Below are 72,089 nucleotides of genomic sequence, written 5' to 3' on the forward strand. Positions count from 1 at the left end.
TGTCACTCACAACTGAATCCAGCCCTAACAGTCACACGTATGTACACAGACATATGCTCAATGTGGAGCACACAGCCCAAAAGACACAGAGGGATAAGCAGATATCAAGATCTCACAGGATCAGTATTCATTTACTCACATTAACTCACTCAACAAACACACCATGTTCAGGCGCTGCTTTTCCCCAGTGCTCATATCTCGCTCTGTACTTCCCCTGCTGCTCCACTCACCATGATGTATTGTAATTAGCCTGCTCTGGTCAACTCTTGGACTGTGTTTGTCTTGCTCACCAGCATTCACTTAGCAGCAAACACAGGACTTCAATCAATTTAACCAGGTCTGTGTTTTACAAACAGCCTGCAAGTGACACTTTGGGCTGCTGGGGGCTGGAGAATGAGTGTAGAGTAGTGAGACTGTTCAGGGGTTCACCAAGTGATGCCTGCAAGTGATGAGTCCCTGGACTGAAGCCAGAGAGCAGGAGGTGGGATTGGCAGGCATTAGACGTGACATGGAGGGCAAGGGAGAAGTAGGAGTCAAGGATGGCACCCAGGTTTCTAATCTGGACAATGAACTCATAAGTGGTGACACCATTTGCTGAGAGAGGAAACACAAAAGGGAGGTAGAAGCCTCAGGGAGAAGATGATAAGCTCAGTTTCGGCTCTCTGCATTTCAAATGCCTGGAGGACATCGAGGTGGAATCTCGCAGGAGGCAACTGGACACACAGAGTTGGACAGACCCGAAAACTAGTAAAGACAAGACCACACATTCAGAAAAATTCCCTTGTGTGTGTATTTGGAGGGAGCAGAGGCAGGCCAGGGCCCTGGGCTGGAAGTTGCCAACCCGCATCCCCATTGCCACTACTCTCTGATGTGTCATCTTTTTTTTTTTTTTTTTTTTTTTTTTGTCTTTTTGTGACCGGTAAGGGGATGGCAACCCTTGGCTTGGTGTCTTCCGCACCGCACTCAGCCAGTGAGCGCACCAGCCATTCCTATATAGGATCCGAACCCGCGGCGGGAGCGCCGCTGCGCACCCAAGCGCTACACTTGCCCGAGTGCGCCACGGGGTCAGCCCTGATGTGTCATCTTGATAAGCAAGGGACTCCGCCTTTCCGGCTCATAGTTTCCTACTTTGTTGTAAGAATGAGAGGACGGCTTTGAAGCTCTATTTCTTTCCAGCTCTCACATGCCATGGTTCTTAGCTAATATCTGAGATGTTCAAAGGCCTACCATGTGCATGTTACCGGGGTGGGCACTGAGCCTATTCTTGCTTCTCTCAAAAAAAACCAAACCAACAACAACAAAAAGAAGGTCAATTGCAGGAGGAGCCTGGAAGGTGAACCACATTGTAAGCTCTCCGCACTCCAGCCTGTTCTTCCTTTTACCCATTCCCTGCACCCAGTTCTCTGTCCACCCAAAACACCGGACTGCCCCTGTTAGGTCTCCAGGCAACCTCCAGCCATTCCTGGCTTAATCCTTTTCCCCACCCCAACAGCCATCTTCTTAAAGACCAACTAGGAGTAAAAGGTATCCCCATTCCTCACATTCGTGTGACACTTTATATTTCTACTTTCTGCAGTATAAATGATTGTACAGGAACAATGTGGTAGGCACTGAGCCAGGCTCTGAAGCCCTGGAATGAAGAAGACCTGTCCTCAAAAAATCAGAGACAAGAGTTAGCAGTGTAATTCGAGGTGACAGAACCACACAGAGGCTGTAGGAACACAGAGGAAGGGAGATTCCTCAAACCATGTGAAGTTTTCATAAAACACCCGCACTGGAAGGGATCTTACAGGCCAGCTGCTCCCACTCCCTCACTTTATGTGCGTAGAAGCTGAGGCCCAGGGTAGTGAACTGACTTGCTTAAGGTCACATAGCTGGTGAGAGTAGCCTAGACTGGAATCATGTATCTCAGTCTTCTTCCAGTGCCCGTCCTCCGTGCTCTTCCCCCTCACCACACTCCCTCCTAAGTTTATTTAATAATAATGGTAATTTTAGAGATATAAGTGCTAAGATGCTGCCTGGCACCATTCTAAGCTCTCTACGTGGATTGATTCATTTATCACTCACAGCAATTTTTAAGAGTTAAGTGTGTTTTATGTTCCCCTAGCATAATAATATTGAGTTTTGGGTTAATTGATTTGCTTGAGGTCACACAGTTACCATGTAAAAAGGTCAATACTGAACATAGGTAGTCTGAATACAGAGCCATATGCATGGGGAGAAAAATCACCTAATAACTGTTTAACATACGTGTCCTAGACCCTCCGCCCAGAAAGTCCAATTCTCTAAGTGTGGGGTGAACAAGCTAGAGTTTGCCTTTTAACCATGCACCCTAGGTGATTATGATGTGATGGCCCTTGGACTGCACTCTGAATTCTAATTTATCTTTTTTTAAAATTCAGAGCTTTTTGGCAGAGTCCCTCCTTTCCCTAGGACACTCTGTCCACAGGGAATTCCCTTTCAGGGGTCGACTGGGAATGAGGGTGCTCAGGGAACAGACGGATGCCCCCTGGTGGTCAGAGATTAGAGACCAGGAGCTGCAGCCAACAGGGTCCCTGGTCAACAACACGTGTGAATTTTTCTAGAATCCCATTCAGCCAATATTACTGAGGTGCCACTATGTGCCAGCACTGAGCCAGTGTAACACACAGCACACCTGACAAAAACAAGACTTTTGGGGACAGAATTCTTCAAGGTGACTGCTCACCTGTGTTTCATCCACTGATGCAAAGGCATTGATTTCAAGCTACAGTTGGGCAAATTTCACCTGGTCCAAGTCTTCATATTTGACAATATATAGCTCTGAATTTTAGGCATTTAGGAAGGCTGCAAAAGAGTTTTTTGAAAAAGACTGAGCCCATGCTCTGGAATGAGAAGGCAGGAGCGTGTATATTGCAGCCCAGTGTGATGAGCCCGGGCTTTGGAGCCAGGCTGCTCCAGCTCTGTTGCTTCAGGGTCTGTGACCTGGGGACAGTTATTTTATCTTTCTGAGCAGCAGCTGCCTCAACTGAACCATGTGAATAATAATGTCTACCTCACAGGGTTGTAATGAGGATGAAACGGCCCCTTAAAACAGTTCTTGGCACATGGTAAAATCTCAATAGAAACTGCAGTGATTTGGATATCCTTTGTAGTTAAATATCACGAAGTATAAAAGATTTATAGCAGAGGTTCTGATGTCAGTATTGATTTATTTGCCTTGAAAAGAAACAGTAATAATTTTCTATCCATTATAGTTAAGGGACAAGATCTGAGCCATGGACATTAAAACTGTTCCACATTGTTGGGAGTCTAAATTATCAACTTTGAAAAATTGTTTGACAGTGTCTGCTAAAACTGAGCATATTTATAACCCAGCAATTCCATCCCTAGATATATTCCCAAAAGAAATGCATATATACACTCACCAAAAACATGTACAAGAATGCCTGTAGCAATACCATTCATAGTAGCCCAAAAGTGGGAAAATGCTTAAGTGCCTATCAGCACTAGAATGGATTACAAAACTGTGGTAGTTTCATAGAATTGAATATTATACAGCAATTTGGTCCCAGCTCCACCCACGGCTCATGGCCTTATTTTCTTGAATCACTGACAATAAGAAATTAACATTTTGCATACTGTAATAAACCCATCATTTATATTTTTAAAAAAGTTATACAGCAATGAGAGTAAACAAATTGCAACTACATGCAGTGACATAGGTGAGTCTCACAAACAACAACAGAAGAAAGAAGCCAGACACTGAAGAGTACATACAGTATGATTCTGTGTATATAAAGCACAAAATGGTTAAAGTGAATCTATGCTGTTAGAAATTGGAATAGTCATTACCTTCAGGTGGAGAATAGGGATTGGAGCAGTGCCTGAGGAGGTTTCAGGGAGGGGGTTGCCAGTAATGTTCTAGATCTTGACCTGAGTGGCAGTTGTACACTGTGTGCACTTTATAAAAATTCATCAGACTGTTCATTTGTGATTTGTGCAATTTTCTATGCATATGTTAGATTTCAATAAGGTTTACCTAAAACACTCTTGGTGGGTTCCTCCTGACTAGTCACAGAATATGCTCAGGCCTCACTTACCACAAGCTGAAACCCAGAGTCCCATAGGGTATCAGAATCAGGAGTTTAATGCCCCTCTGGGCATGGGAGATGTGGCCTCAGGCCCGTGAGCTGGAACCAGGTTTTCTGTTCAAAGCCAAGAATAAAAGAAGGCTATCTTGTAGATAAAACAGGTTCTAGAAAAACTGCGCCATTGGAATACAGCAAGAGAGCCAGGTGTCTGCCGAGAGTTTGTGAGTAGAAAACTTAAACCTCCAACACTGTGCCAGTCATAGAGGTAGCACCTGAGTACACACCAGGCTTGCTCTTTGAGAAGGACCAAGAAATTAATAAAAACTGTCCAGAGATGGTAAAATGTATAAAGTACACACATGCAGAAACACAAAATAGCCCCCACAGGAATTCATCCAAAACCTAGAGAATAAGCAAGACCCTGCCCCCTGAAAAAATAAATAAATAAAGAGGCAAATGCCATGATGGCAGATGCAATGAATGAGAAAACTTATAACCCAGGAATTAAAGGACAATCTGAAAAAAGTGTCGATTCATGAAACGTGAAAGCTAATTTAAAATGAATATGTTTAAAATGTTCAAATATAAAAAGGAAGAAATAGAACCTATAAGGTAAGAGTGAGATATTATGGGGGAAAGGTAGATATGAAAAAGTACCAAATAGAAATTCTAGAAATGAAAAACATGTAGACATTTAGGTTTTTTAAACAAAACAATGGAGAAATTGAACAGTTAACTTGATCCTACTGTAGAATGAATTAATAAATTGGAATTAATATGAGGAAATCATTGAGGAAGTGGTACAAGGAGATAAGGAGATAGAAAATAAGAAACAGGGAACAAAGGACATGGTGTATAGAGTGCGAAGTTCCATAAAGGAGTTCAAGGGGGTAAAACTAGCAAGAGGGGAAGAGAGGCAAGACACAAAGAGGTAATGGTGGAGAAGTTTTCTGAACAGAAGAAAGCCATTCCAACCGAAGGAGTCCTGAATAGAATAAATAAAACCAAGTCTATATCTAACACATCTTTGTATTAGAATATCAAGTTAAATAGGAAATCTTAAAGGCTGCTAAAGTGACTACTTGCACAGGAACAATAATTGGACTGATAGTGGATTTCTCATTATTTCAGAAGTTTCCAGAAGACAATGACACAATATCATCAAAGTGTTCAAGGCAATAACTATCAACCAAGAATTTTATTTCTAGTTATACTTACATTCAAAAATAAAGGTGAAATAAAGCTATTTTCATACATACAAAGATTAAGAAAATTTATTACTTATAGAAATTTGCTGAAAGAACTACTAAAGGATTACTTCAGTAACACGGAAGACAAATCCAGAAGGAAGGAATGAAATACAAGAAGAAATGGCAAATAAATAAACTGATAAATCTAAATAAGTATTGATCACCAAAAAAATAAAATAAAGAACTAAATATTAACACAGAATATGGGAATAGAAAGTACCTATCTCTATCTTGTTCAGAAAGGTAGAGAAACCGAATACAGTACATTTAAGATTAAAGTGTAATTATTAAAACACTAGAAGTAGAATGTATATTTTTCAAATCATTGGAGGGAAAAAAAGAAAACAAAAGAAAATAAAAAACAAATCACAAGGCAGGAACAGAGGGCAAGAAGCACAGAAAATCACGATAAATCGAAGATGCAATTGTAAATTGTAGTATATTCATACTGTGGAATACTATACAGCAAATAAATGGATCAACGTGATCTCATATATCAACATTGACAGATTTCAAAAACATAATGTTGAAAGAAGAAAGTGATTTGCAGAATTTACATGTGTCACGTGAATTATATACAATTTATGTGTACTTTTTTTTATAAAACACACAAAACTATACAATATATGTTTATACTTATGTAGTAAAAATATACAAACATAGATGGGAAGAATATATGCCAACTTCAAGACAGTGGCTGCTTCTGAGGGGAGAAAGGGGAATGAGACTTGGGTGAAGTACAGAGCAATCTCCAATTTTATCTGTAAAGTTTATTTCATTATAAAAAAAAGATCTGATGCAAATAGGACAAAATGTTAACTATCGTTAATTTTGGCCAGTAAGGCATGAAATTTGGATGACTGGAGGCTGCTGGGAAAGTTCTTCCTTGCTCTTTAGAAAGCCACAGGAAGCTCCTTTCCCCAAGTCCCACCGATGAGAACAATGAAGCACGCAGCCCCAGTTGCTACTGGAAAATGTCCAATGGTGATGAAATCAACAAGCCTTAGAATGAAGTCAGCAGAGAAGTCAGTAGAACAGAAATGGAAAAAATCCAGGTCATTGAAACTTCACTGGCTCAACCAAGCCTGAAGCTTACCTTGCGGCGTTATTTTCTGTTAAGCGAACTAAAAATTTTTCTTATTGTCAAAGCCAGTTTGTATTATGTTTTCTATTACTTGCAGCCAAACTTATAATGACTGATTCAGGGGAGATGAAGTGTGGACACAGAGAACTATTTGGGAGGTAGAATTATCAAGATTCAGCCAAAGGTTGGATATGAGGTGAGAAAGAGAGATACGTCAGGATTGATTTCCAGATTTCTGGCTTAAGTGGCACCATCTCTGAGACAGGGAACATCAAAGGAAGATCAGGTTGGGGTTAAGAATAACAGTGGAAAATAAAATAAATAAACTCACACACACACACACAAAAAACTGGGGGGTGGGGGGAAGAAGACATAACAACTACAGTTCCTTGAAGTTGATACAACAAGCAAACAGAAACGACATTGTTGGGTGGGAGGGGGGAGAGGGAGGAGGGAGGGAGGTTTCGGTAATGGGCCACCATAATCAACCACATTGCATATCGACAAAATAAAATTTGAAAAAAAAAAAAAAAGAGAATAACAGTGAAGATTAATCCAAACAGCTTGGCTGTGCTGGGCTTGAAGAATCTGTTGGAAATCACCTAACTGGAGATGTCCAGGAGGTAGTTGACTCTTCCAATCTGAAGTTGAAGAGTATACTGGATCGAGTAGTATCTCCCCCAAATTTATATTCACCTGGAACCTCAGAATGTGACTTTAGTTGGAAATAGGATCTTTGCAGATAAAATAGGGTAAATTTAGATGAGGTCATACTGGATTAGGGTAGGCACTGAATACAATGACTGGCATCCTTATAAGAAGGCCATGGGATGACACAGACAGACACATAAAGAAAGCCATGTGAAGAAAGAGGAAGGGGTTTGAATGATGCATCTACAAGCCAAGGAACATTAAAGCATTGCTGGCAATGACCAGAAGCAAGGAGAGAGGCCTGGGACAGTTTCTGCCTTGGAGCCTCCAGAAGGAACTAACCCTCTATTTAAGACTTCTGGCCTACAGAGCTGTGAGAGAATAAATTATTGCTGTCTTAAGCCAGGTTTGTAGCACTTTGTCACAGAAGCCCTAAGAAACTAATACAAAGAGAGATGTTTAAATTTGAAGTATAGATTTGGGAATCATCAGCACAAAGTGGTTGCTGAACTCCTAGGAGTAGATGAAATTACCTAAGGAGTGTATAGAAAGAGAAGAGAAAAGAAGGCCAAGAACAGACGCGGAGGAAGACTGACATTGACAGAGCAGGAAAAAGAAAAGGAAGGGACATGAACGTTGAGGAGAAGCAACAGAGAGCGGTGATTTGCAATCAAGGGAAAAGAGTGTTTCTAGAGAGGAAGTGTTCAATGGAACAAATACTACAGAGATATCACATACAAGAAAAACCGAAGAAGAGTCCATTGGGAGCGGCAATATGGAGGTCACTGGTCTTCCTTACCAAAGCAGTTTCAGAAGAGTGGCAAGGATAGAAATAAGCATGCTGTTATTGAAGAGTGAGGGGGAGGTGAGGACACTGACATAGTCACTGTTCTTCTAAGGTCTGAAAGGCAGAGTGAGAGTGAGTGATGTCCAGCGGGGGAAGCAGAATCCTACGTGGGTTTTGTGTTTTATTTTGAGATGAGAGAGACTTAAGCATGTTGGTAGTCTAAGGAGAAGGAATCAGTAGAGGAAAGCTTAAAATTATAGAAACAGAACGTAGGAACCAAAAACCAAAATTACAGACCCCATCATTGATGAAACTACTAGACATATGTCTTGCTATATAACTTGAAATTACATAGATCTTAAAGACGAAAAGGGTAGGGGACCCTTTAAGGAGGTAGCACATAACTCACCATTCCCTAAGAGTGGGCGGGGCACAGTAACTTTCTTCCAAAGAGGACAGTATAGAAAGGGGGGGGGGGGAAGTAACTTTACGAGTGGAGAAACTTAACAAACACTACCTTGAGCCAGGTGACCGAGGTCGACATCAACAGTGATAAGTCATTTCATAGTATGTACACTTGATACGATGTGATGTGATGAGACTGGCACTTCATCTCTATAGCCTTCCTCCCAAAACACACTACCCCAGTCTAAACATGAGAAAAACATCAGACAAATCCTAACTCAGGTATACTCTATAGAAATACCTGACCAGTACTCCTCAAAACTGCCATAGTCATCAAAAACAAGGAAAGTCTGAGGAACTGTCACCAAAACAGGAACCTAAGAAGACATAACAGGAACAAAACAAGGATGCCTACCCTCACCACTCCTATTTAACTTAGTATTAAAAGTACTAGCCAGAGCAATCGCACAAGAGAAAGAAATAGAGGGCATTAAGATTGGAAAAGACAAAGTCAAACTGTCCCTGTTGGCAGATGATAAGATCCTACATATAGAAAAACCTAAATATTCTACAAATAACTCCTAGTGCTGAAAAAATTTCAGTAATGTTGCAGGATACAAAATCAACATACAAAAATCAGTAGCATTTTTATACTCTAATAACAAACTAGCAGAAAAAGAAATCAAGAGAGCAGCCCATTTATGATAGTAACCAAAAAAATTAAATACCTAGGAATCAGTTTAATCAAGGAGGTGAAAGATCTCTACAGTGAGAACTACAAATCACTACTGAGAGAAATTAAAGAGGGCACAAAAAGGTGGAAATACATTCTGTGCTCTTGGATTGGAAGAATTAACATTGTGAAAATGTCCATACTACCCAACATGATCTACAGATTCAATGCAATCGCCATCAAAATACCATTGACATTCTTCACAGAAATCGGAAAAACAATCCTCATATTCATATGGAACAACAAAAGACCCCGAATAGCCAAAGCAATCCTTAGCAAAAGAAAATAAAGCTGGAGGCATAACACTACCCAACTTCAAATTATACTACAAAGCTATAGTAACCAAAACAGCATGGTACTGGCATAAAAACAGACATTCGGACCAATGGGACAGAATAGAGAACCCAGAAATCAACCCACATTCTTACAGCCAACTGATGTTAGACAAGGGCAACAGGAACATACATGGAGGAAAGGACAGCCTCTTTAATAGTGGTGCTGGGAAAATTGGACATCGATATGCAGAAGAATGAAACAAGACCCATACCTCTTGCCACATGCCAAAATCAACTCAAAATAGATTAAAGATTTAGATATAAGACCCCAAACCATAAAACTACTAAAAGTAAACATAAGAAACACTTCAGGAAATAGGACTGGGCAAAGACTTTATGAATAAGACCCTGAAAATACAAGCAACAAAAGAAAAAATAAATAAATGGGATTATACCAAACTAAAAAGATTCTGCACAGCAAAGGAAATAATCAACAGAGTGAAAAGACAACCTACAGAATGGGAGAAAATATTTACAAGCTATACATCTTACAGGGGATTAAAAGCCAGAATATACAAGGTACTCAAACAACTTCACAGTAAAAACAGCAAACAATAACAATAACAACAGCAAAGAATCCAATTAAAACATGGGCAAAGGAGCTGAATAGACATTTTTCGAAGGAGGACATACAAATGGCCAACAGGTACATTAAAAAATGCTCAAAATCACTAACCATCAGGGAAATCAAAACCACATTAAGATATCATCTCATCCCAATTAGGCTGGCTATTATCAAAAAGACTGAGAATAACAAATGTTGGCTAGGATGTGGAGAAAGAGAGCTCTTCTTCACTGTTGGTGGGACTGTAAAATTGTACAGCCATTACGGAAAACAGCATGGAGGTTTCTCAAACAACTGCAAATAGAACTGCCATATGACCCAGCAATCCCACTTCTGGGTTATACCCAAAGGAATGGAAATCGTCATGTCAAAGGGATACCTGCACTCCCATGTTCATCACAGCTCTATTTACAACAGCTAAGACATGGAACCAACATAAATGTCCATCAATGAACAACTGGAAAAGAAAATTGTTGTATATATATATATATACAATGAAATACTACTCAGCCATAAAGAAGAATGAAATTTGCCATTCACAGCAACATGGATGAGCTTGGAGAGAATGATGTTAAGTGAAATAAGCCAGGCACAGAAAGAGAAATCTTGCTTGTCCTCACTAGAGAAAGAAAAGAAAAGAAAAGAAAAGAAAGAAAGAAAGAAAGAAAGAAAGAAAGAAAGAAAGAAAGAAAGAAAGAAAGAAAGAAAGAAAGAAAGAAAGAAAGAAAGAAAGAAAAGAGAAAAAGACCACAACAATACATTGAACTTTCAGAAGGAGAGAATAGATCTATGGTTACTAGAGGTGGGAAAGGGAGAAAGGGAAGGGGGTTAGGGATAAATTGGGTAAGAGACAAAAAGAATAATTGACATAATAATGAACAAGCTAATAATATTTATTTGATCATCACATATTGTACACAAATACTGATAGTTAACACTGTACCCCCAAAATATGTATAATCAACTATGCTTCAATTGAAAGAAAAAAAGAATCCAATGACTACGTATTTAAAAAGCCATCCCCAGGGCCTTAAAAAAATAAACAAAAAACCACAGAATGTAATATATCTTTGCTGATATCTTGAGACAGAAAAAAGACATTAGGGTGAAACTGAGGAAATCTATATAAGTATAGACCTTAGTTAATAATAATGTACTAATAACGGTTCATTGACTGTGACAAATGTACTATACTAATGTGAGATGTTAATCATAGGGGAAATTGGTTGTAGAGTACACAAGAACTCTCTGTACCATTTTCTCAATAATTCTGTAAATCTGAAACTGTCCTGAATTTTTTTTTAAGTGAATGTGGAATGATAAATATCCTGTCAAAAAGGAGGAAAGTCAAACCCAAGAGAGAGCAGTGAAGAATACCCATTGGCACTTGGAAAAGGACCTGGAATGGAAGCACCAAATGTCCACATGAGGCCGGGGTTACACAATGAGGATCAAAACAGGACTTTCTGAAAATCGGTGTAAGAAGAAGCTACTTTCAGTTTCCCCCACCTTCCCACCCATTGTATAGACAAAACCCTTCAGAAGATAAAACTTCATATAGACTGTGAGTCGGAGGCACTGTAGATGAGAGGGCACCAGGCACAGAGGAGGGTGGGGTACTAAGTTGAAACCAAGAATAAATAAAAACACAACTAACAGAGATATCAGAGAATCAGGACATCTCGCTTTTACTTCAAGAAAAAAGTCATCCACATATTATAACATTTAAAAAAAATTGAAACAAACAAAAATAAAGGAACCCAAAGGGAACAATGTAGGGAGATGAAGAAAAAGTCAAAGACGCAAAAATACCCTCAGAGAGATAAAAGAAAATATTACATGTATGAAACAAGAACAGGATGCTTTAAAAATGGAACAGTAAGAGAAAACAAAAATGGACTCTTTGACTTTGAAAATGTTATAGTTAAAATAACAAATTTGGTAAAGAATTTGTGGTAGAGAGAATAAAGGCCCTCCAAAGATGTCTACATCTGAATCCCCAGAACTTGTAAATACGTTCTTACATGCCAAAGGGACTTGACAGATGTGATTAAGAAACTTGAGATGGGGAGATTATTCAGATTATCTGGGTATAGAATCACAAGGGTCATTATGAGGAAGGCAGGCAGAAGGGTCAGAGAGAGAGATTGAGATTTGAAGATGTTATGCTGCTGGCTTTAAGGATAGAGGAAGGGGCCATGAGCCAAGAAATTCAGGCTGCTTCTAATAGCTGGAAAAGGCAAAGAAATACATTTTCCCCTAGAAACTCCAGAAGGAAAGTAGTCCTGCCTCCAGAACTGTAATGTAATAAATTTATGTTGTTTAAGCTACTAGGTTTGTGGTAATATGCACAGCAGCACAGCAATAGTAAAATCAATGAAATCTCTTAGAAGTCAGAAAAAAAAAAAAAAAAAAGACTAAGACATAAAATAGAAGAGAAATATAAGAAAACTAGACTATCAATTCAGGAGGTCCAACTTCCAACCAATAGAAGTTGTAGAAAAAGAGACATATTAAACAGAGGTGAGAAAATGATCAAAAAATAATACAGGAATATTTTCAAGAATTGAAGGACATACATTTCCTGAAGGTTGAAATAGTCTACCAAATGCTCAGAAAAATAAAGGAAAAAAGATTTACATCAAGGAAATTCAGATCACTGGGCATTAAAAAAAAAAAAATTCATTCGGATCTTCAAACTGGTCAGTCACCAAAAAAAAAAAAAAAAAGAAAGAAAGAAAAGAAAAGTTCAAAAGCTTCTAGGAAAAAAAAAAAATCTCATGAAGAATCAGGAATCAAAATGGCATCATACTTCTCAATAGCAATATTTGACATAGAAGAGAAAGGGGAAATACTTTCACAATTTGTAGAGTACTCTACACCCAGCCAAACCTTCAATCAAAGGTGACTGCCAAAAATACATTTTTAGACATTTTGACCTCAAAAAAAATTATCTCTATGCACCATTTCAGGACACTATTAGAGAATTTGCTTTACTAAAACAAGAGGGTAAATGATGAAAGAGAAAGACAGGATTCAACCCTGGAAGGAAACAAAGGGAATTCCCAGGACTTCAGTCAAGGGAAGTCTCTGGGCAATAGCTATGCAAGAACATAGAGAGAAACTTCTTCAGATTCGAACAGAACTGAGGCTTCCAGAAAGGATGTGTCTAGGAGGGAAAATGGAGCGGATAGATGAGCTGATAGGTTTGAGCATGTAGAATATTGTATTAGAGGTATTTAATGAAGATCCTGGAAAACTGAGCTTATGAAAAAATTTGTCAATGGTTCAAGAAGGAAATGTTATCAAACATTACTTGGTCCATCAGTGAACAATATTTGCAAAGGCATAGAAATGGAATTGCTGAATATGGATTTAAGCAAAATGTGTGACATGTCTATGAATACAGGAGAGTGGGAAGGGGAAGAGGGCCATAAAAAAGATAAAACTCTATCTGCCAAGACAGGAAATCAATATAGAATGTCTAAAATCAATGCATACCAGAAGAAACTCTAGAAGAGTTGAAAATGGTAACCTCTATGGAGCGGGACTGCTGGGTTTTTAAAAAAACATTCATTAGACACCTTTTTATACACTAAATATTTGTTATACAAGAATATATGACTTCTTAAGTCACATATGATTTTGTAATAAAACATAGGAGTTATTTTTTAAAACAGTAGCAAGAGGGTGCTATTGATTAAAAGAAGCTCCTGAGATGGTAGAAGGGTATTTAATCCAGGACAGGACATGCTGACCAGCTGGGACTGGAGGTGAAGAGGTGAGGTGGGTGTGGAAATAGATAATATTGCAGGTGTTGTAGGCTCCAGGGGCAGGAAGTTGAGGAAATCCATGCTTGATAAAATAGGATGTGAGGTCCCCTGCTGGGAGCAAAGCAAATATGGGAGTGGGAGTACCACCGAAGTGGTAGAGGATATTAGAAACCAAATGAGTCGTGCAGCCGACCACTATGCAGAAATTTCAGAGGAGGTGTTTGAGAACTGATTTGATGGCTCTTAATCCTTCCTTCTCATACCAAAGTTATACAAGGGTTGGAGGGCTTGGAGACAGAGGGGTAAAGAGAATTTTTGGAGAGTTAAGCTGTGAACTTAACACTTCAGGAGAAGGAGTGAAAGAGCTTCTCCTCAAAGCAAAGGAGAAGGCTATGAGGGGTCCACTTGGAAAGCTTGAGATACGTCCCCTGCAGTTAGAAATCTAAGGATCAGAAGTTGGCTGGGCAACTGCTGAGGGATGAGGCAAGCAGAAGAGGCTCAGTAAGAATGAATGCAGCAAAGGATGTATGAGCATTTCCCAGGGAGGCGGATCATGCCTGAGACGATGTGCAATGGGGCTGTAGCAGATTTAGTTCAGTAGAGCCCCTGGAAGATTGATGGGTCCTTAGCAGAGGGAAGCTGGAGATGTGACCTCCAGGTGCCTAGGAACTGTAGAAGGAACAGGTCGCCAGAGTGGAAATGCATAGACCCAGGTCAAGATTACTGCAAATGAGGGTTCTCCCAAGAACAATTAAGTGCCCACAAGACTGACAGCTTTGAAGAGTTGCCAGACACAGAGAGTGTGAAGCCATCTTCCCACAGCACCAGTCGAGTAAGAAATATTCTGCTTGGCTTTCTCTCCCATCTCTCAAACCCTGGAAGTGTCAGAAACCAGTGAGTAAATGGAAGAAAGAAAAAAGTGTATACTTTCCCTGGATGTAGACTTTCAGCCTACAGCAGGTTCTATCTCGGGTCACAGGGAGACTTACCTTTGAATGGAGATTGAAGTTTTGGTTACTACTGTGGATTGAACACTCTCATTTAAAATTGAAATGGTTTTGTGATTTAAAGAAACCATTTAAACAAACCGACCCTGTGGCTCACTCGGGTGAGCGAGGCGCTGGGAGCGCCGAGGCCGTGGGTTCGGATCCTATGTAGGACTGGCCAGTGCGCTCACTGGCTGAGCGCGGTGCGGACGACACCAAACCAAGGGTTACGATCCCCTTACCGGTCACAAAAAAAAAAAAAATAAAGAAAGAGAGAGAGGAAGAAACCATTCAACTTTCGATTACTGATAAGTGGCCAGAAAAGACATGGGACTACCCAAGTTTACATACAGGGCAAGGGAGAGAAATTAGCCCCACTGAAAAAATAAATAGAAGGGCAGAGATGAAAATAAAGTTGCTTTTATGACTATTGTCTATGAGGCACACTTGTTCACACAAGTCAAGTGTGAGAGGGATTCCCACAACTGTAAACTGGGGTAAGTTAAGCATATCTCACAGGGTTATTTGGGAGGATTAAACAAGACGACACTTGGGAAAACACTTAACATATTGGTTCACTTCTTTTCTCTTCTTTGTTGTAAGATGTTGTGGGGTGGCTGATGGGTCTGGGTAAGTCAGGGAAAACCTCCTGAAGGTGGAGACTTTTTACACTGTCTTCTCCAAAGGACAAAAGAGAAGCAGACTGGCAGAGGGGCATCACAGGGTGCTCCAGACAAAAGCAGAAGGAGACTAGGGTAAGCAGATAAAATGCGGGATCTCCAATTAACTCTGAATTTCAGATAAACAACAAATATTTTTTTATCTGAAATATGTTTGGGGCCTATTTATACTAAAAAAATTCACTGCTTATCTGCAATTCAAATTTAACCGGATGTCCTGCATTTTTATTTACTCAGTCTGGAAACCCTAAACGAGACACACAGTTGAACTGCTTGGCTATCATAGAAAGAGTGGGCTGAGCGTCACCCAATAGGACAAGTTCCATCCTCAAACCTATTTTTCTAACAGTTTCATGGGTTCCAGTTGAGAAGAAATGACTTAATCTGCGGTATTGAGAGATTTAGTTGGACTGAATTGAATTGAAATGCTCTCAGTGACGTACAGAGGAAGCAGGCTATGGAGGCTGGGCCCCTAAGACAACAGCATTCCCAAGGTTGGCATCCATTTATGCCTAGAAGCAGAGCAATAGACAACCTCCTAAAGGGCTCAGAAAGATATGGAGGCTTGGGATGCCTCCCAAGTTTTCTCCCAGTGCTTACCCTCCTGCCCTTTCAGGCCCTGCCAGGCCTTGGCTCTCCCACCTGTTTAAAGAGGTAGAAAGGGACAGGGCAAAAAAAAAAAAAGATCCCCCAGAAGCAGCCCCTCGTGGGGGAGGTAAGTGCTGGCTGAACGCTGACTGGGCCCTTTGCTTTGTACCCATCCTGCTTATTCCCAAACAACAAAAGTGCTGCTCAGCCGCCTGGCCAGCCCCATTGTGCTCTTACCACAAAGTGCTGAGTCCCAGGGCTTCCCTAGCCCCATGACCTCACTCCCTCTCCCACTCGGGCCAGAGGCAAGGCCAGGGGGTCCAAGCCACCCAAAAATTCTAATGAGCATCTACCATGCTTGGCATATAGCCCTAATGTCAAGAAGCCCAAGGTTCAAACTTCTCAGTTTACATTTGAAGGGCTGTCACTTGCCACTTAATGTCAGTCGTCACCCCCAAATCTAACAGCCCATCCCACTGAACAGCCAGTTGCCCCACCTGCTTATGCAATGAGTATCTAGCTGAGAACATGGTTCACAATCCATGTCCCCAATAGACCAATGCCCTTCAGAAAATTAGACTGACAGAATGTGCCGCTAAAATTGAATAAAGAAAAGTATTGGGAAAAGAAAGAGAAAGAGTGAGACAGAAATTGGAAAACAAGAAGAACTGAATGAATGTGGTCTCTTTCACATTTAAAGAAGCCATTTTATATCTGATAAGTTTTTCTAAAATCTTTGCTGTTTGCTCCCACTTGTCCCTATTGAGAATCTGATATAAGACGGAATCTGATTTGGCACCACCAATAATGCAGTTACCATTTATTGATCTCCATTTATTGAGTAGCTAACACTGCCTTAAACATCTTTATTTCCCTTCATCGGACAATGTAGGTAAGTATTATCCTACTTCATGCCAGAGAGGAAAGAATATGGGCTTTGGAATTAGATAGACATGCATTGAAGTCCTGCAAGTTTCCCTGACCCTGAACTTGGCCTCTCAGGCCCTCAGTTAACTCTCCTGTAAGATGGGTAATTTGATGATCTACTTCATGGGATTGTTGTGAGGATTAAGAAGGCACTGTCTGGTTTGCAGCCTGTGCTCAGTAAGCTGTCGTGTTACTAAGAATGAGCAGGAGAGACCCAAACCCAGCTTGGGAGAAGGGATTACAAGCTGGGTTCTCCCTTCATTCCCACTCCTCAAGTGGCTCTGCCCTTACTCTCCTAGAAAGAGATGGGGCTGGGGGCTGGAGCTCCAGCCATGACCAACGTGGGGCAGGTGAAGCAGCAGTTCTAGACAATGTCAGAGGGGGAATTCTCTAGAACTTAGTTAAAAGCCATATTGAGTTGGTGTTTGGAAATCTTGGTGGTTAGTGCTGGAGATCTGAGAATCCTTCCTAAGCTTCAGGGACTTAAGGCGATCAAGGAAAACGGAGGGAGTTCAGGCTAAGGCTGCTAATAACTCCAGGAATGCTTGATGGATATTTGCAAATTATTTGCAAAATAATCCCTATTTTTTCCCCCACAATAGTTTTCGGCATGTGTGTTTGGGCTTTTCAATCAAACATAAAAGCCCACTTTTCTACAAAACTAAAAAATTAGCTAAAGCAGTCTTCATTGTACTAACTAACAATTCAGTAAGGTGTAAATCTCCCCAATTACGGTGTTGAGAGTGTATGAGCACCAACACAGCACAAGCAGGCCAGTTGTGGTTGGGGTGAGTGGGCCAAGCTCAGCTGGGTGTTCCTAATGGTGCAGACTACACCATCATTACCTCCGTGTCCTCAGAGTCACAAAACTCAGTCATTCATTTATTCATTCATTCATCCAAAATACATTTACTGAGCTAGGAGTTATGCTCAGAGCTGAAGATATAACAATGAACAAGACAGATGAGGCCCCTGCCTTCATAGAGCATGGAGTCTAATGGAAGAAGTAGATAATTAAGCAGTAAATTTCTTTATTTTTTAAAATAACTTTTTTTTTAATAGAAAATATGTTCTCATTGTTCAAAATTCAAAGATTACAGAAAAATATACCATGAGAAGTCCCGTCCTATATGTGAGCCCCAAGTGCCTCAGTTTCTCTCCTTGGAGCCTAATATTTCTAATTTTTGAAGTAATGTCTATAGCATGATCAATGTGATAATTGGAGAAGTACAGGGTGCCATGAAGACACTTTCTGGGGGTACCAGTGCAGGAGTTAGAGAATGAATGAATAAATAAATGACAAATAAGTGCCCTAAGGCCCCAATTCTGGGAGGGAAAGAAAGGAGGAAGAGAAGGAAAAGGACATGTCTAGCCATGGACAACTAGTGCCATAAGCTCTTGCACAGCCACCATGTGGCCAGAGCCTGCTATGATCCCCAGGGCAACTCTGTCCTTTGTCAACTACTCATCTAGATATCACCAATTAATCAAGGCAGCAGAAACATCCTTGGGGTGATGTGCCATGCTTAGCATCAGACTTATATGTCTAGAATGTTCTGCCCAAATCTGCGAATACTCGCACATATATCAGACCTTGCGCCCTGATTTTTGGTTCTGAGAAAAACAGGGCTCCGATGAAACCTAAATTTCAGGGTGGAGAGATTGCAAAGGGATTGGGAGAACTTTCTCTCTTCAAGCTGCTACGAGATTTTTCTATAGTATCTGTCACCGCAAAGAGTAGGATGATAAGTAATCATAAATCTGCAAAGTGTTAGGTAGATATTATCTCCTTCTTTGAGGTTGAGAGAAGCTGAGTGATTTGCCCAAGTCACCCAGCCAGGGGAGCTGGGATTGGAAACCTCATCTGCCTAGCTCAAAGCCCTGCTGCACTCTCTGGCTTCTCACAGTAGCTGTTATGCTTTTTTTTTTTTTTTTGGCAGCTGGCCAATAAGGGAATCCGAACCCTCGACCTTGATGTTATCAGCACCATGCTAACTGGCCAGCCCTAGCTGTGATGCTTGAACAACACATCCTTTCCTTCAGGGCCCCTGGAGAGGCCCACAATTCCCCAACCCTACCCTACTGTCATCAAGTGTCCTAAACTTCCCAGGAGAAGTCATTTTACCCATTAGGGTACTATAGGCACAGTTCCTTGGGCCTGAGAGATATTGAAGGGCCTAAAACAATATATTAAAACCCCCAAAAGATTTACTGGTTCCAAAATTTTAAAAGAAAATTGCAAAATTAAAATGAACATTTAATAAAATAGCTACAGAAAAACTCATGTCTACTAGTCAATTGTAATTAAATTCGGCTCCTACATAGTTACACAAAAATAGAATATAAAGATTCGTGAGAACACAGTGGACCATTCTTTCCTCAACAAAGTTCAGAATTGTAATTTCATAATTTTTAACAACAGCAAGAAATGTATATTCTGTATGGAAGTGTGGTACATTTTGATGGGCCTCCCATGGTCTTAGGGAGGTCCTGGGGCGGTATGAGGGACCTGGAGAAGGACGGGGGACAAATATTCACTGCAGATACCTCCTGTCCTCACCTCTCAGGTGCTCTGAGGTTAAGACCACAGCAGCTAAGGCCTGCAGCAGCCAGCTTCACCCACAGCAGTGGGGCCTCTCTGGATTTCTGTATCCCTAGTTTAAACAAAGGCCCGAGGGATGCCTGCCCAGCAGGCTGAGCCACCAAAGCTCTGGGGATCAAAAGGAACAAAAGCAAAAGGAAAGCAGAATGCTGACAGGACAAGAGGCCATCAGCCGCGGGGCTATAAAGAGGGGGTCTGCAGAGGAATTGGCACCAGATGGAGACCCAGACTGTGCAACGAGAGCTGGGTGAGTAAGGCCCTGAGGATGTCCTTGCCCTTCTCTCCTTCCGCTGCAGAGACACACCCAGGAGGGGGCCTAGTTTTCCTGCCTAAAGGTCAGAGCCTTCTAGGATGGCTGGAGAAGAATGGAGAACTGTGGTGAAAGGCAGCCCTCTTGCCATCCCAAGAAGAGTCACTTATATGACAATAACCACTACCCTAGCAACCAAGCCTAGGGGTTGGGGGCATAGGCCCTCAAGGAATGAGCAGGCTCTTGGGGCACAGGAAGAAGGTAGAGGGGGTAGGAGCTGGGAAATATTGTTTATTCTGAGGTTCAGAAGGGAAAGATATCACAGGGCTTACATGCATCAGTTCCCGGGCCCGATACCAGCCAGAGGGAAGGGCCATGAATGTCTGGCTTGAATCAAGAAACCTGCTGCACACCTGCCTGTCTTCCTTCTTCCTTCCCTTACTCCCTGCCCCCTTTCCTTTCCTCCTATCCTTCCTTCTTTTACTCATCCTACCATTTTTATTACCTACCAAACCTCTATGAATCTCAGTACCATCTGTAAAATGGGGATAATGACAGTAACTTACTTCTTAGGCTTGTTGTGAAGATTAAATGCATTAATGCATGAAAAGCATTTAGAACAGGGCCTGACATAGAGTGAGCTGCTGTTAAGTATTAACTGCTATTATTATCCTCTTTTCCTCTCCACTTTCCTTCAATACGTCTTTTCCAATGTCCTCCCACTCCCACCCCATCCCAGCACATTCTAGGCACATCAATCACCCAGGAGATGCTTGCTATTGAGATGCTCACCCAGGACAGATTCAAAAGGAACACATATCCTTACTGAGATGAGTGCTATAAATCAAGGGAGAAAGCAAGTGGCTGAGGGCTGAAGAGGGCAGGAAAGTCTCTGAGGAGGCAAGGTCAAGGCCGAGTAGGTCTAGGAGAAAGAGAAATAGGGAGAGAGTGGTAGCACAGCCATGTACTATAGCAGATCAGTTCGTGCTGTGAGAAGCCAGGTAGGACCATGAAGGGTCAGAACCCAGGCTTCCCTTTGATTGGGGGCATGTGGGAGGTATGGATGCTGGCACTGCTGGCTGTGTGGCCAGTTGAATGAAGGGTCTGGACTAGATGGTTGCCAAGGAGTTTATATTGGGGTATGTGAGACTGAGGCAGTGCTGTCACCTGGAAGCAAGCGAGAGGACAGGAGCTACATGTATCAAGAGGTCACAATGCCTGTGTGGTGCTTTACCTGCATTGATGTTTCTAATCCTTACGGTAACTGCATGTAGAAGCTTTAGGATGGAAAAACAGTCTCTGCTAGTGAGTGGCAGAGCCAGGATCCCAACTAATGTCTGTCTACAGAACTTTTCAACCTCTTTTACCTTTCCCTGAACTCCCTCCCCTCACCTCCCACTCCACTCCCACTTCAGAGACCACATCACTGATGTGTGTTCTGTCTTCCAGAAACCCTTCCAACTACCAAGATGGCTCAGACCAACCCTATGCCAGGGTCCTTGGGGCCATGGAAGGTAAGCCCACCCCCATCACATGGAAAATTGAGAAACTGAACAGGGCCAAGGTGAGATGCTACCACAGAGAATGCCCCAGAGCTGTGTTTGTCCACGACAGTGACCAATCAATTAAACATGAGTCTATAGGGGAATGGTCCACCCAAGGTCCATACACTGTCAAAAGAAGGATCTCTCAGGATTCCCCGTTTGGACAGAGGAAGGATGGCCCTGGAAGCCCATGATGGATAGGAGATGAAATCTAGTTTCTAGCTCAACTCTCCTCGACACTGCTAAAAATCATCTTAAAATACAGCAGCCCAGAGGGAAGTATGCCCATGGAGGAAATGAGAGCGCATAAATGAAGTGATTTACCACCAGATCCCAGATAAGTCATAGGACCCAGTTCTCCTAACTCCCAACCTCAGGTTGGTTTTAACCATTGGCTAAAGTGACTGTTTCTCAGGCCTTTCACTGTTTCCCCCAACACTCCCTACCCTCCTCATTGAGTCAATTCTAAGGCCAGTTCACAGCTTTGGGAGTTGTCTTCTGGCCAGGTCCAAGAGCCGAGTTCTAGTTCAAGATATAAAAGGGGTTTACCACAACTCTCCCTTTACACTTTTGGTTTCTACAGTGAGTGTGGCTGAAGATGCTAAGAAATAAGAATCCTGGACTCTGGGCCACATTTATGCAGGAAGCGTGGTGGAATGAGAGTCCATCAGTCCTTGGTTTGTCTATTGGGCTAGGTATCATCCCTGGCAGACCATTCCTATCATAAACCAATCCCCTGACACCTTACCCCCCGCCTGGGCATTTGAGCATCACCAACCAATGGTGTTAGTTCAAACCCCTTCCTACCCTGCCTACACTGGAAGAGATCTCATCAGGCATTCTGGACTATAGCTGGTGATGGAAAACACAGGGTCAGACACAAATTAAACTGTTGAACTTGGCCTCTGTTCTTCCTGATGTACCAGGTTCTAGCTCTCTTGCCCCATTCAATCCCATTTCAGATAACCATCTACGACCAGGAAAACTTCCAGGGCAAGAGGATGGAGTTTACCAGCTCCTGCCCAAATGTCTCTGAGCGCAGTTTTGATAATGTCCGGTCCCTCAAGGTGGAATGTGGCGCGTGAGTATGGATCTTAGCAGAACCACAGTCCCCTTATTTTAGGTCCCTTCAGACACAGGGCCATAAGGCTGGGGATGAGGGAAGATATTCCCCCAGATTCTGATCACTTCTCAGGGAGAGGCCTCCATTCTGAAGTAATTGCAAAAAAAGTCATTACATGCATAACCTTTTAGTAACCTAAAGCTAGAAGGAACATGAGGTTCTTAGATTTGGTGGGGGGAGGGGAAGAAATTCATATGATGGGTTGGGACAGTGACTGTAATCAGATCTGTGCTTCTGGATTCCATAGGCTGCTACCTAGGGTTCCCTCAGAACAGTCACAGGACCTGAGTTTTTCTTGCCTGCAGCAGATAGGTCAAGAGAAAACTATCAAGCTGCAGCCTCTTTCTGGCTAACTCTCCTCCTGCATATCCCAGAGCAGAGTTTGTTAGCTAATTTCTCTATGTAAAAAGGAACTCAATCCCAGGACTCCAGAGACATATTTGACCCTAGTTAGCCCTCCAGAAGTTTCTGTTGATGGTTAATCTTGGCGAGGGAGATCCTGTTGTTTTGGTCTTCTGATTCTTGGCAAGGTAATTGAGGCCTTTATCATTAGCCTGAAAACACATAAGGAAAGGATTCTCCTTCGGCCTAGATAGAACTGGCTTTGCATGCAGATAGGCTTCCACAAGTTGCCTGCCACCAAAATTGAGCTCTTCAGGTCTGTAAAATGGATAACCCTTTAAGGTGTCATCAGTAACTGAGACCTAGTTGTGAAAAATTGAGCTGAAGTGTTTCAATAAATAAGGTACAGGTAAGGGACAGCAGGAGAAAGAACCCTGAAAGCAACAAGGAAATGAGACTAGTAGTGCATCATGTGTCTATTCATCCCTTTACTTCCTTAGGAAGAAGCCAACAGGTTTGGCTAGAGCCAAAGCAACAGTCAGTCACTATATCCTGAACCTGGAGCTCCAGGTAGAGAATAAGTGACTGGGAGAGAAAGGAAATAAACAACTTTAGACTGGTTTTGCTAATACATATTGATCGTGCCAGTGAAGTAGACCCTTGCAGTGGATAATCCCAAAACAAATACTTCATTTACAAACCTGGCCCCTTATTTTAGGTCCCTTCAGACATGGGACCATAAAGGTAGAGATGGGAGAAGGAAGCTTAGTGTATCTACCAGCTCATTTCCCACCTCTTGTGATAAATGTATTACTTTGTATGTCTCTATTGGAATCGGCTTGATATTTTTACCCCCCTATTATCTAAGATGAAAGATGGCTTTGTCCTGAGGCTATATAGGCTTTGAACACCATGAGCAAACACTACTACTGTCTTTGGCAGCTGGATTGGTTATGAGCATACCAGTTTCTGTGGGCAACAGTTTATCCTGGAGAGAGGAGAATACCCTCGCTGGGATGCCTGGAGTGGGAGTAATGCTTACCACATTGAGCGTCTCATGTCCTTCCGTCCCATCTGTTCAGCTGTGAGTCTAAAATTTCCGCTTCTGCGCATGTGAGGGATGGGGCAAGAGAGGGTGTGGCTGGACTGACATTTATGTTATTTCTTGTCAGTTATGCTGAATGTGGCAGGAGGATAAAAGTAAAAAAAAGAAAAACACTGCTCCTTTATGTTTGCCATTTGATTTTTCTCTACCAGGTGATATTTTCCTTAAATTAAAAGTAAGGGTCTTCTTACAGGTGGCATGAAGTGTGTACTCAAGAGCCCGGCCAAGTGGTGAAACCCTAGTGAACTAGTGAAAGCACTTACCATGTAGTAAAAAGTCAATCCTTGGCTAGTTAAACTTTAGTCTATGTGACATTTTACTTCAGAAACAGGGAAATTGTGAAGTAACCCTTCAATAAGTGGGAATGGCTTAAGAAGTAGGCAAGTTTTTCCTCCAGTATCTCTTATCTCCACTAATTCATAATAACCTTCTTGTTCTAACACTAAGCATTATTCAATAATGCATCAGGCTGGAATGCTTCTAAAGTTCAAGCAGAAGCAGGATAACCTTCAGGGGTGTGTTAAAAATTACCTGTATATTGGGAATGAAGCTGGGCTAGAACCTTTCCAAATATTTACATCATGTAATTTCCTGTTTAATTGGTAACGATCTCACCTTAATTCCAAGTCCTACCAAAATTCAACTAGTGGAGAAGGTAACTTTAACAGCTCTAGACCCCCAAAATATTAACTTATCTGGAGTGATTTCATTTCCCATTTTTAAACTTTGCTCCCACCGCCCACCAAGGTATAATTGACACAAAGTGCACAGATCCTAAGTGTATATTCTCATGAGTTCTGAAAAAAAAAATACACCCATCTTATCAAAACCCTAACCATATATATAGAACAATTCCATCACCCCATAAAGTTCCCTTGTGTCCCTTTCCAATCAATTGCTCCCCCACCACTTCCTATCACCAAGGTTAATTTTGCTTGTTTTTGAACCTCATAGAGGTTAATCTCTTGCCTTTTTAATGCTTGTGTAGTATTCATGTCCCCTACTGAACATACAGATTACCTCTAACAACACAGACACATATATTTGGGCTTTTTATTAACTTGTGAGATCTTTATCTACATTAGTAAATATTAATCCCTTAGTTGGCTGAATACTGTATTTTTTATTACCATCATATCTTCATTAGTCTTTTGCTTTTCCAAAGTATATCAATTATTTGTACATTTTAAATGTTATGGTATTTAAATTGGATTAAACAGGATTATGGGAAACTTTTTTCTTATCTCTGTATTACCTGAATCTTTTTATCATCAATGATCATGTACTTACTCTCTTTTGTAAACCAGAAAATGTTTCAATTTGAAAAATATGGTAAAGAATGAAGATCTGACATAGCCATAACACTAGTACTAAACATCTTAAAACAATTTCTGGATTACAGAACCATAAGGAGTCTAAGATAACCATCTTTGAAAAAGAAAACTTTATTGGACGCCAGTGGGAGATCTGTGATGACTATCCTTCCTTGCAAGCCATGGGCTGGCTCAACAACGAAGTTGGTTCCATGAAGATACAATGCGGGGCGTAAGTATAAAACCAGGGTTGTAGTACATTTCAAATTAACTCCTGCAGGTGTGAACCTTGTGAATATTAATATGCTAATGGTCATGTTTTATCATATTTCACACATTGACATGATATTGATATGTCACATTCTAGTTATTAGTAATTTCTAATCTTGTAGATTTTTCTCCCCCGACATTCCTCTATGGAAGCATTTGTTGACTACTCATACCCTTTTTCATGATCAAGGTTAATTTTTAACTATTTGCAGCCATATTATCCTTACAAACAGTGCCTGACATTTAGGATGCCTAGCTCTATAAGCCTAAAAGCATCCCATACCATTATGTTGAGGAAACAGGCTGATTTTGGATTGTTGACCAAGTTCCTAACCAGTTTTAATACTGCAATGTGCTTTGAATTTCCTAGCTGGGTTTGTTACCAGTATCCTGGATATCGTGGGTATCAGTATATCTTGGAATGTGACCATCACGGAGGAGATTATAAACATTGGAGAGAATGGGGTTCTCATGCCCAGACTTCCCAGATCCAATCGATTCGCCGTATCCAACAGTAGTGGATTAAAAGCTCCAAGTAAGAGAATTCCTCAAGCATGAGACCTTGCTAAGCACTCTAGAATGAGTTTTATGTTCTGCTCACAGACATTGCTTCCAAATGTTAGCTGCTGAAACCCACAATAAATGTCATTTAAAAAAAAACAAAGCTTTGTAGACTGTATTAAATATCATGCATTACACAAATCACACTCATGTAGCTGAGATTTTTTAAAACACAGGATTCAGTAAAACCCCCAATTCCCTTTTATGTCCTAGCAAGTCACTCACTAGGCAAAGGACAATTATTCCCTATCTCAAAGAACAATGAAACATATAACCCAAGTTGTTAGTCACTACAGTAACAGACACACTTTTGGTAAATGTTTTTCTTTTCTCCCCATGCCTACTCTTTTTAATAATGTTGATGTTAGCACTGATTTTTTCACTGTGACAAATCAGTGCTAAAGAAACAAAGTTTCTCAAATGTGTACTGCCATATATCTATTTCTATATAAAGTCATGAATAAATCCACAATCTTGGCAGCTTTAAAATTCTAGTTCCTTAACTGCTTGGCTCAATTTTGCTTATTTCAGTTGGAAGAGCCTAAGGCTCAATGTCCTGCAAAGACAGAATAGCTGCTCTCACAGCTGAATTTTCTTTTTCTTTTTTTTTGGTGGCTGGCCCATACAGGTATCCAAACTCTGGACCCTGGCATTATCAGCATCACACTCTAACAAAGTGAGCTAACCAGCCAGCCCTGAATTTTCAACAAACATGCTAATTCTAAGCACCGGAATAACCTGTACAATTTTTAAAAAGACACGTGACCATAGTATGTTTAAGACTTAAATATTCTGTACAATTGACTCTGAAAAAAAAAGCTATGTTAGTCTTAATTTTTAATACTTAAAAAATTAAAGCACACAAAAGATGATAACACAAACACCTCAGAAGCTTTAAAATTTTTTATTCAACAATGTACACTTATTGTCTCTTAATTTGATCTACAAATCTCTCAAGTTTTTTTTTTCCTGATAAAATAAGTAAATCTGGGTATGGTTGTAGAGTATGTGTAATTTATAAACACTGAACATGAAGTAAGACATCAATAAAGGAAGATCATCATGTAACTGACACTTCCTCAGACTCCATGACATCAGACAGCTATAGCAAATACCTAAGCACTTAGCAAAAGGGCAAATTCCTGGTCACTGTTCTTATATCTAGAAAAGACCTATATTTTGACTGGGCAAAACAAACACTGAAACTTTTTTTTTTTTTTTTGAGAGGGGAAGGGAAAACGTCCTCTAACATAACTTTCTCCACTAATTATCCTTTCCCTATAACTCAGCTCCTAAGTGCCTATGCACACAAGACAAAGAAATTACTTGGCTCCTCCTATATGTTCTAAGACTGAACACAAGAGAACTACTGACAGATGCCAAAGAGTAGCCATAGCCATCTAAGATGATGCTTGCTACACTCCTGCATTTCTGCCTTTTAAGGCCATGCATTATGGGCCACTTTCTTGACTGGCAGACTTAATTTTTAACTGCCACTATCAATGAAGATATAGAAGGAAGGGTTTTGCTGTTTTCAAAGTGAACATACATCAAGAGCAAATTTGATGACAGAGAAGTGACTCTCTTCTTTACACAAGAAAAGCTATAAAATGGAAATATTTATTTTATATCTAGGAGCATGGGGAAAATACCATTAGTATTATCTTCTACTTAAACTTATTAGCCTCTCTTACAAAGGTCCTAACGAGATTACAGAAAAAATTTTTAATGATTTGACAAAACCTGGCCATATAACATTCACACAATCTTATTAAGTTATACATACATGTGAAGTAAAGCTATTTAGGACATGCAGACTGCAGCAACTGAACCAAATGTGCCTACTTTCGAAACCTGTTCTAATCAGCTTGGGCACATATCTTTAAAACAACCTGTGCTTTGATCTTTAAATTGAATGATTCTGTCAAACCAATCATTCAGTAAACCAAAGTTATGCTAAAGCAATAAAGGTAAATGCCTTTAAACCAGCTTTAAGACAAAATTCAGAGTTCTGTGTGGCAAAGGTCCTGCCTTCCTTTCAGTTTGAGTTACTTCCCATTTCTATCTGATCAAATAAACCAAAATTTCACTGAGGAAGAGCATCCAATGGTTTGTAAAGCTGGTAAAACTCCCGTTTCAAGAAAAGCCCTTTAATAGATACAAGTCAAGCTCTCATTTAAACTGAACTTTATTTAAAATAGGTGCCAAATTTCCTCTCTTCTAGTTCCACTGATGAGCTAGCCCAGAACTACAAATTTGAGCCATGTTTCCAAAGATGGTAAAGCTAAGGACAGCAAAGTAATAAGAAGTAGGTCACTTTTGGTAATGACACACAAATTAAACTTTCAAAACATGTGCATAGCTTTATTCATCTACTTAGATCTAACCTTTTGAAGGAGCTTCGGCAAAATTCGAGTGTGCAAAATGCATTTCTAAAACGTAATGCAAGCAAAGCTTTTCACATTTACACTGGCAGGAAATACAGAGAAACTAAAAAGTCACATTAGGGAGAGTTCAGATTTTTTTTTTTTTAATGACAAGAATTGCACAGTTTATTATTCTGAGACAATTGTTGCAGACATAAATATTTAAAATGTTCTAAGCAAGGTGCAAACAAAAAATTTTAAAGTTGGAAAGAGCTGATAACGTGGATCATAGCTCAAACAGAATTCCAAATTAAAGTGGACTCCATTATCTCCCTAGATTTTGCAAACAATACTTTATAACACTTTTTTTATAACACTAAAGGAGACAGCAAGCTCAAAGTTTTTTTCAAAGCACATAAGAAATGGTGTCATCACATTACTTGAAGGTGCTGAAGGGGAAGGAGAGTGAAGAATCCTTTTTACTATTTCCCACTACAGAACAGCCACTAACAGACTAAAAACAAAAGAATAAACAAAGTAAATCACTTCCCCAGTTTATAAAATAGTTCCAGTTTGATAAGATTTATAACTTCAAACAGAGAGCACCAGTTGGGCAATAGAATGAGCATTTCATACTGCGTAAAAATCAGTGAGGTGGTAAGAACCATCAACTATCTCAAGCATTACTACATGGCCTTTCCAATTATTTTTTTTAATATACATGCAAGGCACATTGATATAAAAATAGATCTCTGGCCAACAAATATATTAAGCAAATTAAAATTTTGGCTTTGCAAATATTGGCAACATTAAAATATAACCAGATACCTTTGGACCACAAAGTTTCTCATCTTTCTCATACTCCTCCACCTCATTTGGTGTTTTCCTCCCATTATTTTGGGTTCAATCTCCTTCAAGTTTGGGTATGTGCTTCAGAAATGACTTTTCCTCTTGTCAAGCAGCATTGCTGCTATATTTAAGTTTACCTTTGCTAAGAAAAAAAAATTACTAGAGAGGCAGAATAGTTGGAGTTTTAATTTGATTAAACTAGATATGATCGGTTCAGGGCAGCATTATTTCTCCTTCGTATACAAACAAAAAATAAGTCCCCAGCTTATATAGTAGACAATTGTTTTCTTTCTAAAAGATCAGCAACAAACCAATGATACTACTTCCTTTAAGCCATTCTTCCCGATTCCTTTTGGGGGCAGAGAGTAATAGAAACAAAGCTAAGATTTAAAAAGTTTTCAGTAGTAGAAGACATTTTAAGGCCAAAAAGTGTAATATTAACAGAATTTTTATTTTCCTAAGTTATTGTCCTTCATAGGCCAATACCAACTATGGATTAGTTACTTGTACAGATTCCTCACCGAGAATTTTAAAATTCATTCACTTTTGTTAGTGGCTGTGCTACAGGAAAGGTATCAAAGCAACCTATGGTATATGTATAGTATATAGTAATGTAAAAAGTGCATCACATTCTTGATTTTGTTTCTCATAGCAGCAGCAGGATTAATCTAAGACAGAAAACAGTTGTATTTTCATTCTAAAAATGCAACAATACCTAATGAAATGTATTCAAGAAAGATCATGAAAGGATCCTCCTCTATAAAGGATAAATGAAAACAGATTAACAAACAGGCAAACTGAAGGCATTCATTCATATTTACATACTTTTCTTAACACCAAATCTTTACATCTAGCAAAAGAAGTATGTATTTTAAGAATAAAGCAGACGTTACTATAAAGCAGTACCCATTTTTGGAGCCTTTGTTTAGCACCTGAGAAACAAAGGGTATATGGAAAGCTATATGATTTACCTCAAGTTGGTTTGTTGGTCTGCAGAGTACAACTGTTATATACAGTGAAAGTGAAATTGAACTGGAAATTAAATGTTTGTAGTTATTCTTAAAAGGCCATAGAAAAGGGATACTGCAGTATCATAAAATGGCTTTAAAACTCCGGACATAACAAAATTTTATGAATAGGGAAGTTTCAAAACAAAATTTTATGAATAGGGAAGTTTCAATCAGCAATTCCATTACATGGAAGATGGCTGTTCCATAGTTTCTAACCCATAAATGGTATTTGACATTCCCAGTACTGCAAAAGCAATATATAATAATTCACTGGGTGTTTTTATTACACAGGCAACTTAAAACTCTATTCATACTATTGCTGGCATCCCTTACTTTAACTACTTTAAGATCTTTCTTGAGCAGCAAAACAGTGTGAGATTTAATTTAAAACTCAAAGCAGTGCTTTTGGAATGGAGCCAATGATTCACCAATCTTTAAACCAACCCAGTGTAATCTTGGTTCTCACATATCAGAAGAAACATTTCAAGATACCCAAAGTAGAAGCCCATCTCTCATCATAAGAGAATCCTGGTGCCCTGTTAACTAATTACTTTAATAAAAATAACATCAATATTAAGAACTAATGTTAACCCACGTGCCTCTGGCAACTTAGAGTAGCTGTTTATGCTTCTAGTCTTGTCCTCTGAACCCCCTCCCCCTGCTTTTAAACAAATATCAGTACTTGGTCGGGGGGTAGATGAGCAAATCCTACTCTTTCCTTTAAAATCCAATAGTTAAATTAAGGGTGGGACTATTAAGACACTGTCCTATCAGAATCTATCTTGTCTGGTACAGGATCAACAGACCTGTTCATAAAAACTATTGTCCTTTATACATACAAAGGTACTTCCAAAAGTTCATGGGAAGAGTTTTATTATCTTTTAATTCTATTTTTCCATGAACTTTTTGAAGTATCCTCATATATTTATCTATAGTTAGCATATGTATACAAGAAGGATCATGTGTTATTTGAGGGAATGGCACAGTGGCATAACTATCCCCAAAATCCTTGGAAATCAGACCTTTAACCTATTTCTTTGGAGAAAGCCTTGCAAGAATAACTCCCTCCTTATTAAGGGAACTTAAAATTGAATAAAGTCCTCTTCTAATTTCCTTGCCTGAGATCGTTCGGTACGTGATATACAATTTCACACTAAATGGCTTTTTTGTGTGTTTACAGCAATTACAAAAGATAAACCACTAGATGCCTCTGATGTGCGTTACCAACAAGCCGAAAAACCAAGTATGAAATACTGCTGCTATATAATGTTTTGTGATGAAACATTTTGCATTGTGGACAACTCCCATAGTTGAAGTTTGTCATATTTTCCCTAAAAACTGCTATTTGAAAATCAATGCAGCTTTTTTTTTTTTCCTTTATGAAGTTTTTGCAGATTTTGAGTGATGATTAGGTAAGCTGATAATTAAGGAGGACAGCAAAATTCTAAAATGGAGAGAAACTCTCCAGCTATTTATTTCAAGAAAGAAAAAACTGTTATTAACAAATTCTAAGTTATTGGCTATCCCCTCCTAGAAAGCAGAGGAGGAAGGGATCCTATAGATGTTGTAAATACACTTTATGTGAAGGTTCATTACTAAGGAGGTTAGAGGAAAGGCTATGCAATTAACTTCGGGTTTGGCAAAGTGGGGGTGGATAAAGAGAAAGATAAATACACCCTGTCTTTTTGCGGGGAAGGGGGATTATTCAAGACAACTACACAAGAGCGGTATGTGACACAGAAGCCTACAATCAAGACAGATTTAAAAAGAAATCTTCACCCATAATTAGTATCTTCATAGCTATTAAAAAAATAGGTCATGATTTCATTCTTAGTGCCATTTTTCAAATACTACCCTTTTCAGGATTTAAACCACCTGACTTTATTCTGTGTAATGAAAACAAATGGCACAAAATAAATACAAGTTCATTCTCTGAATACTAATATAATGTCTTATACACATTCATTTACTAATTTGTAATATCTCCATCCTTCCCTCACATACAAGCACTCAACACACACACACACCTTTTTCAGTCTTTATAATGGAGGGATGTTAAAAATCCCTTCTAGACTGTATTTGGTTTATGCTACAGTACTAATACTCTGAGTTGAAGGAAAACTTTTTATCAAACATTAACACATTGTTATTTAAATGTGCTAAATTAATCACAGCTGAAATTTGTTTAGAAGCTTACACAAAAATAATCAGAAAACAGATCAACTCTTAAAATTTTTTTTTTTTTAATAAGTGCTCTGTAAAGAATTGTGTGAGGACCTAAGGAGAAAGATTGCAACAAGTAGAAAGTTAAGTGTTTCCAAACAGCACAAAGGTTTGTCCCAAAGTCCTGCTTGTATCTAGGCGATTAAGTCCATTAACCCAACGCCCCCAAAATACTGACAGTTAATATGATGGGGCACTAGGGTTCCCACAAAGTTAAGAGACATTCCTAACTATATACCTCTAACCATAATCAAGGAAATTTCAGTGGAGAAATCAAACTGAAATGTTGCATTGTTTCATTTAGAAGTGAGATTCTCAAAACCTTTGGACAAACAGAAGGGTTACATTCTCTTTTTGGCTTCTCTGAACATGGAGGCCTGAGGGATATGGAAGGGAATTAGGAAAGAAAAGCTTTCTAAAGGTTTAATTAAGTGTTGCTTCTAAGTTAAAAAGCCTAATTCAAATGGGGACTGGGTGGTGTTTTTTTTTTTTTTTTTTTTTTTTAAATATATATTCATTCAACCTCTCTACGTCACAAACCCAGAAAGTTTCTTGTGAGTTGTGAGACAGAAGAACTTTAAAATTCCAGGCAAGCAAAATGGACATTTAAAAAAAGGGGGGAGGGGGGATCTGGCCCTAAGGCGACAAGTGGTTACACAAGGCAATTGAACACACAGCAGAACTTTAAAACCTGTAAAACAAACTGGAGCCTTTTTTTTTTCTTTTCTTTAATCAACCTTTTATCTTTTTTTTAAACTTTTTGAAAAATTTTATTTAAAAAAAAAACACAAAGACACAGACTTCTTTTCACTTCAGTATGTGGTATGTTGCATTTTCCAGTTTGTTCAATGCTTTAAAGCTCAAGGATGCCTCTGCTTTCAATTGTACATGGGCCTGAAGCATCCTAGCTTTTGGCAAGCAGGCAGGAGACTCAACAAAAATTAAAATAGGAACAAGGCAGACTAAATGCAGGGCACATCTGTAAACATATTATACATTTGAAAATTACAATATCAGTAAAAGTGATACAGTTTACAGGTGAAATGAAACTATCTGGAACTGGCCTACCACAAGTTTCTGAACCTGGACTGATACAATAAGTTATTATATATATATTATGTATAAAAAGTTTTGTTTACATCAAGTGGAATTGGCAATCCATGCTCATACTTTTAAAATCTAAGCAGGGCAGAAATCCAGACTAAAAAGATATTTTCTCTACACTATGTTGAGTCCAACAGCTTCTTTCATGAACTACTTGTTAAAAGTCTTAAACCAACAAAACAAGAAAACCCATCCATACTACAGTCGTTCGAAACTGAACACTTCTTAAGCAAAGGGGTAGAGCAAAAGTAGTTACTATCTCCCCAAATAGCCCAGGGGATACAGTCTACTTTTATTAGAAGACAACTCTTTATAAAAATGCCCTGCTATTTTAACCTGTATTTGATATACATGGATATACTAATTTCTCTGTGTGGTGTGACACTACATCAGGTCAGAGAACTTGTTATTAAGCCACTAACATCACCCAATCTTACACTGGACCCTTAGTTTCTGCACACGCACAAAAATTTCTTTTAGCATGCTATACACAAGCTGCAGTGCAACAGGATAGCAATGTGATGGTAAGACAGGGTAATGCTCTTCTCTGCCCAAAAGAAAATGTCCAGAATGTCACATTATTTTTCTTAAAAACCCTTTTTGCTCTAGTAACAAAATATATTTATATTAAGATATAATTAGAAGCTAATAAGCTCAGAAGTATAGTTTGCATGAAAACACACCTTCTATAGGCAGGTTTTATTAACTCCTCACTAGCTAAAAACTTGAAAAGTTTTAGTTCTTATGGGCTTTTCTCTTCCCCTTTTAGATTTTGCTGAGAAATTAAAAGAATGTACAGAAAGGTACAGAAGTTTCTCTTAGATGTTTGATGAAAAACAATAACAGCACACTTAGTGTTAGTGACAGAGAGCAAGTCTGGAGCACCTACAGTTGAAAAGCAGAATATACTTTTGCTCCCAGTTATACAATTACATTAAAATATGGGCACAGGAATATTTTTCCATATTAAATATCTAAGCCAATTGCCTGTTCTGCAAGTTTTCTTTAAATGACACTCATGGATTCTTCAGTTGTTAGAGTCCAATACGTAACTGAAGCCAAGTTAACTATGTACCACCAACTATTCCAGAATTGTAGAACTTCAATGCCCTCCCCTATCCCCACCCCATAAAAAATAAAACGAAAGAAAGAAAATATTGTCCCAACTCCCCACAGAGGCTGCTTAACTCCTGGCAAGACATGCAAATCATATTCGTTAAAAAAAAAAATACAGCCCTGCAAACTTCAAGGCATTTATCCAGCATTCTTGCAGGGCTTAAAGTAAAACCAAAAGATCAAGGGAGTGGGGGAAAATGTTGAATCATTTTGGGTTCCCCGTGATTAGTGTATCACTTTAGTCACAGAACAAGATACAGAGATCTTTTAAGTGGATTGGCCTTTCCAGTGGGTCGTTTGTTGCCCAAGTTGATGACAGCAGGAACTTTAGAACCACGCTTGTTAAGTCTGTATTCATTAATCACTTGCATTCACACTTAAAAAACAAAAACTAACAAAAGAAGAAGAAGAAAAAAAAAAACTATTCAGTACCGGAGATTAAATAACCATGTGTGTAGTCTCTTGAAATAAATTTGATTCCTTAAGAAGTCTAATTACTTTCAGTTGCCTTTTTTTAAATAACTATATATATATATGTATGTATATATATATATTTGTATATATTATCCTGTGATTCTACTTATGGTTCCTCTGCTGCGTTGAAGATCTAGGAGCATAAAAGCCTTGTGTCCCCCATGAACGGTGGCTCTAATGCTGCAGAAAGGTTACGAATAGGCAGTCTGGTCCTTCATTGATCTGGACTATCCATGGCTTCATTGTAAGTGATTATCCTTTTGGGATCTGGAATGAACGTTAAAAAAATAAAAATAAGGTCTGGAATCCCAAAATGCCCATGTTCCAAAAACAAATCCCAAATAACCATCATTTAAGTTGTCCCCTATTTTATGAAGGCAAAATTTAAAGTCCATTTCCTCCATTCATGTATTACCTAGTTTCTCAACCCAAAAGTAGATGCTTGGCATTCCAATGGATTCCCAGTAACAAACACATGGTCCTCTAGCTAGTGGGTACTTCAACTACAGATTAGGGATGGTTGAGTTCAGTTAAAAAGGGTTTTCTTTATGTGTTTCTTCTGACTACAAAAGTAGTGTTATTTTATAAAAGCAAAGAAAAAAACTGTCACCAATAATTCAACATCAAAAGAAACACTTGGATTTATTGTTCTCAGCAAATGAAATCAAAATTTATCTTAACCAGTGTAGAATATCTAGCAAGGAACTGTTCAGGTAAAACCTAGCATCAAAAACTCCATGTTTAAATTAGTTTCGCAGAACTACCAATTCAATCCTAATCATGACTTAATTCCTAATTAATTGACATAATTCCTTCTTCCTAATTTCCCACAGTACCACCAACCCTTTATTTGCAGCAGCAAAAGCCTACAGATCTCCCAGATTCAAAATATTAAAATATCAGAATGTGCCTGGGGCAAAAGACTCCTGGGTTATTCTAACGTGTTATTCTAAATTCCTATTATTTAGCCATATGCTTCCCCTCTTCTGGAAAGCTAATGTTTACTGCATACTATTTCTACCTGTCAAAGTATATATGTTTTAATAAAAAATAAGCACACTGGTAAAATTTGTCACCTAATGGAAAATTATAAGGGCCTGAAAATAATATTAAAATATTCAAGTCTGGTAGCGTGGCCGAGCGGTCTAAGGCGCTGGATTAAGGCCCCAGTCTCTTCGGGGGCGTGGGTTCAAGTCCCACCGCTGCCAATAAAATAACTTCTTTCTGGGCCGGCCCGTGGCTCACTCGGGAGAGTGCGGTGCTGATAACACCAAGTCAAGGGTTAAGATCCCCTTACTGGTCATCTTTTAGAAAAAAAAAAAATATTCAAGCACACTTCAACCTATGAATCAGTCTAGTTTAGTATAGAGATAATATTATAATATCCTTTCTGGGACTCCAAACTCCACCCACTGGCAACCTGCCATGAAGATAATGCTCACTCCTAATAGTTAATGGCCATTTTACAGTAAAACTGGGTCGGTCTATTTTTGCAGGGTTTATTTTCTAGTCTACCTTCTTTTCATTTGTGTTTAAGAAGGTACACAGAAAGCAACTCAAAATAATTTAAGAGCTTGCTAGTTATCTTCAAGCCACAGCTGTGTTACACACAAAAAAAGACCTGACGTCGGGAACCTACATTCCAGTTCTGCTACACTCTTGTTTATACAGTAACTTTGCTGGGCCTCGGTCTCCTAATATGTAAAATAAGACAGAAAAGAATTTCTAATGTCCTTCAAGTCCTAGAATTCTAGAATTTTCACATTCATCTGAAATTCACTTATGTTAACTGGCAAAGTAGATGCGGAGTAAGATACAATTCAGTTACAGGGTTCTGAACACCAAAAATCTATTAGTCAGTAACTAGTTCTAAACCAAAATTCTCACTTTATTTCATGTATTCCACAACTATCATATTTTAATATATTTGGAAAGAGGCACACAATAATTAGGATAAACAATTTTAATTTTTTGAAAATTCCAAATAATCCAGATTTGGATTATCCAAGCCCTCTGCCATCCTGCTATTCACATCTTGGTTATGGGAGGGTGATAAAAGCTAATTTGCTATTCTTTGGATTTCTAATCATCTTTTCAGAGAATATGCTGCCCAGATAAGGTTTCTATAACAGCTAACACTTTTCTGAACTAAGAATTTCAGTTCTTTACCTATTCCTTGTCTACCACAGAAATACAGATAAAGACTAGACAAAATGAAAACATTTATATGGATTTATGGTCTGTCTTACTTTCATAAGAGGGGACCTATTCATGCTCCTCATTCAACAGGTAGAGTACTTTCATATATTCTTTTCACTTACATTGTTACTCCATCCTTAGCAGTCCTGGAATGGCAGCTAGTGCTTTTTGAGTGCAGTTATTAAATAACTCAAAATATAAAGTCCATTTATTTGGTAGGCCACTGTTCATCTGTTATTCCCACCCAAAAATAATGTACAGGGAATACTGATTAGCATTAACATTTTAAGTAATCTAACCATTCTTACCTTGCTTCTGCAAATTCCAAATAGATTCCATTTCTGCAAAGAAGGGGAAAAAAAAAAAAGATTATTTTATACACTAAATTTAGGTGAGCAAAGTTTGAAACTATGCTTTTCACTTAAGACCTAAGAAACCTAGACTGATTACTGCTGGGCTGGAGGGTGGGTTCAAAACAGCACAATTCTATGGTGCTCAGACAAAGCAGTCATATTTCCCTCTAATTCTTCAGTGTCATCCAGATTGCCTTAAACATTGATTACAGAAAGTCAATTATTATTATCTGAAATAACACCACAACAATTTTGTCTTCACAAATAGCAAAGATATGCAGAAGCATGCCATAGATAAAATGATAGTTCTCATAACCATTCATAGTTATTAAAAACACGAAGTACTACTTGGGAACCTATCACTTCTAAATAGTTGCCCAAATCTTTTGAATAAAGAATTAAAACTTAATTAAACTTGATGCTAAATTAGTTTAAGTATCCAGGCAAATGGTTCAGACCTCTAAACCACACCTATTCGTATTTTAACCCAGAAGGTCAAAATGCAAATCCATAACCATTTATTAATGACACACAATCCTCATCTGCTCCAATTTCATTCAAAACATATATAATAAGCTTACTTTGGCATCATACAATAAGGGAAATACATACATGAGAGCAAACTATAATGACACACAGAGGCAGTAAGAATTCTACCTGATATACAAGAAAGCTTCAGAGAAGATATTTGACATTTTGATAAGACTACAAGAACCAAAGAACTGGACCTTGAAAGGAAATACTCTACCAGAAGATTAATTTAAACAAACTACTTAGTAATAGAAATGAACTGTAGCAAATACAGAGAATAAGTACTCTCCCATAGCCATACAACTATCATTTTTAAAGAACAAAAATTATTTTATTCTGTATAACTGGATTCTCTGCAACTGTAATTGTATTCTATTTCATTTATCAGCAACCAATTATAATTAAAGAAAAATAAAAATGGAACTCGTTAAGATGGGATGTATCTGGATATGGGTTACAGCTAAGACTCAACATAATGCCTCCCCAGGACTAAAAGAAAGGCATAGATATAAAATTACGACATTCTTGTTGTATGCGTATGGATAGGGGAATAGGGGCAGGGAATAGTGGAATCACACTCTTCCTCCCTCACCTCTCACCGCCTCCTAATAAAAGCCCCATCTAAAAAACTGCTAAGATTTTTTAAAAAGTTGTCAGAATTGGATGTTTTGATGACTACATAAATTATTCAAAATGATCAAAGTAATTATCTAGATAAAATCCCATTCAAGGTATTGCAGAAATTCCCTGATTAAATCAAATCTGAACAATTGCTACTTGACTAAGCTTAGTTGTATGCTATGTATGGTCTTCAAATCTCTGGGAAGATGCCTATCCAAAAATAGGCAGGAAAATCCCCTTCTGGGAGGTCTAACTAGATTGAACTACGATCAATCTAATCTGGGGGGGAAAAAAAGACATCAGGAAGGGAACTCTATCACTCCAATACTATTTCTAATTCCACTAGTTTCAACGAGGAATAGCTGAATATAGCCTTTATGATTAGAGCTGTTATCCTACAAATTTCTGGATCTCAGAATGGCTTATTTTAAGAAGTATAAAGATAAGCCTTGTCTTGGTTGACCTGACTGCAAAAAAAAAATTAACCCGACCCAACCAGTATTTTTTCTTCTAGTGAGAGCACAGAAATTTCAGTTTGCAGCAAATAAATGAGTTCTGTATACACCAAATTACTCGATACTCATTATTTTAGGTTTACTTACTGCGAAGATAAATCTCTATTTAGTTGTATGTTGAGAAAAAAAAGTTGCACTTTTCATTTTAGCTTGTCAATGCTATGAAACATTTCCTTTTCTCTTTCCCACTGCAAGCCTCAGCCTATCCCTGCCCCCCCCCCCGCTTCCTTTTTTAGAGGGAGGATACACCAAAGAGTCATAGTAACCACCACACTACTTTAAAAACAAAGCAAACATACACAATTTTAGAATAAAGAAAATAAAAATAACTATTTGTAAACACCCAATTTCTTTAATAGGCTGAAAACATTTCCTTACCTTAAACTAGAACACTCAGCTTGAGGCTTTACTAAAATACTATAGATTTTTTAATGATTTCTGGTAAGAAAATTATATTGCCCTTAAATATGAGCTCTGGAGTAATGAATTTGATCATGATTTCTGAAGGGGAAAAAGGGATGTATTACACAGTTAAAAAATTAGCCATGGGGGCCGAGCCCGTGGCGCACTTGGTAGAGTGCGGCGCTGGGAGCGCGGCGACGCTCCCGCCGCGGGTTCGGATCCTATATAGGACTGACCGGTGCACTCACTGGCTGAGTGCCGGTCACGAAAAAACGACAAAAAAAAAAAAAAAAAAAAATTAGCCATGGGCCAGCCTAGCTTCTCACCAAGAAATAAATCAGCATTATCTGAAATGCTGACCTGATAAATGAATGCAATTTCCTTTCCAGTTATTATTAATTACTTCTATGACCACTAGCAACTTCGTTTCTTTGATCAAAATTCAGAAGTTTTAGGTGCTGGCCAGTTAACTTACTTGTTTAGAGTGTGGTGCTGATAAAACCAAGGTCCGGCGGTTTGGATCACACAAGAGAGAACTGACATTACATTTTGCCCTCTTTAAGGTTACAAAAGTCTCAACTCAGATTTTGAATAGGAAATGTGTTACTCTGTTTAGCTTAGTGTTTTAACTATTCCAAGAGAAGCTAAACAGGTGGGCTACAGAAGACACTTCAACTGTACAAAATCATAATACTGTATAGTAATTATCTTTTAATACTACCCTCTTCTACACACACACACAGCCAAATCTTTAACTTGCCAGTTATTTTTTGAAAAGAGGGATCACAGCATCCACTTGAGAAATTGCCCAAAGGGCCAAATCTAGTAAAATAAGTAAAGGTTTTTATTCTTAAGATGTACCAAAATAGTACCAGGCAGCCACCAAACAAATTTTTAAAATAAAGATATACCAGATTTTTGTTTTGTTATAATTCTATAATTTAAACCAACACCAGATTTAAAATTTTAATATATCAAAAACTCTTTCAAATATGGAGTTATGCTACTCATCAAATGAAAATTTAACATTCAATTTTCTAGAGCAAACTACTTTCTCCATAGCCCCCTATCACAATGCTTCCAACAGTTAATGCCCAATTACCTGAAAATTCTTAGTTCCAAGTGGATTAGAAAGTACTACTTAGGACCTTGGGTTGGTTATACATGCAAAAACAAAAAAAATCTGCCCTTTGTGAGCTTAGTCTAGTAGACAGCTTTGTTGGAAGGGTGGGTCCTAGATAGAATCATCAGCACGAACAAAGGTTAGAAGCATTAAAGAACAAGGTATACTAGAGCAGGGGTCAATAAACTGTTTCTACCCACCGCCTGTTTTTGTGAATAAAGTTTTATTAGAACACAGTGACACCCACTGCTCATGTACCATCTATAACTGCTTTTGAGCTACAAGGCAGAATCAAGTACTCAGCAGCTGCAACAGAGACCCTCTGGTTCACAAAGACTAAAACATTTACTGTCTGGCTCTTCATACGGTAACTTTACTGACCACGAGTCATTTAGTGAGGCTGAAAGTCACCAAGAGTGAACAATTTAGTGGAAGAACATTATTCAGAGACAAAGCAAAAAGGCAAACATGAAGTTTTGGAAGAGAATGAATTCAATTTTATATACATAAAATTGAAGTGGTGATGTTGAATATATGAAGAACATATAAGGCAAAGAAGTCTCAAGCTTAATATACATACAGTGTTAGAATTGGATGAGATTATCCAGAGAAGTCTGTGTAGCATGAAAAGGGGACTCAAGGAACAGCAAATGATATCACAAAGGTTACACTGAAGAGTGGGAAATGGGAAAGTCAAGGAAATTCAAAGTAGAGAATTTATGAAGGAAAAGTTCAACTACAACAATTCTTACCCAAAGTTAAGACATTTGCAACTTTCTAGTCACCTATCCCTTTTTCTCTAGCCCAATGCCATTGCCCTGGTTCAAGCAGTGGTGTCTTATGCACATTTATGCAGTTGTCTTTAACTGGTCTCTTTTGCCTTTAGTGAAGCCTCACATTTTTCTTCTACAACATGCCTACCATGTTCTTCCCTTAAAAATATAGATCTGAAAGTGAACACACACTGCTCAAAACATTTCAGTGGATTCTCACTGTCTACAGGAAAAGCTATTAGTACTGTGAGATTGGATTTATGTTTGTCTCAAAATTTACTTCTGGTACTTGGCACAATAGCTGGTACATCAATAAATAAATTAGATGAGTTAAAGGTTTTAAAACTTTTAAAATCTTCAAACTGTGACTTCTTCCACCTAGAATATTCTTACTCTCTCTGTACAATAAATAGGTTAACTTCCATTTCTTTTCAGAATCCTGACTACCCTTAACTTCACCCAGCTCTCCACCTTAGGGGTACCACCTGTATTTTATATATTTTTTCTACACAGCAATCACACTAGTAATATATTTCTTTCCATATGTTTCCAGGGCTGGCCAGTTTGCTCAGTTGGTTAGAGCATGGTCCTGATAGCACCAAGGTCCAGGGTTCAATCTCTGTACCAGCCAGCCAGCCGCACCCACTCCCAAATCTATCCATATGTTTACCTATTAGGCCAATTCCTTAATGACATGAATCCTCACTTTTCATCTGCTTACCACCATTGCTTCTGACAGAGCTTGGTGTGATAAATAAATATTGATTTAAATAGAATACTATTTATAAATCAGCCAGGAAGTAATAATATAACAAAGTACTAGTAGGTAGATCCATTTGACATGCTGACATTCACCTTTTTTGGCCTACAAAAACAGCAATTTTATATGATCCAACAAACAGATTTAGCATTTAATTCTAAAATCCCTCAAAAAAAAAAAAAAAAAAAGGCCAAAACTAAGAAGGCTAAAGCCAACTAGAAAATGTTTTAAAAAATCAACATCTAAATTAAAACCTCGATACATAATGGCTCCCGCAAAGAAAGAAAATAAATAAGGTCAATCTGACTCCAGGTGAGAACTCCCAAATCAATTTACCAGTAATCAACCCTTCCAATCCCTCATTAAGCCATTTTAGATCAAATTCTGTTAAATTCAGCAAGGTTGGTGATGTAAGTTTAAATTCTGCTTTTTCCCTCCAAATCCAGATTCATCCATCTTTTGATGATCACAGGCTATCTCCCAATACCGTGTTTTGCTATTCTGATCCTATTTTTCAACCAGTCTACTGTACAAAGAAGCCTGTCAGAAATTTTTCCTACCCCTTACTTTTTCAGTTTGACTATACTCAGAGAGAAATACTACATGTTTTCATGTAAATTTGACCAAAGGTAGTTAGAAGTCACCACCTTTTCAGCAGAGTTAACTATTCTTAAGTCTATCAATTTCAATCCTACATTCCCAGTTTGAAGCTATGACAAATCAGAATAAGCATAATTGTCTGGACCACCTCTAAATACACATAACAAAAACCTGGAACAAGTTGTTTTTGTTATTTTTTCCTTTTCTACTGCTATACTTATTCTAACACAGTTCACTTTAAAAAGGTAAAATATCAAATTCAAGTAGCTTAAAATGAAACTGCTACTACTAAGATAGTAACATGAGTGGTTATTTCCCTCACCCTCAGTACTTAAGCCAGTGAAACCTAGGGGTTAAATTTTAGCTTCTCTAAGTTCCTTACAAGTGACTTTGTGGACTAATATCAGAGTGAAATCACGATTGTTGTACTCATAAAGCAGATGTAATGAGAAATCAAACAGCCAATATTGATGTTAAAGTGGTAAGTCACTCAGGAAAAAGGACATTACACCATATTAGGAATTATTTGTTATATCCATTCCCATATAATAGATAAAAACAGGGACCCACCCTTTCTAAATCTATGAAATCAAGAGCTGAAACCAAAGTGAATTTTCTTAAAACTGTCAAATTTGCAGACACATGCTATTAAGGCAATTATGATGTAATTATAACATAGACCTCAAAAGTTCCTGGAAAGATTCATATTATCTTCTCATTTTATTTTTCCACAAACTTTTTTTCCCCCATGACAGTTACTATATTTATCATTACACAATGTAATCATTTTTTGTGGCCCTTTAACCAATCTCTCGCTAATCCCCCGCCCCTGCCTCACCTTTCCCACCTCTGGTGGGCTCAGTTCCATTCACTCCTTTTGAAAGTTCAACAAATTATTGTGATTGCTGTACCTTTCTTTTTTTCCACAAACTTGTTAAAATACCCTCATATACATAGTCACTGTCAGTTTTATGGATCAATAACCATAACGTGTCTTCTCATATCTTGTTTCCCAAATCCTGTAGATGTAGCAATATAGAATATCAGTTCCCTGGTGCCCCTTCCCAATCTAAAAACTCTATTTTTAAAATAAATGAACATTCACATCGTTGCAAATACAGCAGGGAAGACCACTTGTTATTTCTGTGTGGACTATACACCAAGACTGTAACTGATCTTCTGCTTCTAGTCACCAGAAAAATGGCTTCCAATGTTCCCTACAAATTGGTGCCACATTAATCTACCTGAACACAAACCTGAGTCATTTACTTAATATCAACTTATTTTTTAAAGCACATGAGTATAACCCGATAGGATTAGGAAATCCAGGCTTAAATATGATAAATAATTTGCCCAAGTACAAAGTAACAGAGAATAGCAGCATTAAAACCCATGCCTTCTGTCAGTTTGTTACTGTCACTCCACAACCTGTCTCTGACACTGAGTGGCTCCCCCTGCCTCCAGATTGAAATTAAAAACCTCATGATCTGGTAGCAACTTATCTTCCTTCTCTTTTATATCCCCTCACCACAGCTAAAAATTTAAAAACCTTTCTCCAATTTTACTATACTTTCTTCTCTGCGTTAAGTCAAGTCTTCCCCATCCATCAAAACCCAGTTGAAATGTTGCTGCTTCCATAAACACACACTATGCACTTACTCTTCCTACCTTTACCCCATTAGAAATTCTCTCTCCCCACTGAAATCCCCTAGTTATTTGTATCCTTCTTAAAACATTTAAAAGCTTACCTTATAAACCTGTGTATTGTTTTCCTTTAACTTAATCAAGGAGGAGAAAAGACTCACTGTCAAAGTAAGTTTCCCATGAGTAAGCAAAGTATGCTATGGTAGATATTTGGTAAGGGAAAGGAAAAATACACACACACTTGCAACTTACAGCACGACTCCTCAGTAGTACAGAAAACAGTGGCAGAGAGTAGTATAGAAGCGGCAGAGAAAAGAAAAAAAGATTAAGCTGTGGAAAGCTCTTTAGACCTACAGTTCCCAATTCCAGCTGGCAATTAGAACCACCTAGTGAGTTGAGAAAATTTTTTTATTCCAAGGCCCAGTCCAAATCTAGTGAATCAAAACACCTATGCCAATAATCTGCCACCTGTGGAGACAGTAGAGAAACATTTTTTTATATTTCACGTAATAGCCTAGAGTTGCCTAAGGGGTATTTTATATTAGTAGCTTCTCCATTCACAGAAAAGGTACCCTGATGATTAACAAGAAAGGATTTCAGAACGTAAAGGAGTAATTGTTCTCCCAAAGCAGTCAACTTAGGGCTCTTACATGCTATCTGCAGTGCTATCACTGTACTGTATTTTATAACACATTAAAACTTTTTACATTTGATCCTCAACTTCTCTTACAGACCCAAGGATAGCTTTCAAATTGACTCACTTTCTCCAATCACCAAGGATAAATCTTACTCACCTCCCCTGCCTCTATGTGTTAGGTCAAATTTACTATATATAATTATTTTTTAATGAATATCCGAAACTGTCAGCATTTCGAATGCCTGATGTACTTCACTATTATAGCACCAAAACCACCCAACTCTCTTGGTGGAATTAGCCAGATAAATCAACCCAGTTTAAATGAACACTTTGACCAACAAACAACTCATATCAATCTATCTTGTTTCAACAGATTTGGCTTCAAATGACTTTAGACCATTACAAAAATCAAAGGTTCACCTCAAAAAGTTAGGATTTAGAGTTAGAAGCCTTTGAAGGCAAATCAAAGAGAATTCCACTAAACTAAGCATTCTGAATAATGACTTTCAAGGAGGCAACGGTTGTATGTACTGGGTATGGGCATCAAGAGCCATCACTCTAACATACTCAAAAGTATGGACTGGTATAATGTTATGATACCTGGAATTTAGATGTGACACCAAAGGCATAGGCAACAAGAAATAGACAAATTGAACTTCATGAAAAATTTTAAATGTTGTACATCAAAAGATATTATCAACAGAATAAAAAGTCAACCCCCAGAATGGGAGAAAGTACTGCAAATCATATATCTGATAAGAGATTGATACCCAGAATACATAGGTTACTCCTAAAACTCAGCAACAAAAACACAGGTTCAAAACTGGGCAAAGGACTTAAACAGACATTTCTCCAAAGATATACAAATGGCTAATACAAGTACATGAAAAAATGCTCAACATCACTAAGAGAAATGTAAATCAAAACTACAATAAGATACCACCTCACGCCCACTGTGATGGATAATATTAAAAAAAAAAAAAAATCAGGGGCCAGCCCGTGGCTCACTTGGGAGAGTATGGTGCTGATAACACCAAGGCCACAGGTTTGAATCCCTATACAGGGATGGCTGGTTAGCTCACTTGGGAGAGCGTGGTGCTGACAACACCAAGTTAAGGGTTAAGATCCCCTTACCAGTCATCTTAAAAAATAAAAAAAATCAGAAACTATGTGTTGGTGAGGATGTAGAGTAATTGGAACCCTAGTGCAGTTGGTGGGAATGTAAAATGGTACACCTGATGTGGAAAACAGTGCAGCGGTTCCTCAAATACTTAAACATAGATTTACCACACAATCCAGCAATTCCACTTCTGTATACCCCCCAAAATGAAAGCAGGGTCTTGAAGAGATATTTCTATACCCATATTCATAGCAGCATTATTCACATTAGCTAAAGCATGGAAGCAACTCAAATGTCCATCACGGATGAATGGATAAAGAAAATGTGTTATATACGGTCGCCCCTCAGTATCAGTGGGGGATTGATTCCAGGACCTCCCAAAGACTTTTTTTTTTACCTAAAGCTGCAGATGTTCAAGTCCCTGATATAAAATGTCATAGTATCTGCATATAACCTATATGAACATCTTTCCATCTACTTTAAATCATATCTACAATGTAAACACTATGTAAACAGTTATACTGTATTGTTTAAGGAATGACAAGGAAAAAAAAGCCTGTACATGTTCAGTACAGATGTAATTTTCCCCCCAAATATTTTCAATCTGCAGTTGGTTGAATCCATGAATGCAGAACACATGGATGCAGGAGGCTACCTGTACATATGTACAATGGATTATTCAGCCTTTAAAAGGAGTGAAATTCTAACATATGCTACAATGGTGATAAACCTTGAGGACATTATGCTGAAGTGAAATAAGCCACTCATAAAAAGACAAATACTATAGGGATCCACTTACATGAGCTACTTGTAGTCGAATTCATAGAGACAAAACAGCGGTTGCCAGGGATTGGGGGAAGGGGAGAATGGGGAGTTAGCTTTTAATGGGTACAGAGTTTGTTTTACAAAATGAAAAGAGTTCTGGAGATGGTGGTGATAGCTGCACACCATTATTTAAGACCACTGATACACTTAAAAATGATAAGGTGATAAATTTTATTTTATGTGTATTTGGATCACAATAAAAAAATTGGGGGGGGGGACGGGTGTCACTCCTATCCCAAAATAGTGTGGTGATGAACAGGTGAACCAAGAATGACAATGCTCTTTAAATGTTCGAACTGGATTCTGGGTACAATGAATTTCATTATATTATTGGCTCTATACTTAAAAAGTTAAAAAGGCAAGTTTTGCCTTGTGTCACTTGAGATAAACAGAGAAAGAGAACCTACCTTCCACTTTAAATACTGGCACTGCTGTGTAATGGTATGATATTCCTTTAGATAACACAAAGTTTAACGGTCTTATTTCTTAAGAAAATTTAGTAGCCATATTATTATGTTTTGTTGTATCTTCATTTCATATCCTCAACTGTACTAAACATTAAGATTTTTAAAAATCTGCAGTACTTCTAAGGCTGCAAGTAATCAAAGTTAAATCTTAAAAACGCACCATTCCTACTGAAGTAACACAATGCATCCTCCTACCTACTATTTCCAAACTAACTTGTTGAAAGGCTTATTCTTGAAGTTAGGAGAAATGCACAGAACTTCCAATTCTATGCCTAACTTCAACTCACTCACTTAGTACGAGATTATTACTGAACTTTTAAAGAAAAGATTACACTAAAGGACTAAGAAAAGAATACAGGTGCTCTTAAAGGATATCCCAATAAGCCCAACTGACTATTACCTCTTTTAGAATGTAAGAAAACCAAAACAAAATAAAAAATACTTTCAGACCTTCAAAAGGTTGTAATTCACAACAAATGTAAATAAAAAGAAAATTAGTGAGCCAATGGACCACTGATGGGCCAATCAACATTTGGCAGGAATTCAAACAACTTGCCACTCTAGGACCTAATTGAACTGAATATTACCTATCGTTTTAAGGAGGAAAAAACCAACAATACTAATCTGATTAATGTCAATAATGTCCAACTACAAAATTCAAACTAATGTACTTTGTTAAAGCACATCTTTTTAGTAACACCAGCAAAACTAAACAAATGCATCTGTAGGGACATTTAGTATATCTAAATATCATTAATTTCATATTTAGTTAGGCCATCTATAAGGAAAATGCATAGAGTAACAGAAAAAATTACTATACTCCCATTTTAATAGGCCTACATAATAAAAATCATACATAAAACCATCAACCAACCACCTAAGGGAATATATCACACAATTTTTTTGGAAGTGGCAGGAAAACAACACAACCAGGTATCTTCTCAGGCTCACACAATGACCATCAGTACAAGATGCTTTGGTAAACACTTTCTAATAATAGGCTCTGGAGAATAGATGGCACAGCAAATAACACCAAAACCACCCAAATCTCTTGGTGGAATTTAACTTATAATTAACCATGTCTTAAGAAACTAAGCTTTTTTTTTTTTTTTACCCTAACTTTCCTAAAAACATCCAGTTCCTGGTTAACTTCTATTTACTTTCACAGAGCAGAACTGGAGAACAAGTGAAGACAGGTAAATTTTATCTGCCAGGATTCCTACTCAAAACTTCTGTAAGGCAATTCTAGTACTTACTCCCATTTTTTAAAGGAGGGAAAATAATATGAAAAGGACATTTGTTTATCATACTAATTGTCTTCCAGTTTGCAGATAAGGAAAGGTATGGAGACTAGATAATTTGCTCAAAAGTCACATAAATAGCTTTATTATTCATCTCTGAGGCAATGCTTTCTTCCAGGGAAAATACGGTTATTACCTCATCCCCACAATCTGATATGCTTCCCCTTCCCTGCAGTTTCAAGTCACTGCCTAAATGAACTGTTAAAAATGGGAATGTGCAGTATATATTAGTTGTGTGCATGCATGCATGGGGTATGGACCTGTTAGGGAAGGAGGGGAGATGCAGGTGGAAGAGGTAGGAAGAGTGAAAATCACTGTTCTCAAAAGCAAAAGGTTATAACATCATTCATTAAACCTCATTATTTGCTCTAAGGATTTAAATTACATTTATGCCATATAGAAAGTTTTTCTAAGACACAAATAACCCGTATTCTAAGAAAGTTATTAGTGTGGAACTTGAAATAGATCTGTATTCTTTTACATGGGCTTTAAGGCTATGAAAAGTACAGGGTCACAAGAGCCTGGTCTCTCTACAGTGCTAATCGTGGTTGCTGTTGTAGTCTATCTAAATTATTTTCCATTTGGCATCCATTATTCCCTCTTACAAAAGAAAAAATAGTTTGACGCATCCTCAAAAACACTGCTTCTACTTATTTTAAGCAAATTAGAACTACTAAATGAGCTCACTGATAAAGAAGTATACGATATAAAAAGCAAAGGAGAGGGAACATCTGTTCAAAGAAAAACATTTTTTTTAAAGAACTCTTAAGAGTGTTCAAAAGAAAATAGCCAATTCCCTCCCACCCCACCTCTCTTTATTCTCGAAACCAGGCAGGTCAATTCTGTCTATATAAAAAGAAATGCTTTTAAGTTGGAAAAGTAAACATTCCTAAACTTTAACCATACTGTTTCCAAAGATTCTGTATTAAAGGAGTTTGATGCTAGCTACTTATCCACATTGTCATTCTCAACTAAGCTCTGACAGTTTTAAAGAGAATCTCATAGTAGAATTGCCAAAATTCATTCTTAATATAAACTAATATATAATAAACTGACCAATAAGAATCTTTGTATAGGAAACAAATGAGTTACCTTTAGTGTGATATACAATAGCAGCCCTCAGGTCAAAAGAACCCCAGCTATCATTCCTTTCTAGGCCTCTCTGGTATCTCTGTTCTTTGACGGAGCCTAACAAAGTGTTCGTGGGAGAGGCCAGAGGATTTTGATTTTCTATCTCGTAGTCCTTTGAGAGAAACACTAAAGCACCTTGACTACTGGTGTCTGCTTTTTGCAGGTCACCTATATGACTGGGTTCCAAGGATAAGGCTCCACTCTCACTAGTAGTCCCAGATTTTAGAATGCTACCCAGAACTTGAGGACTAGTCCGTTTCTCCAGTTCATAAGCCTTGGGAAACACAGGATGCTCAGTTCCTGAGGGGATTATTTCAGCACCCTGTGAAACCAAAGTGGCAGGATATTCTCCTTGAAATGTCACCTCCATCACTTTATGATCTGATGACTTCCCAATAACAGTCTCAGGGCCAGCACTGGGCTCATTTATAAATGACAAACCCCACTGATTCTGGAAGATATCCCCCAGGTTTTGCTGATCTGTCTGAGAGGGCAGATCCACTTGTGCTGTGCTCAACAGCACAGTTTGCATATTTGAAGGGTAGATAAAAAGGCTAGATTTAATTTGTTCAACAGCTGCTGAAGTTAGACTCATGTCCTGGAGAACTGAATCAGTCCCAGAAGAGATGGGTGTTAGAGTATTAGCAGCAGTAGTTAGCAGTGGCTGACCCCCTGGAGGATACACACTTGCATCAGTCCCTCCTAAAATAGGCCCATTAGAAAAGTTGGCAGAAGTAACAGATTTCAGCGCTGACATAGGGACCTGGGATAACCGACTTGAAGATTGGGTCTGAGTCTCCCCGGTAGATGACGAAGAGGATGAGGATGAAGATGGTGACACAGAAGAGTTCTGTATAGTTTTGTTGAGGTTTTCCTTAACTTTACTTGCATAACTTATTTTAGGAACTATTTTAGCACTGCTATTGTCCACTGGAAAAACTGGGGGTGGTTTAAATAGGGTCCACGAGTCCTCTTTGGAAGCAACAGCTGAAGCATGCTTTCCTTTGGGCCGATCATCAAACTTTTTGCTGCTCACACCAAGTTTAACATCTGAGCTTTTCCGAAGCATATCACCTACAGCAGGTTTTCCTCGACTTGTACCTCCAGGCCCAGTTTCATACTTCCAAATGGGCTTTGAACCATCTACTCGATTTCCCTTTTGTTCACTATAGTCAGGCTTGAAAGTTTCAAGTCCCTGTTTTAAGGTTGGGACACTGGTTTCTTGTTGCATTATTTTGTCCTGTACTAGATTAAGGTTTTCACAACCCTTGGCACTATTGCGCCTAGCTTTCCTTTTTTTAGGAGTGGTATATCCGCTCTCAGATCCACTACCATCATTATCTGCTCCTCTGCCCATATAACCATTAGTAATATAGCCAGAATTATTTGTTATAACACCATTTGGAATTGCTACAGTATCGGTCTTATCTACAGACTGGTTCTCTCCGGATTTATTTTCATAAGACTTCCCATTCTTTTTGTCCATACTGTTTTTCTGAATGAAATTTTTGGTTTTAATTCCTGCTTTCCCAAAGGTGCTGGCCTTTACAGTCTGCTTCAGGCTAGTGTCTACAACTTGTTGGTTGCCATTGAGGACCCTGGAAATAGGGTTGGTAGCTTCATCAGAACCCAGGCTCTTTAAAGATATTTCTCTTTCTCCAGCATTCCCATTTAGTTCACCATAGCCTAGGGGAGGAAAAGAAAAAGGTTTTTAAAAATCACAACATGTAAATTACAGTAGTACCCAACATTTAAGGACTGATTATTTACTATATGCCTGACACTATGCTATGAGCTGCAGCTTCATATGCTATTTCACATCTTTACGAGAAGACACTTGTCAGCCCAATTTTAAAGATTAGGAAATGGAATCTACTGCTAAGCAAAGCAAGAAACAGAACTGAACCATGATTCAAACCGAAGTCTGAGGTCAGAGTGAACATGCCCTCTTAAACAGCATGCCATAACACTTCTCATCTAACAGAATCAACCTACCCATCATTCTCACAAGGCTATTATAAAATTTTCTTCACAATTAAGGGCAGAACTACCCTCTGGGCAAAAACCAACTTTTATTGATACAGTAATTACTATATGGAAATTAAAGACTTCATTTCCATGAAACCATAAATGACTGGTGATCACCATAAGCTATTTCCACTGCCTCTATCCGACAAAAATCTAACACTTGTGAGACTTTTCTATAGTAGTCTTACATTCATTTTGACATTTCCCAGACATTAGATCATATAATTAATACCTAAAACCAAATCACTTATGTACTAATGCTTCTAACCCTTATAAGAAAGATTTTCTTCATTTTAGATTGGGTAAAGACACTCTCAGAGATGAAGTAACTTGCCCAACTCACAAAGTACAGAAATCTGAACTCCTGTCTGTCTGGTTTCCTATGACTACACAATACTGCCTACTCAAGAGATGCAGTTAGAAAATATCAACTAACAAAACTACAATAAAAGACATCCAATTTTAAAAAGTGTTACGGTATTCAGATTTAATTAAAGACCTTCAACCACCATAAACAGTTAACTCTATTAATATAGGTGATTCAGTTGGGTCGACAACAGGTTTTTTCACTCTCTTACTATTAAAATAGTGATATTAGTCATCTTTCTGTGAAATGTACACAAAAGCATCTTGAAGTCAAATCATTAGAAAAAGATACACAGTAGAAAGATACACATTCAAAAAAGGCAGCTTTTCGGAGAGCAGAGGTCCAATAAGAATACTAAGTTATTTGACCTTTATCACTTTCATTCATTCGTTTAGCCTTTTGGCCTGTGAAGGTTAAAAAGCACATTAGTTGGAATACTTTTTTGGAATTTTGCTTTAACTTCCTATACAGTAAATATCAATAAACGTAACCCACACCAAAAGTTCTTTAGAGCGCAAGAACCAGTGTTCTAAAGTAACTAGATGTGGAATAGAACATAATCTGGGAAGATTCACAATAGGGTTTACTGTAATTTTAAGTCACTCATTCTATATGAGAAAAAAGGTAGGGAACATTAAAAGAGCTGGGCTGGCCAGTTAGCTCAGTTGGTTACAGCACGGTGATATAACACCAAGGTCAACGGTTCAGATCCCATACTGGCCAGCTGTCAAAAAAAAAAAAAAAGGCAAATAAAGGCATTTTCTTCTACTGTGCAAACTTCTAGACAATAACTCAAGAAAAAATACTCAAGGCATAATCATTCCTAAAATTAAGAGGCAAAAAACTTGTACCATGAGAGAATACACTTTTGTAAAAGTTCTTAACTTCTGTAGGGCTACATTTATATTTTTTGGCTGCTGAAAAAGCAATTATAGGAATCAAATCAAATCAAATCAAATTTTTGGTGGAAAAATTCTAACTATGAAACAAGAAGAAAGAGATGTTTCCTAAAAGGTTCTTTTTTCTTTAGCAAAGCACAAAGCTCCCAAATAGAGGCTCTCAACATTTTTAACAGACATAACTTTGCCCATATGCAACTCTGGACTAAAGGCAAGAACTACCTAAATCATTCAAAATGCTAACAGGCTAAAAACAATGGCTTGTACCCTTGGGCCATTCATTAGTCATTACTTACCAGATCTCAATTAAAGGTAAGATCTCAAATAAAGGTAAGCGATCTTAAATACCAAAAACACACATGCACAACACAAACAAAAATATCCAACTAAGTTGAACCAAAGCAAAGACTTTTAAGTGAACTAGAATAGTTTTTCCTAAGATTACTAATACTTAGTGGCTCTTATATCAGAACCACCAAACAACGAAAAAACAGTTCAGAAGCCATTACATTTCCACCCCCAAGTTTTAGTTACAAAAACCATTTCTCATTTAACTACAGAAAATTTTTCCCATGGCAACCTTGTTGGTATATAAAACATGTGCCATACATTTTCTTTTTAAAGCTTAGGTATTTAAGAAAACATAAACATTATAGAATTATTGAAAGAAATTAAAGAACCTCTCATGCTTTTATTTAGGGCTATCATGCTAACTCTACTTCAAATAGACTCAGCAAAACTTGAGTCCTGATAAATCTCGCTTTTGGATTAGAAACTGAAATTACTCAACACATATGGCCTTCTCTTGCGCCCTCTTCTGGATTAAGAAAAACTGTTCCTTTTTATAGGTTTGTGGGCAATAGGCCATAAAAAGCCCACCTCAACGTATTACATTTTTTAAATATTCTAAAGTTTTCTCAGCATTACCCATGTCCAAGTAACAGTACTGTGACCAGGCCACACATGAAAAACTGCTAACCCCAAATTGTTTACATTCTCTCAAAATTGCTAACTCAGTTTCCCTTCTTTAACCCCTTCCAGGATAAGACACATTTTTGAGGGATGCCATCTTGAACGGTTGACTGATAAAACACAATTTTTCAATCTGAACAGTAACATTGCCTTATATTCCTAGCAACTATAATAAGGTAATACTTTCTCTTCTTCTTATAAAGAGCTAATGTTTAAAAAGATCTAGTGTGACACAGTTCCTAAGTTTTTAAACTGCTCCAAATCCTTAGGATTAAACACTTAACACATGCATATGTGTGTGTTGCATACCATGGTCCCTACCAGACCCCAAATGCAAAATCTGACATTACAATTTCAATCTACGAGTTACATTAAGTCTGCGAAAGAAAAGCAGTTAGTTTTTCTCCTGCTCTCAGCAACTGCTTGTATCATATATGAGAGTAGGTTTAATATTCACTTTCTTACCATTCCCTTTATTTCTCCCTTTTTATAAATAAACCTGAGTGGTTATAAACTTTTAAACTGATTTCTTCTCAAATATTTTCTAATATGACTTTTGCCCTCAATTTAACATTTGTTAAAATTAAGAGTTTGGGGATTAATATCGGTTTTAAAAGGCGAAAAACACCTTTCCTTTTTACATAGGAAAAAGCCTCATCCGAGGCAAGATGGTAGTGGATCCAACCTCGTGGATGAGCCACTTCGGTTCATCCTTGACAAGAAAAAGGGTCAAAAAACTCGCCCTCTTCCCCACCCATTTTTACTAATCCCTCTCCTCAAAGACACGACCCAAACCCAGAAGGTAAGTGTTGGGTGGGGAGGAAGATAGAACAAGTTTTTGTTAGAAAATGAGCTGATTGAAGGAAAGGGCCCAAGTGAAAGCCTCAGAGGCGGAGTCGTGAGCGAACCTGGCAGGAGACGAGGTTCCTGTGGCAGAGAAACTCGTGACCGTGGAGCTTGGTTCCCGCTGGGTACCCCACCCGGCCTCAGGCACCGCCTCTACCCAAAATGAATCCCCCCCATTACCCCCCCAACCCTCCTGCCCCGAGGAGCGCCCCGGCCGCCGCCCGCGGCCTCCTTCCCCCTCAGCTCGGCAGCTAGGCCGGCTCCCCGCCCCGACCGCCCGCGCCTCCCGCCGCACCCGGGAGCGGGAAACGAGGCCGCCGGCGCGCGGGGCCCGGCGCAGGCCGCTCCCCTCGTGGCCGCTTCCCTCCCCCACCCCAACCGCCCCCGCCCCCGCCCCTCACCCCAGGGACCCGCCCGGGACCGCGCGGCCGCCACTAGGTTACACAACCCCGGCCGGCGACGGGGGGAGGGGCGGCCGCAGGGCAGTGGCGGCGCCCCCGCAGTGCGGAGGGCAAGGCGACGGCCGGTGGGAAGCCCGGGTCACCGGCTCTGTCGCTCCGGGTGCCCCTCGATACCCTTCCCCCTTAGCTCCTCAGTGGGCCGAGTCGGTGACAGGAATCGGCTTCCAACATGGCGGACAGGAAGCGGCCCCGCGAGGAGGAAAGAACATTCCAGCCGCGCCGGCTCTGGGGGGAGCGGGCGCGGGGCGCCGGCCTCGGGAGGAGCCACGGGGAGAGACGGCGGGGTCCGGCGACCAAAAAGGGCGTTTAAGAGTGAAAATGACCCGAGAGATTAGGGGTCCCAACCTACCCCCAAGACGGGGAACCCCAAGGCCACAGGTGGGCTTGGGGTGGCGGGTGAAGGAGGACGCTTCAACTCAGCCCACCTTCCCACTCCTCGCCGCCTGCAAAAGGGTCTCGCGACACCATCCGAGTCGGGATTCACTAGGCCTTTCTGAGTTACACCTTGAGGGATTTTTGGGGGGGTAGATTCACCTCATCTCAGGGCCTCCAAATTAAGGTAACTCCAAGGCCGCAGGAAGGTGAACAGGAAAGGAATAATAAGGTTGGACTTCAAAGGCCGACCCTGCGGGTCTCCCTCCGGCCGGGGCGGAGGCCGGGAAGGTCACGCTGGCCTGGTTGGGCCTCTCCCACGCTGAAGAGAAGGAGAGGGCGCTGCGAACCCCAGAGCCCAGCCCGAGCTGGGGGAGACTGAAAGGGGCACCCCCAACCCGGGCGGACACGGACCGATGGACGCACACCGCCCCTCGCCCCCCCCGCCCCTGTCCGCGCTTTTCTGATCCAGCCCCACCCCCACCTCCTCAGGCCCCCACCCCCAATCCCCTTCCCCCACCCGCCTTCTCTCCCGGACCTGTTTTCTTCTTCGGCGTTTCCTGGTGCTGCTGGAGGGTGTGTTTCTGCTCATGTTTCAGCGGCTTTGGCTGGGCCTTGGGGCTGCCCTCGGCTCCATGCTGCAGGTATTGGTGAGGCTGCTGGTGGTGGTGGTGGTGGTGGTGGTTGTGGCTGTGGTTGTAGAAATAATAATGGTGGTGGTGGTGCGGTTGCTGCTGCTGCTGCTGCTGCTGGGGATGATGGTGCGGATGGTGGTGGCTGTGATGGTGCTGAGGCTGTGGCTGGCCGGGCTTCTCCTCCATTGAAAGCGACTAGGACTCCCTGGCTGAGGCTGCGGGCTGCTGCACCGTCAGGATCTGAGACTGCTTCTCAGCGCTCCCTCAGTATATCTGAGCGCGTCTCGCCAGCGCACTGGTTAACCCAACGATTCTGCGAGATTGGCAGCCGCGCTCCAGCAATCAGGAGCCAGGCTGTGCCGCAGGCCCCGCCCCTAGCCCAAATCTTCTTTCCTTCCCTTTCGCCACTGCCTCCTGGCCGACGCCACTTACCCTATGCAACCTCAGAGGGCCGGGCCTTCAACGTCAGCACTATGGCTCTCTCTGCTGTCGCTTTCTCTCCTCCACCACGCAGTCTACGAACAGCACTTTCTACACTCCTTGCCGGCAAGCAAGCTCATGTCAAGTGTAGCAGATTCCACTGGCGATTCCACTGGCGCTGGGAGCCATCTGTTGGTTTTGCACCTCCTAGAAGCTGTGGGCTTTTTTTTTTTTTTTAGTCCTTTTCCGGGTAACCAGAGGGAAACTCGATTCCCTTAACCCTGAGACCACTGGAGGAACAATACCAAAAGAGGAAATAAATACATTTTTAAGAATACAAGACCATCGCAATCCAGTAGATCATTTTGTATTCAGGGTTCATTTTGCTTTGTATTCATATGCTAATCTCTTCCTTTCCACGAAGGGATTATAGGGTTCCACAATGGGGTATCTGTGTAATTTTCTAAAAGGGCACAAAGGGTTTAAATCATTGTTTCTTTGTAGTTGGAGGCAAGGGAGAGTGGGAGGAATGAAAATCTACACTGAAGATTTTTATTATTATTATTAATTAAACTCTGCAGGTGAGGTCAACTGTAGAATCAAAATAGGTTTTAGAATGTGAAGAGTTTCAAGAGCGAAGGAAGGGGGAGAAAGAGCACTTTAAAAGTTATTAAACGGGGTGGATTTTTTTTTGCGTTTATGGAAAATATTGTAATCTAAAGAAGTATTTTTTCATTTGTGTAGTGTTGGTTTTTTTCCTGCATTATCACATCTTAGTCTGATTTTTAAAAGCAGATGTTAAAGTCATGAGAGGGGTTACTCAGGAAGGAGGAAGAATGTTGTGTTGGCGAGGGGCACAGAGGTACCCTCCTTTAATATTTTATTTATTGAGCTAGATGGTAAATATGCATATATTTGCTTTATAATTACTTGTTAAACCGGCTATACATGTATAATGCACTTTTCTCAGTGTATGTTACGATGGAGTGATTTTTTAAAGTTGTGATAAAATATTCATAACATAAAATTTGCCATCATAACCCTTTTTTTTTTTTTTTTTTTAAAGATGACCGGTAAGGGATCTTAACCCTTGACTTTGCGTTGTCAGCACCACGCTCAACCAGTGAGCTAACCGGTCATCCCTATATGGGATCCGAACCCGTGGCCTTGGTGTTATCAGCACCACACTCTCCCAAGTGAGCCACAGGCCGGCCCCTCATCCTAATCATTTTTAAGTGTACTTTAGGGGCATAAAGTACATTCACATTGTTGTGCAACCTTTATCACTATTCATCTCCAGAACTTTTTCATGATCCCAAATTGAAATCTTGCAACCATTAAACAACAACTCCCCTTTCCCTCCTCCCCCTGTCCTCTAATAACTATCATTCTATTTTTTGTCTCTATGAATTTGACTATTCTAAATACCTCATGTAAGTGAAATCATACAGTATTTGTCTCTTTGTGACTTGCTTGCTTCATTTAGCATAATGTCTTCAAGGTACATCCATGTAGCATGTATCAGAATTTCCTTTTTAAGGCTGAGTAATATTCGTCTGTGTGTGTGTGTGTGTGTGTGTGTTATATTCTGTTTATCCACTCATTTGGCATTGGACGTATGAATTGTTTCCATGATGTATACTTTACAGTTTTTAAAATATGGCTTGGATTCCTCCAGCAGGACGTTAAAAGAACAAAGATGCTTAAAAGCAAAAAGTTTGTCCTCTAAAATTAATGTATGTCAACACAAAAGCATATTTAAAACATGAAAGTCTGTTTCCAACAGCAAATGTCACTGAATCCAGAAAACTGCAGCTAGACTTTGACTTATTCTGTATAGTGAGGATTTGCATTGCCTTGCTAAATTTTTAAGAAAGACACCCCTTGGTGGGGTACATTTACCCAATTTTGAGAGCTGGTGATACAATATCATGATTAATAATAATCATGTCTTTGTTATTAATAATAATAATAGTCTTTGCTGTTAAAGAGTATTCCACCACTTTCCCATCTATTAAAGAAGAAATAAATTTAGGATTATGTTGATAATATTTATATTTTTTGCTGACATTCTGTTGGAAGGCTAGAATTCCTGAATTCTAACTGTTTTGTGTTTTCTACATTATAGTTGGAGGAAAACCAAAAGCGATCACTGTGAGTTTCTAATTTATCATACCTTCACCACCTTAGTTTCTTCATGTACAGTTATACTAAGTTTAGGAAACTAAATTTTTCTCTCAGATGCTCTAGTTACTGCGAATGTTGCATTATTAATATGTAGTAGTATGGAGAAAGACTTATGATTTAATGTAAGAAAAAAATGCCAAATATTAAATTCTGTGTACATTAGAATCATGTCCTTGAAAATGAATTTTTAAAATAAGGATGTTAATACAAGAGTAAAACATGTACCTTTTTTCTTATATTTGATTTTTCTGAAGTAGTTTTATATAAAATATATTTGGGATTTACTATGCATGTAAAATATTCTATTATAATAATGCCATAACACCTAACCTCCGTGAAAAAAAATAATTGGGTCGACTTATTTCAAGCATATTTTAATAAAATGGAATCTGCATTAAGGGGGAAAAAAAGGAAATACAGCAAAAATCTGGTGAAATTATAGGTACTTTTTTTCTTTTTTCTCTATTTTCCAAATGTCTATAATGTAGTTATTACTTTTCAAAATAAAAGCATTATTTTTAAAAATGAGATTTATAAAAAAATTTAATCTGTACAATCCTTTGAAATTCATTTTATACAGAATTTTACCTACCGTCAATATAGGAAGATATAGTGAAGAGACAGGAGATTCCAATATATGGTAGGTTGGTGTTTTAACTATCACAATAGCTAATATTTACTGGGCCATAACTATGTGTCAGGAATTGTACCAAGTATCTTATCTTCATTTCTGTTTGTAAATCTATGAGATGGATATTAAGCCCATTCTACAGATGAGGAATTTGAGGACTGAAAAAGTTGAGACTTGCCTGTAATTTAAAAGCCACCAGGTTTATAGTGGAGCCTGAAAGAAAATCCAGGTCCAGCTGGATAGAAAGAAAGGATTTCTAATACTATCAAAGAGTGAAGTATATTTCTAAAATTTTAGTAAGCCTCTAAAAAACATTAACACTATATCATAATCACCATGAAGATGGTGTCTGGTTATCAACAGAGGCAGATGTACTGTGATGTTAAGGAAGATTCAGGGACCCTCATCACACAGGCCCCTTCAAGGCTCTGGAGTGGCCTTAGAAATGGTCTTTTATAAGAGCTAGATATTTTTCATTATTTTGTCAAATTTTGAAAAGTAACATATTTTTGTATTTTTTATTAACAAGGGCCCCCCAAAACCTGGATCCGCCTCTATTTATAGTTATTTTGGAATGTGACACAGAAGTGTTATAACACAGTAAGTACTTTAAAAGCTTATGCCCATATTTTATAACAATATGGAAAAATGTTGACACTATAACTCAAGTGCAAAAAGCAAAGTAACAAATTAGATGTATACAGCATGACTGCATATAAAATACGAATTCAAGGACTGTGAGGGAATTTGAAAAATAAAAGCAATAAAATCTTTGTATTAATTTTTTTCATTCACAAATATTTATTAAGCACTTGTTATGTACCAGGTATTATATTTTTTATTTGGATTTTTTTTTCATTTCTCTTATTTCTACAAGTTTGGAAATTGGTTAAGTATATTTGCAAATGAAAAATCACTTTTCACATACCTTTAATCTTAAACTTTGTGTACTATGACAACTTGACATACAGAAATATTTAACTCTCTGGACCTTAGTATTCCCATCTCTAAAATATGGAGGATACTGGCCAGCCACCAAAAAAATAAAATTAAGTAAAAATTAAAAAAATAAAACATAGGGCCGAGCCTGTGGCGCACTCGGTAGCGTGCTGCGCTAGCAGCGCGGCGACGCTCCCGCCGCGGGTTCGGATCCTATATAGGAATGGCCGGTGCACTCACTGGCTGAGTGCCGGTCACGAAAAAGACAAAAAAAAAAAAAAATAAAAAAATAAAACATAGAGGATGGTCTAGGTAGCCTTGAAATTTTTTCCCACTCTAACATCCCATGATCATATTCTCTCCTCTTTCTTCCCAGACCACCCCTTTATTTCATTATAGTAAAACCATACAACAACAGAAAATTTAGCTGAAAAATATAGCTTTTCAGATGTAACAATTGGCTATAACTTTACAGAAATTACAATCAGAAACAGTATTATGTAGTTTTATATAAATGGAAATTGGCTCTCTGATGATAGTTCCAGTTTCAAAATAAGGCAAATCATTGGTAGCATTCACTGTTTTATTTCAGCAGAAAAGAATTTTATTCATGCATATTTCTTTTAGATCTTAAAATTTTTGCCTGGAGACACTAACTTCAAAAAACTTTCAAAGGAATTGTACAGAGGTATGGGTAAATTAGGTTAGTCTTTTAATAACTAGAATATGACGACTTTTCTGAATATGAAAGTTTTTTTAAATGACATTTTGCTTCTATGAAAAAAGTATGATGGGAAAAAGTCTAAGGGAGAAACTATAACAGAATACTATGAAAGAGTATAAATTTTATAGTCAGAACCGGAATGGAATCCCTATACTGAAACTGCTTAGCTTTGTGACTTGTTTGGGCAGATTAGTTAATCTCTATAAACCTTAGTTTACTCATCTGAAAAATGTGGGTAATACTAGTACATAACTCACAGGTGTAGTGGGGTTTAAATAAAATAATGGCAATAAAGTTGCTTAATATAGTGCTTATAACAACAATAAGTGGTACTAAATATTAAATATTAGTGATACTAAATTATTAAATGTTAGTTATGTAAAGTTAAACTTCCAGATTTTTTTTAAAGAAACTGAATTTTAAAGAAATCAATTAGCAAGTTCACCAAGAACAGAGGCTTTTCAGAGTTTTAAAAGAACAGGCAAATGCTGTCTATCAACTGAAATTCGAGTGCAGTCAGTCTCAATAGCGGTTCTCTCTGAGCAGCAGGTTCAAAGTTGATTTTCACTTTCTTCTTTTTGCTTCTCTATTTCCTCTAAATGTTGAACATTAAACATTATTCCTTTCATAAAAAGAAAAAAGTATCTTTTTTTTAAAAATGAATTCAACATAAAACTGTCTTGTGAACATTAATCCAAAATAAAAACCAAGGGAATTAATATGCCATTTTGGATGCCTTTTTGAGTCTCCAGCAGACAAAATGAATTTATGTATGAATGAGTCAATAAATATTTAGTTGTCAGTATGTATACTCAGCATGTTGGAGTCTATGGATAGGTGCATTCTGGAGGTTGGACTAAAGGTGACCCCCTGAGAGTGAAACTAATACGACTCCACGTTAACTGGACTAAATTAGCTACTAATAGGGAATATCAGTGTGATTAGAATATCTAAGAAACTATAAGAAAATAAATACTGTAACCATGGAAACTACAACCTATTGATTATATTTCCTCTCTATTCTCTCTTAGTGTTTCTAAATTAGTATTTCAAAAGCCATGTGATTGGTATTATTTATATTTAGTTATTTATCACTATGTCACTACATAACAATTTACCCCAAAATTTAGTGCCTTAAAACAACATTTATTGTCTCACAGTTTCTATGGGTCAGAAATCTGGGTGCTGATTAGCTGGGTGCCTCTAGCTCAAGGTCTCTCATGAGATTGCTGAGAAGATCTACTTCCAGGCTCACTCATGTGGTTGTCGGTTCAGGATTCAGTTCTCATGAGGTGCTGTACTGAAGACCAGTTCCTTACTAGCTTTTGGCTAGAGGTTTCTCCATAAGGCAGCTCACAACATAGCAATTTTCTTCCTCAGAGTGAGCAAGAGAACAAGAGCTCTCAACATGAAGCCACAGTCTTTTCGTAACCTAATCTCTGAAGTGACATCCTGGTATTTCTCCTATATTCTATTCCTTAGAAGTGAGTCATTTAGCCTAACCTATACATGCGGCAGGATGAGGGCAGTCATACAAGGCTATGAATACTGGGAGGCAAGGATCACTGGTAGCCTCTCAGAGGCTACCTACTGCTGGTATAGAAATATTCACCAGACTTACTCTGCTTTCTCTAATATATTTATTCTGATAGATTATATACTGAATATAATCTCATTTCATATCGACTTGTCTGTAAGGAAAAAGTACACTAATCAGCACCTAGAACTTCTTCATTATTTATTAAATTAATAAATATTTTTAAACACTTAAATTTTGTCCTTTGCCAGACTTGTGATTTTGGTTAGTGTGATTCTGTATCCATGATGCTGGTGAGTATCTGAACCTGAACTTGTGACCAGGTCCAGGCATGTGGTCCTGACTTGAGACAGCCTTGCTAAGCAGCCAGGAGGTATCCTTGTGCAATAGGAATGACAATATAAAATGCCTACATGGGCCAGGCTGGTAATTTAGCTTGGGCTAAGTTACTTAAGTATAAGCAAAACTGGGTGTAAGAAACATTTCTTACAACACAGTATCAAATTCTACAGTGAGGGCTGGCCAGTTAGATCAGTTGGTTAGATAGAGGTGTTATGACACCAGGGTCAAGGGTTCACATCACCTTATCGGCCAGCCACCAAAAGCAAAAAAAAAAAAAAAAAATTCTACAGTGATAGCTCTGTTAAAATATATGCCTACTTATCTTAAGAACTGGATGACTTAATATCTCAGTCTAATATCTGCATTTATCATACAAAATGATAATCTAATGTGCATTCAGACACAGACACACAAAAATGAGTCTGAGTAAACTCTATGGATTATACTAATATCAACTGCCTGATTTTAATGTTGCACGATAGCTGTGTAAAATATCAACATTTGGGGAGACTAGAGGAAGGGTGCATGGGAATAGAGAATTTCCTATATATGTCATTGCAACCCCTGTGAATCTGTAACTATTACAAAATTTTTTTAAAAAATGTTTTTAATAATCTGTTCCTAAAATAAATTCTGCTCTCAACTTCTTCTATAATTTTTAAATCTATCTTTAAACTATAACTGTATTATAAAGTCTTACTTGCATAATATTTGCTTAGACCTACAAAGTCTTAATAAGAAAAGATAAGATCCCTCTCTTTAAGAAAGTAAAGAGATATGGATACTTATGGGATATTTTGTCACCATGAAACTTATGTTCACATACTAAAATAAGATAAAATAAAACTGTTTAGACTAAAGTCACTGTTATGTATCAAAAGGAAAATCATAGGTAACTTAGCAATACAGCATGGAAATTTCCACAGCCTTTTGGTGAAAACAAATTTACTATTTGTTGGTTATTTAGTATATGTTCCACCATCCATATATCCATCCATCCATCCATCCATCCATCCATCCATCCATGTAGCCATCCCTTCATGACTTCTATGTTCTATTTGCAGATTCTCATCTACCTTAGTCCTCAAGTCCTAAAGTCATAGGTATATTGTTTTGCCTCTCTTCTCTCTATGAGATAATGATATATAATAAAACAATTAATCTCACTCTTAAATGGGTTTTACAAGCCATATTTCAATGTCTCAGTGTGCAAAATTTCCACCAAAAGTCTGAGGCTCAAGTATGATATGAAGGCATTCAATTTTTTTTTCATGGCTTGCCAGTAAGGGGATCTGAACCCTGCATTTGAAACTTAAATACAAGAATAATGTGTCCCCCACATACCACTTTAGACACTGTCCTCTACTGTGTTTACATAAGACAGATGTAGAACTGTCTGCATCTATGGACATCTGGATTGAAAATCAGCAAGTTGAGGGACTAGGGAAGAGGTGAGGGTTGCTGTCAACCCTGGGTTCAGGTAATAAGGGGCTGTAATAGGTTTCCTGTGGCTGCTGTAATGAACTGCCACACATTTGGCAGCATAAAACAACAGAAAATTATTCCCTCACAGTACTGAAGTCCAGAAGTCTAAAATCAAGGTGTTATTTGAACTGCATTCCCTCTGGAGGCTCTAGGGGAGAATCTGTTCTTTCCCTTTATCGACAGGTTTCTGGTGTCTGTCGATATTCCTTGACTTGTGGCCACATCACTCCAAACTCTGCTTCTGTAGTCACCTTGTCACCTCCTCTTCTATCAAATCTCCCTCTGTCTTGCTCTTATAAAGACACTTGTCATTGGATTTAAGACCCACCCAGATAATCCAGGATAAATTCCTACTCTCAAAATTCTTAATGGTATCTTTTCATGTAAGGTAATATTTACTCTTTTACCATATAAAATGATATTCATAGGTTTTGGGGATTAGAACATAGATATATCTTTTTTGGGGGCCACCATGTGGCCCACCACAGGGGCATTATCTATAGAGAATTGTAGAACAATAGTAAAACTAACTAAAAGTCAGTCTACTTTTTATTATCACCATGTGCAGGCAATTTTAAACATCAGTGAATAAAATTCTCCCCATGGGGTCAGTCCACTCCCAACACCTCCCCTACTCTTGGGGTGCCACTACTGAATATTCCAATTTAAGCTATTTGACCTGCCTTAACTTTTCAGGACCAAATATTTTGAAAAACAATTTAGTGGCTCATTAATGCCAGCCACAGCCCTTAAATCTTGGTATGACTGACTCCCAATCCTTCAGGAATCAGTAAATGTTACCTCCTCAAGGAAGGTTTTCCGAAATACCCTATCTAGACACTGAGTACCATCCCTTACTTATTTCCTGTATTTGTTTGATAGCACTTGCCACAATTCACAGTTATTTTATTTGTACGTTAATCTTTTCTGTCTCCCTTACTAGTATGTAAGTTCCAAGACTTCTCATGTTGTCTGAATTATCCCAGAGCCTAGCACAGTGCCTAGCACATGGTAGATGCATGCTCAATATATGTGTATTACCATTGCATTCTCCTCAGCTTGTGTGCTACCAACAAAGTGCATTTGCTCAACATTAGACAAATTCTTCTTTCCTCATCTCATGTGCATTACGATAAAGAAATAGCTCTTTGTTGTCTAAGACTGGTGATGTAGAGAGCCATTTAGAAACAGTTCAGAAACAGCTGCAGTGTCATGAATCTTAGCAGAGTTGTTTTCTCTCATTCCAAACTCCAACTCTGGCATGATTGGGGATGTTTTATTCTGAAAATTCACAGAGATATCATAAGACTGAATCATAAAATAAAATATAAATATGGCATTAACTTTAGAAAGGGGGACTTACATGTTTTGCTCAGGTACCACACTAGCAATGACAGGAAACCATTCAGTACCCCAAACTTATCAAGTTCCAAACATAAGTCATCAATTTCCTCTCCAAACCACATGCTCCTCCTAATTTCCTTCAGTATTTCTTTTAGTGACACAACTATTCATCTGGCTAGTTCTTCAGGCTCAGTGCTGGGCTCTCTTTTCTACTTTCTTTACATTATTTTCTTAGGAGACCTCACACATCTCCAAGGCTAAGGTATTATCCCTGCAGCGTTCACTCCTTTTGTATGTCCACAGTCCTCTCCTCTGAGCTCCAGACTTGCAACTGCCTATTTTCATATCTTCTTAAATACATCCCAGGAATTTCAAATTTATCATGTCCAAAACCAAACTCTTGTTTTTTTTTCCTCCAAATCTCTTTCTCCCCTGATCTTCATCATCTGTAGTAATACCCCACCGTTCACTAGTGGCTTAATCCAGAAACCGGGGAGTCGTGCTTGATTTTTCTCTCTCACCCCCCACGGCTAGTTCATTCACAAATCCTATTAGCTCTACCAACAAATACAAGAGGTCTTCAAAAAAATTATGGGAAGATTTGCATTATTCAATTCTATTTTCCACAAACTTTTTGAAGTACCCTCTATATTCTAATTGGATTTACTCCTTTCCGTCTCTACTGTCTCCTAGTCTAAGCTACTGCAATAGCCTCCTAACTTGTCTCTCTACTTCCATTCTTAAACTCCTATCCATTCCCCCACAAAACAAGTGGAGTAATCTTCAAATATAAATCTAATCATGACATTCCTCTCCAAACTCATTTTATGTCACTCTCTCCTCAACCATTGTGTTACAACCATTCATTGTGACTTTCAGTTACTTGCAAAGGTCAAGAATCTTAGCAAACTGTTTCTTCTTTTTGTAATGTTTCTCCCCCTGCTCTTCCCCTAGCAGGTTCCTTCTTATCCTAAGACTTGATTTAAATGTCACTTAAAAGAGTCTTTTTCCTTCCTGCCCTATGTAAGTAGATCTCTCCTACTCTTCTTTGCATTTATTGTGTCCTATACATTTCCTTTACAGCACCTTATCCCAATGAATATATTTGATTAGTCTTCCCCATTGTATTTGAAGCTCCATGAGGGCAGGAACTATATCTTGTTTCTTCATGTATATCTGTCTCCTAATTCAGTGTCTGGCACAGCCGGCATTTAATTGGTTGTTGTTGAGCAGTTAAGGTGCCCTGGATGGGCTGGTTAGCTCTCTTGGGAGAGCATGGTGCTAGTATCACCAGGGTCACAGGATTGGATTCCCAGACAGGCCAGCCACCAGAAAAAAAAAAAACCAATTAAGGTGCCCTATTCTGTTTTGGCCTATAGGTTACAAGTGTGATGCATTTGTACAACATCGCACAGAAGGAAGAAATTCTTATTTCTTCATTTCATGTTCATTACTTTAAAAAAAAGTCACTTGTCTAAGACTAATGACATAGAAAGCCACTTATCTCCATAGTGCAGAAACAGCTGCATTGTCATGGATCTTAGTGAAGACAATATTTTTTTCCCACGATTAGGAAAATTTCATACTGAATCTTACAGAAATTCCATAAAGGAATTGAATCATAAAATACAGGAAGGGTTAACAGTATAAAGAGTGTAGAACCTGAAAAGTTTTGGGTAGGGCAATAAGATATTTTCTTCAGACTTCTGAGATAACCATATGGATGTTTTGTTTTGTTTTTTTGTGCACTTTCAAATCATCTCACAAAAATAGACAACATCTGCTGCTTTATTTCCATAAACAGGGGAGGCAAACTAATTTCAGATAAACCTGGCAAAGTAATTTGACCTAACAGAAAAGTCAGACCACATTTACCATTCTCTTGAATCTTGCGCAACATGGCAGTGTTCAAAGCAGTGTCCCTCTCCAGCTGTAATTCAGAACTGCTTTGCATAGGCCTTTGGAGCTTACCAGCAACCAAGCCTCATTTGCTACCCCTCAAGCAGACACTCTCTTTGGGCTAACTTGAAAGTGCTCAAGCTATAATAGCATTCAAACAATAACAAAAAACCCTCAGATTTCCTTAGTGTCTACCTTTGAGCAGTTCAAAGAGCTTCCACATTAATTTTTTTCTGGTGCTTTCACTGTCACACTATGACATAAGAAGGTCTGAGATTAGGGAACCTGAAGTTCAAATAGTTTGTTGAAAGCCACAGTGAAATTACGTATCACAATCGGACTCCATTCTCCCAACTCCTACCAGACGATGTAGTTTCCCAAGGGATTTGAGATCTTTTATGAAAATTATTAAAAGTACATATAATTATGAGTATGGAGCATTTTTTTCTAACCCTCTTAACATAGAGAAAAAATGTTATTTTGTGGTTTTTAAATAAAATGGCTTTGTGAGGACATGTTTCTAAATTGCCTCACTCTAAATTCACATTGAAATGATCAAAGGAAGAAAAATAGAGGAAAAACCTTCCACATGCCAGAATTTTTGAGGAATTTCTGCTAGTTAGAATATAGAAGGGCCCAATTAGAAGGAGGGGTCAGTTCAAGATTCCACTTCTATAAAATATCTTATCACTCTGGTAGAAATCCATGAACATCCCTGACTCAGGGTTGAAGACTAGGTGGGGAGATAGGGGATACGATCAGACTCAATTCAGTCTCTAATAGAACCCACTGCAGTTCCTACTTAAGTATTTATCAAAGGTGTACAAGCAAAGACTTCTCTGTATTAAGATGAGCAAATGGAGAAAAACCATAAAACTATTTTTAAAATGCTATATCTCAAAGGATGAAGTCCCCTTGAAAAATCAGAACAAAAATGGGTAATAAAGAGAGCAGATTCATGGGGCTGGCAGGTTAGCTCAGTTGGTTAAAGCATGCTGATTACACCAAGGTCCAGGGTTCAATCCCTGTTACTGGCCAGCCACCAAAAAAAAAAAGAGAGAGAGAGAAAGAAAAAGAGCAGATTCAGAAAATCCAATCAACAAAAAATATAAGCATTTTAACAAAAATGATGTATCCCCTAATGATGTATCCTCAATACCTAAAATAGTGCCTAGCATAGAAAGTTGCTCAATAAATATTTGTTGAATGAATGAATGAATGATGAATGCATTAGGAATCTCAGGAAGGGAATCAGGGTAGGAATAGAAGAAATAAATAGTTTTCCTAAGATGTAAACCTACTGGCCAAATGAATAAAAATAAAGGAACATCTAGACTAGCCAGGTGCCATTTTAAAAAATAATTCAAGGATAAAAAGAAAAGCCTTCAAGAATCCAGGCAGGAGGGAAAAAAAGATAATCTCCAAGGAACAAAAATCAAACTGGCCTCAGAATTCTGCAGCTCTGTAAAACACAAGTCAGTAAAGCACACCCTATAGAATTCTACCAAGTGCGCCACGGGCTCGGCCCACACCCTATAGAATTCTGAGGGTAAACATTTACAATTTAAGAATTCTACACTCAGCCAAGTTGACGTGCAACTGTGAAGGCCTCAGAAATAAGTACCGATATAAAAGGCTCAAAAATGACACCACTCAGGTTACCTGTTCTGAAAGAAAAAACTGCTCAAGGATATACTTCTGCTGAGTGAGAACTCAAGAATAAAGTCATGACATAACAGGACTTATGCATAATAGAACTTTATTTAAATGTCTAAAGTAACTTTTGTAAGAAAAAAATATAGAACGTAAAAAAGGAAAATGTCTTTTTCCAAGAGAAATAATCAAGGTCTAAAAGGACAGATTGCATGAATAAAACCAAACTGGGAGGGTTAGGGAGTGGGAGGTAAAGAATGAGGAGAAATGAAAGTATGCTAAATACCCCCAACTCTTGATACACAGAAGTAATCAAGAGTTATTATTCCATTGTGATTTTGAAAATAATATGGGTTTTTATATTTAAAGGTAAGCACTGCTAGAATAGAAACAGGATGTATAACTTCCAAAGCATTAAACAGGATTTAAAAAGAAAAGAAAACATAGTTCATATATGAAAAGAAAACATATTCATATAGTAAGAGACAAGAAAAAGAGAAAATGATGCAGAATATGAAAAAAAGATTAAGAAATAAGACAGAAATAGTCTGAAACATCAGGACATCTGTCCAATCTATTCCCTACCAGGGTAGTATATAGTAAACAACATTTTGTTCATTTATTATTTCAATAATCTTATGGAAAATGCCATTAAATAAAAAAGCCATTAAAATTAGTCAGTAAAGAATATGAAATGTTATTAGAAAATGTAATAAAAAATCAAAAAACAGGACAAAAACTATTTCTATGGTAATTCCTATTTGGTTTACATCATAGAAATGTATAGGCCATCATATAGCATAATGGTTGAGATTATGAATTAGATCTCAATTTGCATCTCAGATCTACCATTTACTAACTACATGAACTTAGGCAAATAAATAATACTATCAGCCTCAATATACTCTTTGTAAAGTGAGAATGATAATATCTTCTCATAGAACTATTGAGAGGATTTCAAGAGATGATATGTATAAAAAGGAAATCAGGTTACCTGGCATACTCAGTAAATGATAACTATTATAAATGTGTGTGTGTTTGATAACTATTATAAATGTGTGTTTGCCTACCCACATATATACATAGAAAAAAGACTGAAAGAAACTATACCAAAGTGTTAACAATGGTTATCTGGAGGTAGTTAGATTATGAGTGATTATTTTCTGTTTCTTTATACTTTTTGTTTCTCCTTCATGCTTTTCTGCATTTTCCAAAATTCCCACAAAGAACATGCTTGCTTTTACAATTAAGAAAATAAGTCTTTAATTAAAATATATAATACAAAATTTGTATGATATCAGTCAAATAGAAGGAATATATTATAACCATCCAAAAGCAATACCCACTCTTGGATACCTAAAATGCACAAAATTATCTATAAATGCAGCAGTGTCTTTCATATAGCTTGAGTTCAGTTTTAGCAAAAGAAAACAAATGTCTTTTCCTTTGAATGGTGAATGCCTTGGAATTACTCCAGAATAATATTGAATTATTCACATTGAATGGTGAATGCCTGGAGTTACTCCAGAATAATATGAAATCTTACTGAAATTTCTTTCAGTAAGAACTTTTAAACCTAAAATCCTGTAAATTGAATCAGTCTTGATACACCTGTCTGTTCCAAAAACTAGTCTCCAAATTTACAGAGTTTGGCACTGGGAGATTAGGTGTGCTAGACAAATGCTACTTGATGGTGAGGATAGAAATCAGGAGAATAGAGGATGCTGAAACCCAGCACCAGTCACTTTAATAGTCAGTAATATCTGTTTCCACTCCAAGTACCCTTTACCAGGATAGCATGCGATAAACAGCATTTTATTCACTCATTTATTGTTAAAATTAATATTTATTTAAGAGCCTGCAATGCATGCAGTACTGTGGTAGGCCCTGGGTTTACAGCAGAGAACAAAACAGATGGAGTCCCTGCTTGCATAGGACTGAGAGGCTAGTTGAGAAGACAAATACATACACAGACATGTAATTGTAAATTCTGATGAGTGCTATGGAGGAAAGTACAGAATGCTATGAAAAAGAATGGGGGGTAGGGAGTTAGGGTAGGAAGGGGTTAGTCAAATATGATCCCTCTGAGTAAGTGACATTTTAGCCAGGACCCAAAAGATAAGAGTTAGGGAAAGGATGGAGAAGAGTATTCCAGGAAGAGAAAATGGCATATGCAAAGGCTGTAAGGTAGAAAAAAGCTTGGAGCTTTGGGGTAATTGAAGGAAGACCAGTGCAGCCTCTTATGGAAAGGCATGTC

General features: G+C 38.4%; 2 protein-coding genes and 1 non-coding gene across 3 annotated transcripts; 2 read left to right on the top strand and 1 right to left on the bottom strand.

The window, feature by feature from the left end:
• Positions 1-19,655: 19,655 nt before the first annotated feature.
• CRYBA1 (crystallin beta A1) lies at positions 19,656-25,904 on the top strand. The gene is made up of 6 exons (XM_063112757.1): positions 19,656-19,686; positions 21,139-21,203; positions 22,196-22,314; positions 23,641-23,782; positions 25,206-25,348; positions 25,757-25,904. The coding sequence occupies exons 1-6, from the start codon at positions 19,656-19,658 to the stop codon at positions 25,902-25,904; spliced, it is 648 nt and encodes a 215-aa protein (XP_062968827.1).
• Positions 25,905-28,117: 2,213 nt separating this feature from the next.
• NUFIP2 (nuclear FMR1 interacting protein 2) lies at positions 28,118-56,922 on the bottom strand. The gene is made up of 4 exons (XM_063109075.1): positions 56,575-56,922; positions 50,053-51,777; positions 37,597-37,629; positions 28,118-35,356 (listed from the first exon to the last, which is right to left on the bottom strand). Exons 1-4 carry the CDS (start codon positions 56,855-56,857, stop codon positions 35,304-35,306), a joined length of 2,094 nt encoding a protein of 697 aa, XP_062965145.1. The 5' UTR covers positions 56,858-56,922; the 3' UTR covers positions 28,118-35,303.
• On the top strand, positions 36,216-36,297 carry TRNAL-AAG (transfer RNA leucine (anticodon AAG)). The gene has a single exon. It is a non-coding gene; the product is annotated as a tRNA-Leu (tRNA).
• Positions 56,923-72,089: the final 15,167 nt, after the last annotated feature.

The sequence above is a fragment of the Cynocephalus volans genome, chromosome 10 (genome assembly GCF_027409185.1).
Source record: "Cynocephalus volans isolate mCynVol1 chromosome 10, mCynVol1.pri, whole genome shotgun sequence".
In the NCBI taxonomy this organism is placed as follows: domain Eukaryota; kingdom Metazoa; phylum Chordata; class Mammalia; order Dermoptera; family Cynocephalidae; genus Cynocephalus; species Cynocephalus volans.

Bases quoted from the DNA above. Each gene is read 5' to 3' on its own strand.
- CRYBA1 (XM_063112757.1), top strand. From the start codon at position 19,656: ATGGAGACCCAGACTGTGCAACGAGAGCTGG. The intron at 23,783-25,205 runs GTGAGTCTAAAA...TCTGGATTACAG, and splicing joins TCCGTCCCATCTGTTCAGCT to AACCATAAGGAGTCTAAGAT. The intron at 25,349-25,756 runs GTAAGTATAAAA...TGAATTTCCTAG, and splicing joins ATGAAGATACAATGCGGGGC to CTGGGTTTGTTACCAGTATC.
- NUFIP2 (XM_063109075.1), bottom strand. From the start codon at position 56,857: ATGGAGGAGAAGCCCGGCCAGCCACAGCCTCAGCACCATCACAGCCAC. The intron at 51,778-56,574 runs GTCCGGGAGAGA...TTCCTCCCCTAG, and splicing joins AACGCCGAAGAAGAAAACAG to GCTATGGTGAACTAAATGGG. The intron at 35,357-37,596 runs GTAAGAATGGTT...CGTTCATTCCAG, and splicing joins TTGGAATTTGCAGAAGCAAG to ATCCCAAAAGGATAATCACT.